Genomic DNA, 59,514 nt, shown 5'->3' on the forward strand with positions numbered 1-59,514 from the left:
TACCCTACAGTGTTGATGATTCCAAATCTGGAGACGACTCTGAAATCTACACCAGCTCTAAGCCAAATGTCGAGGAGTTGGAGATGCTTTTAGAGGCCTATTTTGCACAGATAGACGGAACCTTACAGAAACTATCCCATGTATGAAGCCATACCTCATGTCTTTCTCTCAACATTTCTGTCACGTTTAATTACATTAATTGTTTTTTTACAAAAACTAATTACATCAAAATCATTTTCTTCCTTTTCTAGATGCGCGACTACGTGGACGACACAGAGGACTTCATCAACATAATGTTGGATGACAAGCAGAATCAGCTGCTACAGATGGGAGTGATGCTTGGTGCTGCAAACATGATACTCAATGCAGGCATTGTGGTCGTAGGACTGTTTGGAATGAACATTCATATAGAACTCTTTGATGGTAAACCGATACAATTCTTGGAGGCTGTGGTTGGTGCATGTGGAGGATGTGTTGCTCTATTTATAGTTGCTTTAGGATGGGGTAAGAAGAAAAATATACTGGCTCTTTAGACTTGTTTACAAAACTCCCCCTTTACTTTATAGCTTTTTAATGTATGTGGGCTATAGGCCATTATTAATTATTATTATTAACAAAAACTAAAAGAAATGATGCTTTCAAACCACTATAATAGTTTTTTTTTTTTTTTTTTAATCTATGTTTTGTTTTCCATGCTTCCATATGGGTTATCGAGTTTCATAATTATTATATGCTAAATTTAGTTTATTAGTTATTAAGTTTCATAATTATTATATGGTTTGGCATTTTTAATTTCATAACCCGTGTTATATATTTGATAAATAAACCTTATTGACCTGTTTTTTTTTTTTTTTGTAATTGATCTTTTATTTTAATTTTATTATTCAATATTGAGTTGATTAATAGTTAAGTTTAATGATTTATTTTAGTTTGTTTTCTATAAGGTTATATAGGTCTTATGACTCAAGTTATGGGTTTTCAAGATAATCTACATTGATTCTGGTCGTTTTATTGTCTTTTTTTTTATATTAATTTTTTTTTTCTAATTTTATCCTTCATCGATGTATTGATTTATAATTGAATTTTATAATAGTTATTCGAATCTTACAAACTGAATTGTAGGTTTGACAGGTTAATTTGAGTTGATTTCTATTATTTTTTTTTTAAAAAAAATTTTAATTAATTTTTTTTAATTTTACCTTTTAATATTTAATGGATTGAGAATTTTGCTTTAGAATTTTTTTTAATTAATTTTATAAATGGATTTGTGGATTTCACAAGCTAAGTTCTTCTCTTTTTAAAATTCTCGTCTACTATCCATTTTCCAAATATTAATTAAGAATAAACTAAAACTGCTCAGTGTTTCACTGTGCAAGTCCACAGTGAAACGCTGAGCTGTCTTCTTCTTCTTCTTCCTTTTTTTTTTTTTCTTTTAACTTTTTTTTTTTAGGCTGTTTTTTTTTCTTTGTTTTTTTTAGCTGTTTCATTTTTTTTAATGAATTTTTTTTAAAAATTTTTTTGTTAATATTAATTTTTTTTTTTATTTAGTTATCAAATTTTTATAATACAGGTTTTGAGTTTGATGGATTAACCCGGATTTTTTTTCTGGTTTTTCTTTTTAATTAAATTTTTCGAGTGCAGTCCACAGTTTTTTTGCTTTGTTTTTTTAAGTTTTTTTATATATATTTTCTTTTAAACTGTTTTGTTTTCTTTGTTTTTTTAATTAATTTTTTTTTGTTAATGTTAATTTTTTTTTCTATTTAGTTATTAAACTTTCATTACATTGGTTCCGAGTTTGACACGTTAACCCTGATTTTTTTTTTCTGGTTTTTCTTTTTAATTAATTTTTTTGAGTGCAATCACAGTGAAACGCTTAGCTGTTTTTTTTTTTTTTTTTTTGCTTTTTTTAAAATTTTTTTCTTTTTTCTTTTTTCTTTTTTTTTAAGTTGTTTTGTTTTCTTTGTTTTTTTAATGAATATTTTTTTGTTTAATTTTTTTTTGTTTATGTTAAATTTTTTTCTATTTAGTTATCAAACTTTCATTACATGGGTTCCGGGTTTGACGAGTTAACCCGGATTTTTTTTGTTTTTCTTTTTAATTAATTTTTTTGTTTAATTTAGTTTGTTAATGTTAAATTTTTTCTATTTAGTTATCAAACTTTCATGACATGGATTCCGGGTTTGATGGGTTAACCCAGATATTTCTGGGTTAACCCGTAAATTATTTTTTCCCTATTCAGTTATCAAACTTTAATGACACGAATCTCAGATTTGATGGGTTAACCTGGTTTGAAGGATTAACCCAGATAATTCAGATTTTTTTTTCTTTTTCTTCATTAGTTTTTTCTTCATGTAGGATTTTTTTTAAAAAATTTAATATTTTCTTTGTTTTTTAATTATTTTTTTAAATTTTAGTTTGTTAATATTAAGTTTTTTTATATTTAGTTATCAAACTTTCATGATATGAATCTCAGGTTTGATGGATTAACCTGGTTTGACGGGTTAACCCAGTTAATTCAGATTTTTTTTCTTTTTCTTCATTAGTTTTTTTTCTTCCTGTAGGTTTTTTTCCCTTTGTTTTTGTTCATTTTAGTTTATTAATGTTAATTTTTTTATATTTAGTTATCATACTCTCATGACACGAATCTCAGGTTTGACGGGTTAACCTGATTTGACAGGCTAACCCAGTTAATTCATATTTTTTTTCTTTTTTTTTATTAGTTTTTTCTTCCAATTTTTTCTTTAAATATTGTAATTAACAATAACTAAAAGATATCAATCTTTTTTCTTCCAAGTTTATAACACGAATCCCAGGTTTGATGAGTTAAACCAGTTAATTAATTTTTTTTTCCTTTTTCTTAAGTAGTTTTTTTCTTTCAATTTTATTTTTTAATATCGATTTGATTAAGAATTAAACTTTATGATTTATTTTGTTTACTGGTCATTAAATTATTGTGATCTCATGAGGGGATTTTACCGTGCCCCTCCTTGCAAAGCACTATTCATCAGAATAATACTTTGTTTTATTGTTTATTTCTTTTCAATTAATTTTTTTTAATTTTATTATGTAATATTATTTTTTTTCTTTTTAATTATCACACTTCTATAATAAAACCTTGCAACCAAACTCATATCAAAGGCTCCGTGTTTTGATGTTACCACCAAACTCACTTAAATTTGGGCTATACAAGTTTAATATTATTATTAATATAACTTTTGAATCATGAGTAATAGATAGACCCAATGCTTTTAAGTATAACTTTATAGAAAAACCTAACACTCTTAAATTTTAATTTTTTTGAATATTTTTTATATAAAAAAAATTGACCCGCAGCGTAGCGCGGGCCACATTTCTAGTTACAGAACTCTAAAACGCGTGGGGAAAGTACTGTAGCTTTCCCCACGGTTTTCCCTGCTAAAACATATCGCCTCTGCCACGAAATTAAAAAAGAATAAAGACGTCATGATGTGGTGTTTGTTTTCTTCCCCTGTAATTAGGTCTTCTTTTTTTTTCTGTCAACGACATGATGGTGTCTGAAATGCTTTTAAAAATTAGGCTGCCGAATCCTAAATTGTCTGACATCTTATCTTATCACCTTTAAAATAATAAAAAAGGTAGAGAATGCCAGTCTTTTCAATCTTTGGCATCATTTCCGTTTTCATTGTGCATTTCTGATATTTGAAAACATTGTCAGCTCTCCTTTTCCCTGGCCAGAACCCACACTAGCAATCAACATCTACTACACTAGCAATCAACATCCACCGTTGTTTTTCTGCCTTCACCAGTGGCTGAAGTGGATCACCAGCACCTCCACCGTCGACCACCAGCAGCTCCACTGTGGACCACCATCCTCACGACAGACCAGCAACAGCAGCAAGTACCTCCCGCAGGCCAGGTTGCTTCTTCTCTTCTTGCTTTTCCACGCAAACCATGCATAAATACTGTAAAAAAAAAACAACAAACCCTGTAGAATACATGAGTAATTAATTACCTGTTGCTTGCAATCTGCTTTACCAAAGGAAATAGCCATTTGGTTAATTATTAATTTGTAATAATGATTAACAATTGGTTACATATATTTGGTGCTCCATTTCTCTCTTTTGCAAACCGGCTCAATCTAAGATCATGTTCTCCAAAAGAGGGGCTTCTCTGTTTTCTCTTTTCTTTCTGGTTCCGGCAGATGGTGTCAACTCCAGAGGAAGCAGACTGCAAAGTCTTCTACAGCAATCAACTTTTAAAAATCCGTTCTCAAACTCGGTTCCTTCTCCTCCGCAGATCGTCGCCTTCGTCAGAACGCAGCCCACTGGATCGAAGCCGCACGGTCCCTTCTTTGCTTCTGCGTCGGCGGTGCTGCCTTAAAGTTCGGCCTTCACTTTCCTGCAAATCTTCTCCACCGGTGGAGATCTATCTTCACCTGAAACAAAAGAAAAAGGCAAACCCAAACAGCAGTTGGTTTTAATTAATTTGTTTACAAGTCTGTTCTTGGTTCTTTCTTTAGAGCTGGCGTCGGTGAGAAATGAAGAACGGGCGGCTACGGTTGAAGAAGGAAGCCGTGGGTCTGTCGCCGGCTAAGAGCTGTTGCTGGAGGCGGCTGTGCAGGGGAGCCGGTCTGTTTGGTTGAGAGTGAGAGGGGTAATGGAAGCTGGTAGTCGTGAGGCAGATCAGAGGAAGAGAGGTAGTTGTGGTCTGATTTTGGAAGCGAGGGAACTGGCTGCACCAACTTCGCCGCCGGTTACCCTCACGTAAACGTCGACCACCTGAGATGGGTCAAACTTCGGCGGCATCTTTGCTTCTCTGTTGCTGCTTGCTGCCTGATGGAAAGAGAGGGTGATAAAAGCAAAAATAAAAAAGGGGGGGCCTGCAGAGAAGATGGAAAATGTTTTTAATTAAAAAGTAATAAAACAATAATTATAGGAAAAAAAAAGAGAATGAAGATAAAAAGCTAACATATTTTTATTAGATGGGAATAAAAATAAGAAATGAGAATGAAATTTTTTTTTTAAATGAAAAATAATATATTATTAAAAATAAATATATGAAACTATTTCGATTGTATCAATTCTACTATCATTATCAATGTTTTTTTTTGTCGAAAATTTATTTAATTAACATATGTAGACATATTGTAATCAGTTGAAGTATTTATTTTTTTATGTGCATGAGTTGTTCATTCAGTTATTTGTTGATCGAAATTGCCTGCTTATTTCATTTTTCTTTGATTTTCTTTTCATTCGGTGTTTTTAAAGTTAGTATTTTTTCTTCTTCTTCCTGGTTTTATTGGATTCTTCACATATTTTGTAAGGTTGTCTTTTTTTCATCGCGTCTTAAATTATTTTAATATAGTAATATTAAAAATATTATTTGTAATACATTTTCCATCAAAATATATTTTATACAGAATCTCAACCATGCTATACATTTTCCATCAATTATTTTATTAACGAACTAATTTTTGATTAAATTAATAAGATTTCAGAATGTTTTGTTACATTGACTTGATCAATTATTATATACAACATAGTTTTCAATCATATAAATCAGATTATGAGTTGTTTTATTAGATTGACTTGATCAATTATTGTATAATTTAAATTAAGATTTAACCCAAATTAAATTCTGAATTGAAATTGGCGGACTGGATACAATTAGAGGAAGAGACTGGCAGAGCCAATCACTTCAAAATGATCCACTGTGAGTGGTAAGATGAAATGGGACCCATTGCCACAGGTAGGTTAGGAGTCATTAATTACAACTATAGAATTAAATAATGAGCCTTGAGATATGCAACCATGGGGAAAAAATTAATGTTACCATTTCACCAGTAGCTTACCCGCCAAACTTGCTCGGGGGCGTGCTTAAGTTTCTTAGTGGAAGCAACTTTATCAAATAAGAAATTAGGAAATCAATTGTATACTGAGATCTCTCTCTTAGTCTTAGTAGAAGCAACTTTATCAAATAAGAAATTAGAAAATCAATGGTATACTAAGACCTCTCTCTCTTAGTGGAAGCAACTTTATTTAAAGTGCAATGTGCAAGCAACTGTTTGAAATTAAAGCCATGTTCTTTTCTTTGGAGAAGTCAAAAGAATTTAGAAAGGGAAGCGAGTTGTCTTCCATCTTTTTCCTTTGTTTTGTTTTTTTTTTTGTTTTAAACTAAAAAGAAGGGTAGGGTGGTAGCCTAATTACAGCCGTTATGAAAAATGCAATCGGCTGCCTACAAGCAATGTTTATATATTTTAGAATTGTTTTGATGTTATAATATTTTCATGTTAAAATTAAAAAATATTAGTTTAATATATTTTCATGTAAAAAAAACATAAAAAAAATATCTTTTATTATCTTAGACATTGTAACAATACCATAATCGTAATAAATAATAGAGATCGAAATAATACAATGAAGATAGCAAATATAGAAAATATAAAATTTTTGTTTAAAATCATCTCATAACAATACCATAATCGTAATAAAATCATCTCATGAAAAAGTATTATTTTTTTTTAATATCTTAAAAGAGTATTATTTTTTCATAATTTTTTATCAAGTGATTAACACATGAGAGGTTGATCTCAAACCAATTCAATCATTTTAATTTTTTAGACATGTTTGGTATTATGGTTATTATTTTTCAAAATACTTTTTATATTGAAATACATTAAAAGAATATATTTTTTATTTTTGAAAAAAATATTTTGAAGATTAGCGCATCAAAATAATTTAAAATATAAAATAATTTTTTTTCATAAAAAATAAAATTAATATTTTAAAAAAACACAGGTTGATTCAAATCGACTCTAAATTCAAAAATTCATATAATTGTGGATTCGTTCAACTCATTTTTGTTCTGGAACCAAACTAATTCTAGATTTAGTTTATCAATTCACGAGTTAATCAGGTTTACGAAACATCTTTTTATTATATTAGTTGTTTAGGATTGCCAAGATCAAAGTTATTATCGATTCCGGCTCAAAACCCGGTTAATAAATTTATTTTAAAACATATTTTAAAAAATCAAGTCAAATCTAAATATTATGAGTTTAGAACGAAATCAAGTTAACCTGACAATTATATATTAGTTTAGTTTGTTAAAGTTAATTTTCTTTATATTTAATTCTCAGACTTTCATACTTTCATGATACGTATCCTGAGCTTGACAGGTTTAACTTGGTTTGATGGGTTAACCCAATTAATTCTGGGTAAACCCGTCATTTTTTTTCTATTTAGTTATCAAACTTTCATTACGCGAATCTCAGGTTTTACGGGATAACCTGGTTTAAAAGGTTAACCCACTTAATTTATTTTTTTTTCTTTTTCTTCATTAGTTTTTTTCCTTTCTGTTGTTTTTTTTTTTTCTTTCTTTTAAATTAGTTTATTTAATTATCACACTTTTATAACACGACCTTATAGCCAGACCCACATCCAAAATTCTTGAGTCCGGTGTTGCAATTAGGCTCACTTAAACTTGGATCATGTAAGTTTAATTTTATTATTAATATTATAAAATATTATTTTTAGGTGAGGCGTTGCAGCCAAACCCAAGATTCTTGGGTATGGCCTTGCAAAAAAACCCAAGATTTTTTAAATTTTTGTTGTTTTTTTATATTTTTATACAAAAAAATGACCCGCGGCATAGCGCGGGTACCAAAGCATTGTAGCTTCCCCACGCCTCCTATACATCATTTTTTTTCACGCCTCACTATACTTATTATTAATATATTATTATTATATTATATTATATTATATTATATTATTCCTAAGCATGAGAGTGTTTTTTTTCCACGCCTCACTTTACTCATTATTAATATATTATTATTATATTATATTATATATTATTTAACTGTCTTATTTTTTTTTCGTTTTAATTTTTTTTGTTTTTTTAATGAATTTTTTTTTGTTTGATTTAGTTTGTTGGTATTAAATTTTTTCTATTTAATTATCAGATTTTCATAACATGTATCCTGGCTTGACGGGTTAACTTGGTTTGATGGGTTGACCCAGTTAACTTTAGGTAAATCCGTTAATTTTTTCATTTATTTAGTTATCAAACTTTCATGATGCAAATTCCAGATTTGACGGGTTAATCCAGTTAATTCATTTTTTTTCTTTTTCTTCATTAGTTTTTTTTTTCTGTTAGGTTTTTTTTTTGTTTTTTTCTTTTTAATCAATCTATTTAATTATCACACTTTTATGACACGACCTTGCAGCCAGACCCACATCCAAGACTATTGGATCTGGTATTGCAGCCACCCCACTTAAACTTGGGTCATGCAAGTTTAATTTTATTATTAATATTATAAATCTGATAACTAAAAAAAATATATATAACATTAACAAACTAAATCAAACAAAAAATTTCATTAAAAAAAATTAAATTCTATTTAGTTATCAAACTTTCATGAAAGGGTTAACCCAATTAATTTAATTTCTTTTTCTTTTTTTTCATTAGTTTTTCTCTTTCTGTTCATTTTTTTTCTTTGTTTTTTTTTTAATTAGTTTATTTAATTATCACACTTTTATAACACGACCTTATAGCCAGACCCACATCCAAAATTCTTGAGTCCGGTGTTGCAATTAGGCTCACTTAAACTTGGGTCATGCAAGTTTAATTTTATTATTAATATTATAAATATTACTTTTAGGTCAGGCGTTGCAGCCAAACCCAAGATTCTTGAGATGACCTTGAAAAAAACCCAAGATTTTTTAAATTTTTGTTCTTTTTAAATATTTTTATACAAAAAAATGACCCGCGGCATAGCGCGGGTACCAAGGATTAGTTAAAGTTAATTTTCTTTCTATTTAGTTATCAGACTTCCATACTTTCATGGTACGTATCCTGAGCTTGACAGATTAACTTGGTTTGATGGGTTAACCCAATTAATTCTAGGTAAACCCGTCATTTTTTTTCTATTTAGTTATCAAACTTTCATTACGTAAATCTCAGGTTTTACGGATAACCTGGTTTAAAGGGTTAACCCAATTAATTTATTTTTTTTTCTTTTTTCTTCATTAGTTTTTTCCTTTCTGTTGATTTTTTTTCTTTGTTTTTTTTAATTAGTTTATTTAATTATTTACATTTTATAACACGACCTTATAGCCAGACCCACATCCAAAATTCTTGAGTCCGGTGTTGCAATTAGGCTCACTTAAACTTCGGTCATGCAAGTTTAATTTTATTATTAATATTATAAATATTATTTTTAGATCAGGTGTTGCAGCCAAACCCAAGATTTTGAAATTTTTGTTTTTTTTTATATTTTTATACAAAAAAAAGACCCGCGGCATAGCGCGGGTACCAAGGCTAGTAATATCTAAATGGTGTGGGGGAATCACTGTTTCCCCCACACACAGTGTACTGTGGATTACAACAGTAATCCACAGTACATTCCTTTTTTTGTTTTTTGGCAGTTTTTTTCCAACTTTTCTTTTATTCTTTTTTTTTTTTTCGTTTTTTTTTTCGTTTTTTTTCCCAAAATTACTTCTTCTTTTTTCAACTTTACTATTTTTTCTTTTTCTTTTTGCATTTATTTTTTATTTTAAAAAAAAAATTATTTTTGTTGATTTTACTTTTTAAATATTAACCTGATTAAAAATTTTGTTTTTGTAATTTTTTTCTTTAAAATACTGTGGATTGCTGCGGTGTTTTTCCACATAGTTTTTTCTATTTTATTTTTTTTAATTATATTTTTTGATTTTTTTTAATATTGAGCTGATTGAAAATTTAATTTTGTAATTTTTTTCTTTAAAAACATTGTTACTTGCTACAATGTTTCTCTGCATGGTTTTTTTATAATTTTCTCCAAAATTATCTTTTTTTATTTTTATTTTTTAATATTAAACGGGTTAAAAATTACAATTACAATATGTGAGGAAAGCACTGTAACTTTTTCTCGAAAATTACAGTGGATTGCTATAGTGTTTTTTCCACATTATTTTTTTCTGTTTTGTTATTTTTTTTTCCTAAAATTGTCTTTGTCAATTTTATTTTTTAAATATTAAGCTGGTTAAGAATTGCAATTACAAGTAAATACAAATTTTTCCTCACAAAACACTATAGATTGATACAGTTTTTCCTCACATGGTTTTTTTCCAGTTTCTTTTGTGTTTTTTTTTTTGTAATATTTTTTTTCAAAATTATCTTCGTCGATTTTTTTTTTTAATATTGAGTTGGTTAGAATTTAACTTTGTAATAAAGCTTAATCATGTGGGGAAAGCATTGTAGCTTTCCTCATAAAACATTGTGGATTGTTACAATGTCTCTCCGCATGATTTTTTTTTTCTTATAATTTTTTTTTCAAATTATCTTTGTCAATTTTATTTCTTAAATATTGAGTTGTTTTAGAATTATAATTACAAATAATTACAAATAAGGTTAAATCATGTGGGGAAGCACTGTAACTTTCATCACAAAACACTATGAATTGCTATAGTGTTTCCAACATGATTTTTTCCTCTTTTTTTGGTGTTTTTTTTTTTTTTAAATTGTCTCTGTTGATTTTTTTTTTAATATTGAATTGATTAAGAATTTAGCTTTGTAATATTTTTTTCTTTAAAACACTATGAATTGCTGCAGTGTTTTCTCATATGATTTTTCCCAAAATTATCTTTGTCGATTTTTTTTTTAATATTGAGTTGGTTAAGAATTATAATTACAATAAAGCTAAATCATACGAGGAAAGTGTTGTAGTTTTTCTCACAAAACACTGTGGATTGCTACAATATTTCTCTAAATGATTTTTATTTTATTTTATTGGGGAAAACACTATAGTTTTCTTCACAAAACATTATCAATTGTTACAATGTTTTTTCTCATGGGTTTTTTTCCTTCCAAAATTATCTTTGTTGGTTTTTTTTAATATTAAGTTGATAGAGAATTTAACTTTGTAATTTTTTTTACTTTTTATTAACAAAAAAGCTAAATCATATAGTGAAAGCACTGTATCTTTCCTCACAAAACATTGTAGATTGCTACAAATTATTTTGTTCAGTCTATGAGTTTTTGATCACCAACACAACTTTTTTTTTCCCGTTATGAAATATTTGTTCAATCATACCTTTAGTTTCTATTACTTACCTAGCATTGATTCACAATTATAATATTATCAAGTATATTTGTTTTATAAGCCCGCAGCAGCGTGCGGGCATGTTATCTCGTTTACTACTCAAGTAGGTGAAGAATAAATAAATGAAATACTAATATCTTGGATAGGATTGCTAGCACCCGGACGAAGTACTGTACATTGTTTATACACCATGAAGAGATCAGCAATGGGATGTTATTTTTTTTAAAATAATTTTTTTTTTACCTTAAATTAATATTTTTTATATTTTAAATTTTTTTTTCATACAATAATATTAAAAATAATTTTTAAAAAATAATAACAATTATATTTCTAATTATTGAATGGTAATGTTGAAGGGCACGGTCCTGCACCACTGCAAGTTCGCGTTAGCAAATAAGCTCGTACCTTTGAAGGACAATCTTGAAAATAACTTCGGACGTTAAAATTGATAAAGGTTTTGCTGGGATTATCAAATTGAGCAAGCATCAAATTGCCAGAGAACTGAGCTTAAAGCCGCATTGGCCAATTGTCGTGGATATTTCATTAAGGGTTAGATGGGTGCCCCGACTATAAACGTGTTTGATATTATAATAATAATTATTTTTTAAAATGTTTTTTTAAATATATTTATATAAAATATATATTTTAATTTTTAAAAATTATTTTTGATATTAACACATCAAAATAAAAAAAAAAACATAAAAAAAATTAAAATTTTTGGGAACATGTAACCGGCTATGTTCCTAAACATACTATATATCTGCATTTTGACTGTAATTTGTTGGGTTTTTCAAAACATATATATGTAGTGAAAACTGTAAATTTTAAAAAAAATTTCAAGAGTCTCAAAAATCTTGTTAAATAGATTTAGGGTTGTTTAGTGGTTATACAAATATTATATGAAGATCAAATGTTCTTTTCAACTTTGAAATTGCTTCAAAATGAAGTTGTCGCAAATTACAAACCGTCCAAATATCTAGTCTTTAATGATAATTAATATTAACCATCAATAAGAAATCTTCTAAACGATTTTAGAAGAAAGAAATTGTTATACCTTAAAGTGCTAGTTTTTTTCTTTATATTTTAGGTATTTATGTATTGTACTCTACTAACCCTTTACATCTCGAGAAATAAAAGTTATATCATTTTATTTATCTAGTTAAGTCCTTGATTATTTCTAGGTTTAGAATTGTAAGCTATTGTATAAATTAAATTGTAGTATTTAATTTCTAAGACTTATTTACAATTAAGTCATATATCCTATTTTAATTTCTAACCAATGGTTCTTGTGTGAGTGATCCATCAGGTTCTCTAATAAGTTAGTCCAAAAATAAATCACAATCCTAAATAAAATAGGATTAAATAAATTAATTTATTATCAATTCAATAATTGATTGACTTATGTTCAAATATTAAGTATAATGTCTAGCAACATGTCATGATCCTCCAAATATTAGGAAAGCCATAAGTGGTTTGACTTAATCTTTCACTGATCAGCTTCTCAGTGTAATTATTATCATTTCATCAACAATGTTTCGATTTAGACATTATAACATGAAATGTGTTTATTATATCATATCATGTTTATTCTTAATACCATAGCTATTGATTATCTGAATAAAATTTAAAACTATTTTTAAATCTTATTCCACTTTATATAAAGATTTACAATCAATACTATTTGAGAGCAAGTTACATGTTTTCTTCAATTCATTTAGGGTGATAAATTCTTTCTTGATTACTTAAGTACTTTAGTATATTTCATGTTTTCTTCAATTCATTAGAACAATTTATAGTAAAATCAAAATATATATACTTTTTATATAAGATAATTTAGTAATCTCAAGTCTAAAAATTACTTACACAATTATTAAGTGAGTCTTTCTATAGACACATGTGATCTCTCCATATGGAATTCTCATGTGGGTAAAATCAATATATTTATCATCCGACAATCACTTGCATATTAATTCTAGGTATTTTTTATATCTCAGCTTATGAAAATAACTATTTTCTTTCATAAAAAAAAATATAAGTTTCAACAACTCTAATTAATATCTATTCTTAATTAAGCATTAACTAGGAACATTTAAGGACAATTATTTGATGCAATAATTTTTTTTATAAATATAACAACTTTTTTAATTTTTTTTCTAAAAGCTTTATTTTTATTCTATATTCATTAATTAAATATTATATTTATTAATAAATTATTTAATAAATATTAAAAATAAATAAATTTTTATTAATAAATTAAATATATTTATATGAACAAAATCAAATTACACATAACAAACATGTTATCCTTAACGTATACACGTGCCGTGATCACAATGGTATCCTCAACATAAATTTCTAGCCAGAATTTTCACCCAAAAAATGGACAGTTGAGTTTGAACCACTTAAACGAAAAGCTCCTCGAAAATCTAGTGGACACAGATTAACTGTCTTTTAAACTTGTCTTCAGAGAGTTCAAGTCCTCTTCTTCCCATTTTCTCTCTGTAATCACAGTCTCACACTCTCCATGATCAGTTGCAAAGCTTCAAGCTTCAATTTTGAAACCAGCCCATCTCACCAAATCACTTTAAAAAGATACCTACCAAGTTCACAAGCTAAGTACCCATCTCATAAAAACACAGGAGTTTCATCTTCTTCATCTTCAATTGAGGGGCAGAAATGGAACAACAGAGCAAATCACACTACAGCAAAGGCAAGTCAAAGAGCCAAGAAGTTCCAAAAAGAAGAAGAGGAAGGAGAAGGAGAGAGAAAGATGCATTATGAAGTGGAAGTTATTTCTTGGCGGGAAAGAAGAATTAAGGCACAAATATTAGTCTATGCTGACATTCAATCAGTCTGGAATGCCCTCACTGACTATGAGCGACTTGCTGATTTTATTCCAAATCTTGTTTGCAGGTAATGTTGAACATATAATATTGCCGTTAAACTTAGTTACTTTTCTTTGAGAGCAGGAATGAAATTGACCTGAATATTCCTGCTTTTGCATTGTTATTCAACATTGGTTTTTTTTGTTTTTGGTTATTAAGGTTGAAAGAGTAGGATTTGAAATTGAGTCCTGCCCACTACTCCTGCAATGAAGGGGGAGTATTACTGGATTGAATGCGCAATTTTGTTTTTAATAGAGAGGGATTGGTATGATAAGAAAATTGTTGTTTTATATTGATTTTTTTCAGTGGGAGGATTCATTGTCCACATCCTGGGAGGATATGGCTAGAGCAGAGAGGATTTCAAAGGGCACTCTATTGGCATATTGAAGCTCGTGTTGTCCTGGATCTCCAAGAATTTCCTCATTCAGTAAGCCACCTTTCTTTGCCATTGTAGAACAATCTCCATTAGCTGTCGCTTAACTAATCTTACTAAAAGATTAATCGTGCTGCTATTTTTGCTATCCAAGGCATAATTTGGAGTCTTATAGTTTCTTTATTGTATTTTCCCTCATCTTTTTGAAGTTTAAATCAAAGAGTTGGTTTGGTGTGAATCAGTTATGCGTGCAATGATTTGATTGATTGTATTGTGAATTTTTCCCATGATGTTTCTCATCTACTCTTTGTTGTGACTGATATGGTATTTTAACCACTTGCTACTCCAATTATGTACTTCTTGCAAGATGTGAAAAACTTTGCAATTGCTAAATAATAGAAGATCTACCATTGCTACTCAGTGTCAAATCATGCGTGATTCGATATGTGCAGATATTAAAGTTCAATTTTCTTGAAGTTTTTCACTCAATGTCATTACCTTCTTTCTTCGATTACATGAAATTTCTAAAGATGCCACTAGATTTTCATTGGATCTTAGGATAGTAATACTCTTTTCTTTTGGTACATTATAGTATTAATGCTTCTCTTTTGCCTGTTTGGAAAGGAACTCGTGGATTTTGTTGGTTGTTTCAATGGTATAGTTAAACTGCGTGATGCAACTTCTACTTGCATTCCTTGGATTTTTCATCATAACATTGATTGTTAAATCTATTTATCAATTATGATTTTTTAGTTGTTCTCATCTGGTAATTTCAAATAATTTTCTCATTTGGTAATTTATATGTGTAGTTGCTCTTCATTTCGAAGTTTTAGATAAATTTCTACATTTCAGGCACATATTCACCTCGTTGCTTTTCCATGGTGATGGTGATATCCTGGTGTGCTCAAGAGTTAAACTGCATGGGTCTACCTTATTGCATGGGTCTACCTTTTCTCTTATTTGACATGAACATCCGTGAAAGTTTAATCTTATTGTTTACTATTAATACTTTGTTCTCATCCATTGCATGTGTAAGTTTCATGTGAGATTTGTTGTCATAAATCATCTATTTGGGTTCAGGCCAGTAATCGTGAACTGCTCTTTTCAATGGTTGATGGGGATTTTAAGAAATTCGAAGGCAAATGGTCTGTGAAATCTGGGACAAGGTAGATCTTCTTACACAATGTAGAAACCTGGCATTGAACTTATTTTTGCAGCATTTCTCTTTATCTCATACATAGTGCCTGTTCTATATTTAGAAATGCTTTATTTAGTCATGCAAACCATCATTTTCTTCTTCCTTTTGTTTTTCCAGTTGGGGTATGGTTGTTGGTTAAGGAGTACATTTCTTGAATCGGAAAGATTTGAAACCAAATGGTTGCAAGTTTGTGATAATTTCCTGATCATATTAAGCTAAATAAAAACTGGTAAAATGACATTCGATAAGATTCTCTTGAGCTGTGTATTTTTCTCAGAAGTAGTAGTAGTTTCTGTTTGTTGTTGTTTTTAAAGATTAGTTTCTGGTTAATAATATGAAAACAAGTGTGGTTCAGGTGTGTCATTATGTAACCGGTGGGTAAATCACGAGGAAACAACATGGATAGAGAAACTGAATTGAGACTCTTTTTTGGATGCATGCTCTAAACCAAGAGTTCTAAAAACCATTCTTTGTTATCTTGGTTTGTTAAGGTAGATATTTTTTTCTTATGGTAAAAGGTTGAGCTCATGAAGGAAGAATCCTGCGTTCAAGAATAACTAATAAATAAGTTGAGTAGGCATCATAAGGGTGCCACAGAAAGAGGAGAGAAAAGAAGCTAGTGCCTTTCTTAAAATTCATCCAGGGATCAGAGCTAAATTGAAATACAACTTCAGAAAACACAATTGCCTTTGATGAATGTACTTTAGTCCTGGGTACGTATTTTGTTATTTTTAATGTTTTACCTTGTCTGAGACTGTAACTGTGCATCGTCAGCCATCACATGAGAAATTTTGCTTTTTTCTGCTGTCTTTTATGCTTTCCTCTCATGACCACCCTTTCTCTTTATTTGTAGACATGGAACAACCGCATTGTCATATGAAGTTAATGTGATGCCAAGATACAACTTTCCAGCTATTTTCCTGGAGAGGATAATTGGATCAGATCTTCCTGTAAATCTTCAAGCCTTGGCATGTCGGGCAGAGAGAGATTTTGAGGGGGACCAGAAGGCAGGAATTACAGAAAGTGAGACATCCATGACTGTACCCACCTCCCCTTCTGTATCTTTAGATGGTGCTTTTCGTGAGAAGGATAAACTGACAACTGGAGATTTAAAAGAGAGTTATCCCAGCTCAACCTTCAGTCCGATACCACCACCTTCAAATGATTTGAATAATAACTGGGGAATGCTTGGAAAAGCTTGCAGATTGGAAAGGCGCTGCATGGTGGATGAAGTTCATCTGCGAAGATTTGATGGCCAATTGGTAACTGATTTACTCTGGTTACTGTCACCTGGCTTTCCTCTTCCAGAGAGAGCCACTTTTGTTTTAGCAGTTGCTGATAAAGTGATTTTGGGATGAAGGAAAATGGAGGGGTTCATCGCTGTGTTGTTGCTAGCATAACTGTAAAAGCTCCTGTTCGTGAAGTTTGGAATGTTTTGACTGCTTATGAGAGTCTTCCTGAGTAAGAATTTTGTGCTTTCCTTATCAAGTACTTGTGCAATTGTTGAAAGATAGATTGAGCATCTGAAACTGCAAACCTTTAGACTAGTAGCCCTTTTGCTTGTTCTATTACTACCAAGCAAGACTTATTCCTTTTTGGTTAGGATTGTTAGTCATACAAGGCTTTATTAGGGTGATCTTTTGCAATTTATCACTCCTGAATAAACAAGCACAAACTTTAGTGACTAAAATATCTCAAGTATCACAGCAATGTAACGTATGACAAAAACGTTTGATGCATTCACTGAACTCCATGGGAAATATGATAAGAGGTTCTTGGCTAGGTAAGGTGTAAAGAAATGATGTGAAGGTATCTATTTGTGAGAGGAAGAAAAGGACTGGACTTGCTATGAGCATCGCAGATATTAAATTCATTACAGTAAATTTCGCTCTGTCACAAATCTGTGTAAACCAATCAGGAGATCATGCTAATTTTTTCTTGCTTTTAAAATTCAATAACCATATTCTCACTTTTTCTTTCCTTATTTACTCATTTGCAGGTTTGTTCCAAACTTGGCCATCAGTAAGATTTTATCTCGAGAAAACAATAAAGTCCGCATTCTTCAGGTAATAGCAGGATCCTTACTTGTCAGGATATCTCCTTTCTTGGATTAAACTAAACTCTTTCTTTTCTCTCTGGCTAGTTAGGTTCAGCACGTACATGGAGATGTATTAATCTTAGGAAGTGTCAATCTCCTTATAATCCAATTTGATTAATAACAGGTATAAAGATCAGTAAAATATGAGCAGCCTTGAGTTGGAATTAAGACAGACATGTGAAAATGACAAATGAATGCATCCTCGTGAGCTTAGTTACTTCTAGTGGAGTGAAACATTTAATAATCATTGGCCTGTTAGATATCTCTAAAAAATCCTTTTTTTTTTTTTTAATTTGCGGAAGTACTCTGATACTTCTCACACACTGGTTATTTCACATATATGCAACACCCCTTTTTAGAGTTGCAATGCATTTTTTTACATATTCTGAGCCTTTGCATACAATATAAAAGGTTATTGTTCTAGTGGAACTTTGTTAGTTAAATTGTATTATTGTGAGCTTGTTGGTTTCTCTTAATGGCATTGTTTCTGCACTTGATGCTGCTCCTTTATCCCTGGTACCTTCCTGGATCGAGTTGAAAGGATGCATGCAATGAAATGTTTGATGGGAATGTTTAAAAACTACCATAATTTGTTAAAAATTCTGGACAATCAATTAACCATAGGTTATCAAATTCGTAAACTTAACACTTTCCATTGTTGTATTGGTAGCCCTTTCGAATATCTCCTACCATTCAATAGAGTAACAATCAATGCTTTTGATTGTTAACGAATGAAATATTTACGGCCATCATTTGACAGAGCAAAATTTTAATGCTCAACTTTTTTACCCTTTTTGCAGGAAGGATGCAAGGGTCTGTTGTATATGGTACTTCATGCCCGTGTTGTTCTAGATTTATGTGAACATCTTGAACAGGAAATTCGTTTTGAGCAGGTAGAAGGGGACTTTGATTCATTTCAAGGAAAGTGGATTCTAGAGCAATTAGGAAGTCACCACACGCTACTGAAATATAATGTGGAGTCCAAAATGCACAAGGATACATTCCTTTCAGAAGCTATTATGGAAGAGGTATTGAAATATACTTGATCCGGCTTTAGACATTTTAAAATGTATTTTGTCTCTCCCTATGGTTTTTTTAGATTTTGGATATAATTTCGATATATAAATCTCTGGGGTTCCATCTGGGCATGATAATGAGTGCGTATAGATTTAATGGCCTTCTCCTTATGGAACAAAGTAAGTTTTGGCCCACCAAAGTAGACTTATGGGTTAGATTTGGAGCAAGTTTAGACTTCCTCATGAATTGAGCTGTCTCATTTTCTTTTCAGAACTTTAGGTGTAAATATTTCATTTGAAATGATTCATTTATGAAATAACAGCCACAGGTGCACAATAACTTGAAACGTGAAATGCTGGCATGAAAATGTTAGGAATTATTTGATGAAATCAATCTGGTGGCGTCATTATGTTCTATAGTAGTTCCATTAATGGTTAGAGGATACATATATGTGAATACTGTTCAAAATTCAAATCTCAGTGGAGGCATTGATTTTTCATCAGAAAATTGTGTTTGGGTTTATGATATCAGGAGAAAATTTAAGGAAAAGAAAAGGGTAGTGGTAGAAATCTAATCACCTGTAGTGAAATTTGGTACTTCTTTATACTTTGTTGTGAAAGTGGTTAATATGAACTTTGCAAAAGCAATACAAATAGATGAGAACATTTTCGTGTAGGTTATATATGAAGATCTCCCATCAAATTTATGTGCAATTCGAGACTATATCGAGAAAAGGGAAGCCAATAACTCTTCGGAAACAGATGAGCATGGGCAATATTTGAAGGAACTAGATTCATCAAAAGGTGACAGTGATTATGAGCATGGTATGGCAGTTCAGCAGGTTTCTGAAGTCAGTAACCCAAATTCACCTAAAAAAAGACCCAGGGTCCCAAGATTGCAAAGAGATATTGAAGTTCTCAAGTCTGAGCTCCTGAAATTCATTTCAGAACATGGGCAGGAAGGATTTATGCCAATGAGAAAGCAGCTTCGTTTGCATGGTAGAGTGGATATTGAGAAGGCCATAACACGAATGGGTGGATTTAGAAGGATTGCAACGTTGATGAATCTCTCCCTTGCTTACAAGCACCGTAAACCAAAGGGATACTGGGACAACCTTGAAAATTTGCAGGAAGAGGTAGAATAAAGCTTCAATTTACTCTGGTGTGCATTTTCACTAGCCAACTTTACAGATTTGGTAGTGTTTCAATTATCTAATATTGTATCTATATGCACTGTGAAGCTATCTGCTTGTCTATGAGTTGGAGGAGAGGGCGAAAAAGAAGTCCTAGAATATTTTTTCATAAAAAATTATTCTCCACATTCCGTCCTTGTTCACATAAAATATTTGGAGGGCAAAAACCAACACTTTTCAACAGTACTTTTTTCATCAACAATAACATTTTGTAGGAACTCAACATCTTTTTTTTAAAAAAAAAAAACCTTTGGTATTTGCATGTTTGTGCAGTGTCTTGCATCCATGTGCATTATGCATTCATGTACCAATACAAAATACCGTAGTGGTTGCTTTTTCCATCTTAATGTCAAATAAAATGCTCTCGACACGGTTTTATTTTGCTTAGAGTCAGAATGTGTGGGAAATGCATCTACAGAGTTGAGATTTTCAATACATTTGAAAGCAAACAATCTAACTTATTTATTGCAAAGAAAAGCTAGAAGTAATCGTTTGCTGAAGTTAATGTAACAAACGTACGTTATCATTCTTACAGATTAGTCGATTCCAGAGGAGTTGGGGGATGGACACTTCATTTATGCCAAGTAGAAAGTCTTTCGAGCGTGCAGGTAAAATTACATATTAATTTCTTAACGTGATACCTTTCTTGTCATATCAAGCTGTAGGGTGCTTCTCGATAGGAACATACCCTGCCAGTATCTGGAACGGATATGAGGGAAATGGTACATGTGATTTTGGAACTGCCTCTGATCTTTCCTTTTATTTTTAGCAAACTCTGCATTACTGCATCTACAGCCACTGCAATATGCATCAAAGAGAGTTGCGAATTCAAAGTACATGAGCTTATAAAGGCCTCAAACTTTGATGTCAAGCTTTCATTTGGTTGTGTTGAAGTACCATAGTTTATACACTTGTTCATTGATATCGCAAAGCTTTCATTTGGTTTTTCTTTGTCCTCTATTTTCTATTCTCTCTTTTTTTCATATAATATTTTTACCAAGCAAAAATTGTGCAGGACGATATGACATTGCTCGAGCATTGGAGAAATGGGGAGGACTTCATCAAGTTTCTCGTCTTCTAGCGCTCAAGGTGAGGCGTCCCAATAGACAGACAAATTTTATCAAGGATAAGAAAATTGATAATGTGGCATCTATTACTAATGTTGAAGGTGAAGACAAGATTCCAACAAAAGATCATGTATCTCAGGATACACAAAAATGGCTCATGAAATTTAAAGATTTGGACATTGATTGGGTTGATTAATTATGCAATCCTCATTCTCTCTTTTAAAGCCTCTTTGCCAGAGAATTCCTTTGATAGCCAGATATGCCAGTGTCTTTCCTTTAATGATTTTAGGGTAGAGAGGGGGCAACTCAGTTTACTTTTCCTTGATCCCTGGAAACAATTGCATACTCTAGCAACGGAAAATGGGAGTGACAATGTCTAGGGTTCCTGAACAATTAGACCAATATTTACGAAGAAGGCATCAGACTCTGACTGCTGAAACCTTTGTATTTCTCTGTTCAAAACTTGTATTACATCACACAGGTATGCGTGAACTTTAAGGCAACAACAAAATGCTTGATAAGCGACATGATTGCTACTAAACCCCAAATTGTAGAATTCACAAACTGTTCTTAAGACTCACGAAATATTGAACATCCGATGGAAAGAGCCAGAATTACTGGAGTTCCCAATCCAAGCTTCACCGACGGCTGCAAAATTTCCTTTCTTGTACTAGTGCTGCGACTTCGCTTTCCATCACTCCCGTCCACTTTACATTGTTGATGATGTTCATCGAATCGACACATCAGAACGTCAAACAAATCATGCAGGATATTCTGATGCTTCAATAATGCAAGATGAAACTTACACTTCACCGCTACTCTTTTTCAACATGTAAGCATGGATCAGATACTGCTCATGTTGTAGTCCTCGGTCGAAGCAGGTTGTAACGAACGTATCTTAATAACATAAATTCTGGCACCAGATATCCCATCCCACATGATTAAATCTGATGGATATTTACCCAATCTGAGAGGGGAGGAAGATTTCTTCTCTTTTTAAGCATTTCCAATATGATTTCCGCATTTGTGACAAAGAAGCTTGGTTCTTCGCTAGAACAAACCCCGGGAATGCATGGAAGTGAAGTAAGGTGCGCATCGAATTTCTTCAATTTGAGTGAACCTGGTTTAATTCATCAATGCTGAAGAACGAAATAGTTCTTTTCGTTATGGATTTCTTATAAATAGCTCCAATAACTGGAGTGTTCCGGTTGCACGAGTTCAAGTTAAAATGATACCCACAAGAACCACAGCTGCAACAGAACAAAGTTAAATTAAACCTTAAGAAAATGAGAGCAAGAAAAAAGAGAATAACAAGAAGCAGAAGCCAAATTAATTGGTGTTTTCTTTTTCTGGCAAGTTTAGTCTTAGAGTCATCAGCAAGCATTCAAATTCTTTTCCATGAAAGTAGGCTTTTTCTTTCTTTCTTGGAAAAAGAAAAGACTACTTCAAGCAAACATTTAAACCCAATCCAAGATTCCATCTTGAAAACGTTCTTGAACCAATTCATAAACAGCAGCAGCAGCAGCGTTTTAAAGAACTTATATGTAAGGGAAGGGGTACTGGGTTGGTTCAGGATAAATTGCACAAAGACAAAAACGTATAAAATTTATTTTAAAATTGTTTTTATATCTTTATTTTTTTAATTAAATATATTTTTGTTTATTTTATATTTATTTATTCTATTTTAGAGCACTAATCAAAAGCAATTTAAGCTAAAGAATAAAATTTGAATGTAAGAGAATGTTTGTTTTGATATTTGTGTTAGTAATGTTTAAGGTGAGTTTTTTTTTTTTTAATTTTGGTTAAAATTTTATATGTTTGATAATATAATTGAATTTGAGTATATTTATTAATTCAAGTATTAGAAATCGCAACTTTGAAGTAGTCGGAAGCACAAAAAATAAACTAAAATAAAGTTAAAACACAAGAATTCTAAAACTTTATTTTATTTCTAAAATAACAATCTCACTAAATCTATTTTCAAAAAGATTTACAATGTCTTCTATAGGTAAGAAAGATCAACATAGACTAGGTAATAATATCAAAATCCTAAAACATAAAGAAAAATAACATAAAAAAAAAACAATAAATCTAAGAAAAATAATAAAATTAGTTCGAGAAGGATCTCAAAGTGTTTTCCCTATAGAATTAGACATCAGGAATCTCCTATAAATATTTGAACTCGTTTCAATTAGTCAAATCTTATGTTATGGCTTTCTTTAGCCACAACCCTGGTTTGGTGTCATCAATTTTTTTTTTTAATGTTTAAACATGTTTTATTGATCCATAAAAATCTATGTCAAGTCATTAACATAATTTGTTTATGACAGGCCTTTACCTGTGTGCTCAGATTCCATGATTTCGACAAGTCCAGCTACATCAATTTCTTTAGACTAAATAATATATTAAAGTTTTTTTTTTGCAATCTTTTAAAATATAAAAGGCTGGAAATAAAATTGTTCGTTACTTAGTTAGCACCTTGCAATTTTATTAATAGTAATTTTGAGAAGCTTTTTAAAGGTCGACATGAGTTTCCATAACTTGTTTCAGAGCATCTTCAATGGAGAAGCTAAATGAAAAGCTAAAATTAAAAAATTAATATTTTAGCTTTTCTTTGCTTGTTTTACATACTCCAAGAGGAAAGTCAAACAAAACGCTAAAATGCATTTTCTCTCCCACAAATGTTATTTCTACATATCTCTTAAAAGAGCCAAAACCAACAAAGTAGAGCCACTAAAAAAGTAAACCAATTAAATATAGCCATGTGGAAAAAAAATAACATCAAACTTATTAAAAAAATAATAAAACACTTGTTTCTTCCATTCTAATATAAATGGCTCTTCAAATGACTTTTTTTCATTGGAATAGACATGGTAAAATAATATATATTTATATTATTTAAAATGCTATTTTATCAATTTAATTTTTCAAAATAGCATTTTGCATTTAAGATGCTATCAGAACTATTTTGAGTTGAATGAAACAAGGAAAATATTGATGAAAACACTTGGCTACTGTCCATACACAGTTTGTAATATATATATATATATATATATATAAACATGTATGTACTAAAAGTCATTTATCACCGCTAATTTCTCTCATGATTTTTAATTTTTTATTCTTTATGTTCTAGCTATGTCTTTTTATTTGTTTTATTTTGTTTAATATGTTTGTAAGTATTTAGAGTATATAGTTGAATATTGTTTTTAGTGAAGTTTTGAAAATTAGTGTTATTGTATATATTAATTTCAAGTCAATGTTTCCCTATTTTTTCACCTTTTTTTATTGTTGTAATATATTAATAGGTAAATTATAAAAAAGAAATTCTAAGGTATCAAAGAATTACACAAACCATTTAAAATTTTGTCAGATGCCTTTCATATTTAATTAAATACCACAAAACCCCTCTTATCTTGTATCTAAAATACTCTTCACATTTTTAAAATCATTCCATTTAGAATCAAGTGCTTATTAGATTAAAAAAAAAAAAGTGTTTTTGTAATATCTTCGAAGTTTTAATGTTTTATAATTATGACACCTCAGAAAAATCGTTGTAATTTATCATAAAGTACTTGTATGTCTTTACTAATTTTACATAATGTCCTCCAAAATTGAGAATCCAAGAGATGCTTCATGTTAAAGAAAATTTTATACAATTGAGTTGAGTTTGTTTGTACATATTGCTATGTAATCTTATTTGAGGGTTTTCAGCCTGGGTTTCTTCTTCTTTCTGGGAATTCCTAGTTTAACACGCCCTCTGTTGGGCAGCTTTACTCCTCGTCGATGGCGCTGAAACAATTTCCACCAATGCTTATTGTCATGGCCATTTTGGGCACGACCTAAATGGCGTCCGATCCCGCCATTGGAAGGCTTTGATTTCTTTGAATGTTTAGAATGCTTCATCAACCCTCTAACCAATGCACGAAAATGTCCAGCCTTCTGCTTCTTGTTACTTACCACTACAGATTTCCCGAACTTCTCAACTGCTTTTTTCTGATATGCCTTGTCATTATGCTTCAAGTCTTTGTTCTGAAACATCTTGTGCAAGTTCTTCCACATGGATTTGGTGGGGGCCTTCTCACCATCATTGTCATCATGATGATGGTGGTGGTGGTGGTGGTGTTGGTGGTGGAAAATGAGTCCCAGCTTGTTTTTTAGCCCCCTGAGTCGTCCAGTTGCTTTCTTCTTATGGCTTGGTGATCTGTACCTCCTACTTGGTCCCTTTTCTCTAGGTGGAGGATCCCCACGCTCATAGTAATCTTCAGGGTCCTCATCGCTGCCTCTGCTGCTGCCTGTTGTCTGCTGCTGACTTGTCCAGCTGTAGGAAGAGTGAGGACTAGAGCTGGAGCTGGCTGTCTCGTATGACTCTATAGGTGAGCGAGGATTAGAGCTTGAGCTGGCTGTGGCATCTGACAATTCTGGTGAGTGAGGGTTAGAGCTAGAGCTAGCTCTCTCATCTGACAATTCCGGCAAGCGACCGTTTGAACTTGAGCTGGTTGTCTCATCTAACTCTTCTTGTGAGTCCACATAAGATCTCTTTGGGGTGATTCTATTGTGATGATCATCATAATCTAGCAGTGTTGGTCTTATAAATGTCGGACGAGGCAGGTTTCTTTTGTGAGATGGCACCATTGACCCTGCAGAAGGAGGTATTGATGGTACAGATGGTGTGGATTTTTTCTCCGGTCGAGCCAAAGGATTCCGCAATGGAGTGTCTTGCAGAACCTTCATACTATGCATCGAGGACTTCTTGACCACATAACCCTGACTCGGGGGAACCTGTAACCCACTAACATACTGACATGTTTGGTAGTTCTTCTGACTTGATGCTCGATTGAGTGACTCAATTCTCTCAACAATTCCCCTCACATTCTGTCTCTCTGCACGGTTTGTTTCTCCCATTGCAACTGAACCATCCCCATTTTGTCTCTTAGGACAACTCATGTCACCCACTGCAACTGCACCATCCCTTTGTATCGACTGCATTTCAGTTCTTATCGAGTTGTCCGCCACGGACAAATTGTGGACAAAAGCTGCGTTGTTAGCTTTAAGTGAATCTGCATTTTCACCATAAAGCTGCAACGATGAGGAGGGCATTCCAGATTCACTAAATTTCATTGCACTTGCAACTTCTTTAAGGAAATTACTTTCTGAATCCTCTCGATGCTTATCAATTTTACCAGACAAAAATTCAGGTCCTAGTTTAACAAACTTAGAACACAATGAACTTGAGGCCCAAGAAGCGGAACTTGTAACACTTGGTTGACATTGAATTTCAGAATTTCTTTTCCGTCTTGGCTCTTCACTGAAAATCACTGCTGATTTGAGACCCTTCGATTTTAGCTCATGCGATCCTTTTGGATTCCCATTAATCCAAGAAGCCTCATCATGGTGCTGATCTCTTTCATTACCATCTTTATTTAAATTATTGTCCGAGTTCCGCTGCTTCATGCTGCTTTGCTTACAAACACGACAGAATTTTTTTCTACCTTCAGGTTTGTTTAATGAGACACTGAATTTGGAATGCTCTGACCCTGAATCCTGAGGTGTTGGCTTAATAAGTGATTGCTCATTTTCCCATGCACTGTTTACACATAAATTTGTCTTAGCATTTGAGCTCTGAATGGTACTTGGAGAAGCATTCTCTGCATCGGGTGAAACAGGAGGTTCTGGATATGGCATGGTCTTGGGCTGCACTGATTGAGAGGAGTAGGGTGTGTTAGACACACCTAATTGTGCTGCCACTATGATCTGTGATTTCAAAACATCAAACAAAGTCAGATGGCAACTATTGGAATTACCTGGATGTTATTTTTCCATACCAAATTTGCAACAGGGAGCACTCAAACTCAACTAGCTAAGGTTTCATTTTGAAACTGTTGTGTTTACATATCAGAAAACTAAACTTGCTGCAAGTAACTTCAATCCATATATGCAGGGACTTCCTTTTTATTACCTTTATTTACCTTAATAAGCAATTCTTAACATTTCATGTAGCCTTGAAAAGCATAATTGATGTCCAATTTTCTCTGTATCACCAAAGCTGTAGTTCATTTGACAGAAAGCACAAAATTGACAAAATCTACCTTTGAATAAGCCAATAAAGCCTTCTCTGTAGCAGCATCTAGCAGATTCTTCAAAAGCACTCGTGCTCTCTCATCCAACTGTTCAAAAGCAGACATTAGCAAAACACAAACTAATATTTATCATTTCCTTCGTTCTCTTTGCCGACCGTTCGAAAGAAATACCAGAGACTAAATACTGACAATGCAACCACTAGAGAGAAAAGTGAAGCACCTCATGAAAAACAAGTTACATAGAGTATGAGGGACGAGAGAAAAGGCAGCAGTGCCATAAGTCTTGATTGGCATCCAAGAATAGCTTAAATAGAATTTCACAATACCACAGTATTCAACTAATCAATCGCAGAGCTGCAGAGAATCTAGTCGCTTCAAATGCATACTCTTTTCTATACATTCTAAATACCACAGTGATTAGCTTAATCGCAGAGTTTATAGTTGCTAAGTACAAACTTCAGGGGACCATCCCTAATTTGATTTCTTCCTTTCTATGCATTCTCTAAAGAATTTGTACATTTAACTCTTTGAATCTAGGAAAAGGACAACCATATATTTTAAGACAATGGCAATGAAATCCACAATCAACTTGCAGTTTGTCACAGCAGGGCATATCACCATCAATCCCTTGCTAATCCCTTTTTACAGTTGATTCCTATGATGGAAGTTGCTCTAGTTAATTTTATCACATATCCAATGTTGTGTTTTATTTGTTTTCATATATCTTCACGCAGTGCCCTTGTGTGCAAGAGAGTGTGGTTCTGTGTGCATCAACAAATGCTCTACGAAATCGAGAGACTGGAACTTGAGGTCCTGAACAGTAAGGACAATAAGAATAATTAAAGGAAGAGAGCAATAAAAGGATTTGATGACCCCACAGAAATAGGCATTTCTCGCATATACAACAATCAGGAGCAGAAATGAAAACTCAGCAAGGTTGTTTAGAGAAAACTTACAAAGCCTGCCATTTGCACACCATCTGGACTACCTTGGAGGAGTCCATATAATTTTCTCAAGGAACAGATATCAGAATGCACATCTTCAAGTTCCATCTGTTTACATTAACAGTCTGCAAAAGCAGCATTAGAACAAAATTCAACATCTAGTACTTGCCAGGAAAAAAAGAAAAGAAAAACTTTGACATGCTTATAAACTTCCCCCAAGTTCTTCTCCCAGAAAGACGATTGAAGAGAGTTTGATTTTAGAGTGAGAGAGTCTGCTACTTTGTGTAACTGTCACATCGGCAGTTCATAGATTTTATTTTACGGGCTAGGAAGTTGTCAAAACTTAAGATTTTCTCCTCAGATTTAATTAGAAATTGAATGTTTCAACAAAACAAACTTGCGAAACCCAAACAGTGTCGCAGAAGTAACAAATGTGCTGGCGAGGCTAGTCAAATTCTAGCTCCAACAGATACTCAAACACAAGCTAAACGATGACTACCATTTACTGTAATCCTCTCTTAAATTTGAAACTATCCCTAGAAGAAAAGGATTTCTCTAACATAATGAATTCAAAAGCTAACTTCTATGTCTAAGGTAAAGAAGCATAAATGCTCCTGTCTTAAGAGGGTAATTAGTCTTAAAACTTCCCTAAATATAAGATTATTCTCACAGAAAAATTGTCGATCGGCATCAGGGTCACATCGACTATTCATACAAGGTAAAAAATGATGAATACATTTGAACCAACTTATTTTTAAACACATTTGAACTGCCAATTTCCAGGATACTCTAATTGTTTGAGAGTAATTTGTACCAACAAGCAATTCGATATCATCTAATAAAAATGAAGTGGATAAAGTAGTGCCTAGCCTGATTGATACCTACAAATGATCCTAAAATTATTGATTCTCCAGTGAGTATAAAGGGTTCAAATCCTTGCAAAATACCATTAATTATCTTCACATATTGAAAATACCAACAATTGGTTCCTTGAATGATTATATTAGATTTGATACACATACATGCTGCAAAGAAATTTCCCTTCAATTATCTAAACGCAAAAAAATAAACAGTGATAATAACATTAATAAACACCGCCATCAATTCCAAACAAGAAACCATGAGAGAATAAAAGAAAAAAACAGACACAATGTTCATATACTCATCGAAGAAACCAAATAACATCATAATAAGTAGATTTCAAGAAAGGGGGAATGTATAGACACCAGCATTATTGGATTCTGGTAATCAATGTATGCACCACAAAAAAAAAAAAAAAAAAAAAAAAACCTATGGAATGCATATGCATTTGTTGTTGTGATTACAACTCTGATATGCAAACAAGGAAGTAAAAGGAGGGAGGAGGAAGAAGAGGGCTTACATTTAAGAGCAGGGAAGGGAGTAGTTCTTTGGCTTTGAAATGGTTTCGCTCTTTCCACTGCTTCTTTCCTTTTGTTTTGGAATTTTCAGTGCTGTTGGCGGTTACTTGGACTTGTCCGGTTTGATTCTCTTAACGTCTTTTCGTTTTTTCTTTTCTTTTCTTCTCCTCTAGGCCATTTTATCAGCAAAACAAGAGCAAATTATTATTTAATCCTCGGGTTTTTAGCGAAATGATTCGTTAGTTTCTCTGATTTTAAAATTAGCATCACATATTTATTTCTTTATATCCTGTTGTAACTTATTTCATATGGGTTAGATAAATTTCTTTTTAAAAGTTTGAAAAAATATTTAAATATTACTAATGTATTTTTAAGAAAGAAAAGACAATAAATCATGTAAAGATTAATCAGATGTAATTTGTTTAACTTAGCAAATTCAAAAGCGATCAAGATAGAAAAATTTCAAAATGATATTTTTATTTAAATATTAAAACGATATATTGAATCGACTCGAGTCAATTTAAGTTAATATATAAAATTCATGAACTGGATTATAAGGCCATAATAATTTTATAAAAAACAAATCAAAAAACATATTGAAGCCAAATTCTCAATTAATGAAGAATAAAATTAAAAGGAATCAATTAAAATGAGGGGAAAAAATATTCAAGTCAACCTATGATAACCTGTCAAACCTAGATTATGATATCGAAATAACCCAATATACAACAAATTAAAATGATATAAAATTCAGTTCTCAATCAATTCAATATTAAATGATGAAATTATATATAAAAAAACAATTAAAAATATGATAGAAAAAAGATCCAAGTTAACTTAGTTTAACTCGTCAAACTTTTAACTTTGAGCATAAGACTAAAATAATCTCTTAGAAAGCAAATCAAAATAAATTATGAAGTTTAATTATCAGCCCAAATGGTGAGGAATGAAATTGAAATACAAATTCAATTATAAAAAAAAAAAAAATGACCTAATCAAAAACCTATGAATCGGGTTATGAAACAGTGATAATCTCATAAAAAAACAAATTAGAATAAATTATGAAATTCAATCTCTAATAAATTTAATATTAAATGATGAAGTTAAAAAAAAACTATAAAAACAAAAACTAAAAACTAAAAATATTGTTTCAATTGTGAGGAGGGGAATAGTGATTTTCCCTCCTCGGTTAGTTCTTGTTAATGTCAATTGTCATTTATAAAGTGTAAAGTAGTCACCAATTTATAAAATCGAAGAAAAAAAGAACTAGAAGGGGCGGGTTTTGGGAAAAGAGGGGTAAAGGAAAGACTAGTTTCCTTGCCATTTTTGCTTTCTAAAGTTCATGGTTAAGAGGTAAGGAACATTAAACAAAGCTTAATTTTGAGTTTTAGCATGATTTTATTGTGTTAGGAGATGTTTTGTATTATTGAAAAGTTAGATTAGAGAAATTGATTGTGTTTATGACTTTTTCAATACTTGAAACATGATTATTATAGCATTTTAATATTGAATAAAGCATCATATTACGAGTACATGATTTTTGGATGATGAAATAAATAAATAAAAAGAAATCAAGGAGAATCTAAAATTTGATTAGTCATTCCTAGATATTAATACTTCCCGCAAACTTTATTAGTCATTCCTAGAATTAAAAAACTAATACTATTAATAGAATTTATTAATATCAATATAACCTAAGATTTAATTAGTCGTTTCTAGAATTAGAAGATTAATAATATCAATATGATCTATTAATATCAAAACTAGTTGTTCTTGAAATTAAAAAACTATTAATATCAGTAGAATTTGTTAATATTAGCTCACAGCTTCTCCTTCTATGAGAACTGAAGTGGTGAGGGCAATCTTCCAGACCCCGGCTAGATTCTATCCTTTTCACACCCTGCCCGGGTTCGGCTTCTCAGCTTTCTCATTGGCTTATTCACCCCTCACGTCTCGATGTTCTCACAAAGAGAGAATCGACTAGAATTGAAAGACTAATAATATCTACATTACCTAAAATTTAGTTAATCATTACCAGAATCGACTAGAATTAAAAGAATAATGATATCAATATGATTTATTGATATCAACACTTTTCAAAACTTGATTAATTATTCTTAAAATTGAAAGACTAATAATATTAATATCACCATTAGCTGAGATTTGATTATTTGTTCCTGAAATTGAAAACTAACGATATTGATATTGGCGTTACCCAGACAAGAAGTTTTATTAACCCTTTTTAAGTACTTTGATACTGTTGCAGCAGCAACAAATAAAGAGAAACTTTCCTCTCCTTTTTTTTTTTTTAATTCGGTTAGGTAACAGGAACTCGATAAAACAATGTTTGTAGGTAACTCAATACAGGATCTAGCTTTTGTTTCAACTGTTTATTGCAGTAAACTTGGCATTTTCATCAGGATAGAATGATATTTATATACCTACCCAATCATCACGTTAGTGCTTCGGTGTACCCAGCATTTTTAGTTAATAGACAAGACAACAGTTACACCTCTTTCTGATGGAACAATTAGGCTTAGCCTTCTATTTTCCTTCAATCTCTGGCCAACAAATATCTTCAAATGTTGGTAGAACCCCCAGTGGGTCAACTTCAAAATCTCAAGAGTGTTCTTCATTTGGACACAACAAAATTTCACATTTTAGAGCGCTTCAAGTAAGCAACAACAGCAACGCCTGCTAAAACGACACCAGCTACAAAGATACCAGAGCGGAAAGACACCAATCCAATTCTCTGGGTGGCAGTTGTAGTTGTATCCAATGGTGATGTTGTTTCATTGCTTGGATCATGATAGTCAAGATGCAACCTTAAAACCTGAGATTGAGAGAGGTTTAGTACACACAAAATTACAAGTTAAGAATATATCATGCAAGCATATCATACAATTTCAAATAGAAAAATAACGGTAACGTTAGTGCCATCACCTACAAAAGGCCAAAGAAAACAGAATCATTTTAAAAACCATAATAGCGGATAACAAAGACACATCTTCAATATTTTTCCAATAAATAGGATTTTCAAAATCATCGAAGCATATCATGATAAGTGTTAATGAATCCTTTCCCAAACAATACAGACTCAGCATGCCATACAGATGTCATTTCCCAAACAATATAGCCTCATCAAAGTCCGAACTCCAACCATACAGACTCAGCATACCAAACAATATGCTCACACATGAATCCTTTCCCAGATGTCATTTAAAACCTAATCCATGGTCCTATACCTTTTAAAATCTTCATATTGTAACTTTGTGGCGGCATACCAAACACGGGCTGTCTATTACAATTACACCACTCATCACAATATGTTGACAAAATGACAAAGGGACTCCTATGTTATAAACAAAATGCATTGAAATGTCATCAAACATAAGGATTCCCATGACATCCCTCATATTTATAGAAGAGGAGCTCTTGTACTTGGCAATAAACAGTTGAAACAAAAATTTATTTTCCTAGTGTCGAACATGTATGCATACAAGATATCCATAGTTGTTATATGTACACATTAAACACACTGACTTTTTTTTACTAAAAAAGCTCAACATTTTTTTTCTTTTCAATCTACAATTATGGAGGTTAACAGAAGAAGAGGGAAAGAGGGAAGAGCAAGACATAAGATATTGTGGATGGAAATAGTACAAACGGATTTAAAATCTCTCAATATTGAGGTAAATTTGATTTATGATCAAGAAGAATGGCGTAGAAGGATCCATATAGGCAACCCAACTAGTTTGGGATTGAGGATTTTGTTGTTGTTGTTTGTTTGTTGTTGTAATCTACAACATAATGGGTGTTTGGCACTGCAGTGGCAGTGGAAAAAACACCTGGACATAGAGCTGTGCTACTTCGAAAAAAATTCTCAAATGTATTATTCAACTAAAATCCATACACAGATCCACATAAAATAAAATCAAAGCATTACCTTCAGTCCCACTGATCTAGCATGGCTGACAGCACCAATGAGGTCACCATCAGTTGCAAGCAAAACTTTATCACCATCATCATCTTCATACTGTAAAAAAGAAATTGAAATATGCTAAATAAGTCAAGAAGTTATTAATAGAGAACACAAATTGCATGTGTATAATTATAAGCCCATCTTACCAAAAGTTGGGGTCGATCTTGCTCGTTTTCAGCGCCAATCCTTTGCAATACAGTGGAAAGAAGCTCATCTAAATTCTCAGTGCCTGAAAAAAAGTAAAGGCAATATAAAACTTTACTTTTGGGTTTGACTGGATAACTTTTACAAGATATATTCATCAAAAAAATGAACCAGTTGTTTTAACCCTTCTATAATAAAATAATAAAAAAAAGGTAGAAAGTTGCTTCCTTTTTTTATTATTTTGCTTTAAGCTTCTGTCCACAATTTCTTAGTATATATCAAAGAATCATTCCACACTGTGCCTATAGTTTGTGTACAATGGTATAATACAAATTTTATTTTGTTCAGAAACAAGGCATTCTCAGAAACAGTCATCAATCACCACTTACAGCAATTGAGTCGATGTATGCGGCCCTTTAGATCCTCAAATTTGAAGGCAAATGAATTTCCAAGACCAAGTGATGGGTACCTTCCAAGTTCTGCCCCGTCTGATGCCATTAGTGCAGACATTTCACTGAAATCAACACCCTATAGGTTTAGTTACAGAACCAACTAAGTACCAAGGTAAAGTCAAAGTATGACAGCATTAGGAAGACCTTTGGGTGTCATAATCATCTGGTGGTTCCAAAGCAAGAGCAGAATCCCAGAACTTTTGCATCATTGTGCTGGCTGCATCATTAACAGCTCCAGAGCTACTTTCAACCTTGTAAAATTTCAAATTGGCCAGTTAAGTGTTTGACAGAATGAAAATATAATATAACATAAGAAAAATGGCAGTAAGACTAATCTGTGCTTCAGTAGCATCTCTAAATAAGCAAATTTATCTTATTTATAAAATTCATTTAGCAGTTATAGCATGAGAATGGCTTTATCCAGTAAACAATTTCATTTTGAGCAATACAAGCAGCATGTGTTGGCATTGGTTCGACCCAGGTCATGTTAGGGATTACAGTGGTGCAGTACCCAACACCATCAAAGACACTTGCAGATGTTCAACCATCCAGTGCCAAGTGAAATGAACCAAAAAATAGGGACTGATGAAGGTTCAAGTGTAGAAATGCAAGAGATTCTTGCTAGAATGTCCATAAGATTAAAAATGCATACGAAGGAGAAGAATCGGTAAGTAGCTGTATTAATGTTAACGCACTTCACAATGTCAGGCTGTAACCATGAGCTTAATAAGCAAACAATCAAGATGCTCAACAAAGAGCCAAGCTATACAACAAAACAGTGGCATGGTCACTAAGACATGGTTGTCAACTACATTCCACAGCCTAGTGCTCAAGAGTTGGTAAACATGTCTTAAAATCTCAAAAATGCTCCATCCCCACTGAAAATACATACGATTACTACAAGCTGTATAAGAAATGAAGGTTACCATGGAAATTGCTGCGTGAGTTATCTGCAGAACATCTACGCATGCAGCAGCAGACCCATCTGCACAAAAGATGTTAATTAGATAACTTGTAAAAAAAACAAAAAAAGAAAGAAAGAAAGAAACAGTTACGAGAATTGAAGTGAGTTACACTCACCTTTATCCAAGACAGGAAGATGTAAGAACTTCCCATCATGCATTACATGTAATGCATCGAGGACTGTTGTTTCCAATGTCACACATTCAGGGTTTGGTGTCATTACCTGAAGCATTAATAAAAATATCAGTGAGATAATGCAAGGCATCAACACTCTCAAATCAATGCAAGCTCTTATTACCACATCAAAGAAACACCAAATGATTTATTATGAAAATATAAAATATAGGATAGTGCATTCAATATGAAATGTAGGATTGGGCATTCAATATAAGGCAAATGTTGAGCCAAAAATGAAAATGAAACCCCCCCCCCCAGCCCGCAAAGAAAGGGAAAAAGGGAAGGAATCTAGCTAAAAAGCTGAAGAAAAGAGAATGGACACGGTATCTGTGTCACCTGATTAAGAGAGATAGGGAAAACATGCAGAAGAAAAAAAAATATATCAATGAGTAATCTAAGCAAGCAACATTATAGATATCTTCAAATATAGCAATATAATATCAATTGTTAACAGCGCAGAAGAAGTCAGTCATTAATGCAACCTTATTAAAGCAAAAGAAGCAACAGAAAACCATTACCTGTCCACATACTAAAACCTAAATGATGACAACAAAAAGCAATTATGAACAACCAGCTACTTCTCATAGACAAAACTATACAGGTGAGCCAATAATTTGATCTCCGATCAGTATCAAGGGGATCTCCTCGCTTCATGCATCATAAATCATGCATAAGAAATCAGTATCAGGGATTCCTCAGAAATAACACTAACCCTTGCAATCCTTGCTTTCATACCAGGGACAAGATGAAACATAAGGCAAAGCTTAACTAGCTACCATCTTTATAAAATGTTAAAAGGGTCAGAACATTCTACACTGCTGAGTAGGCTGAGAAATAGTAAATGAATCATCACCCACGCATTGTTCTTTTACTCATCCATGACAATGGTGGCAACTAGCAGGATTACAGCTTAAATGATGTAGCAAACTTAACCTTCTAGCGCAACTTAAGAGTTAAAACCATACAGCAAAGTGCCAGATAAGAAATAAAAATATATATGGCTCTTGCAACAAACCTTTTCCACAAGAGTCAACTCAGGAGAAAGATTCTGTGCCACAACTCGCATGAGAATATCCTTTGAACTGCAGCAGAGAAGCATAGAAACTGAGAACAAACATGATAGACATAAAAGGAAAGAAAGAAAGAAAGAACAGAACAGAAAAGAAAAGAAAAGAGAAGAGGAGAAGGAAAAAGAAATGCTGGATCTCATTTTAAAGACATCAAGTGCAACAAAATATTCCAAGAAAGAGTTGTAATATGAAAAAGTCGGGCAAGAAAGACAAGTACGTGAGTATCCCCTGAATTTTGTTCCCAGTCACAACAATAGCTGAATTAACCCGCAACTCCCGCATTTTTTTCGCTGCAACATAGACAGGATCTGATGGTGAAGCAACTGCAACCCTGGAAGTATGTAAAGCTACAAGAATCGGTAACACAAGCATAACTCTACAATATCTTTAAACAAAAGCTGTACTCAGAACAAGAAAAGTTTTAAGATAAAAAAGGTTACTTTGTTTGTTCACCAATAATTGTTGACAAGGAGGGCTTGAACATTCTCTCCCTCAGAGTTTCTATGAATGCATGTGGAGCTGAAATGGAAGATGACATAAAGTGGAAACAGTAAGAAAATATAAATTTAAAAAATAAATAAATAATTTGAAATCTTTAAGAAAGAAACTACATGGTACAGGCATTTCCGGCAGAAGAAAGATGGCTTATCTATAACAAATATCTATTTTTTGTGCATTCATTCATTACTATTATTTTTAACATGTGTGTTTGCTTCCTTGGGAAGAAAATTTAAACTTTTACTAATTAAAGAACAATTTTAAATGCACAGTGATAAGTGGAGGTCAAATTGATTTTTTTTCTTGCTTCCATGAAGCTTAATTTGATGTGCATTACATTGAGCACATCACGAGAACAGTGAAAGCAATAAGAATTTTATACAAGCATGCATCAAAAGCAAACAAGCAGTTCCATATCTTGTTGCTAATGGTAATGATAAGAACAACAGCAAAAGTAGCAACCACTGACCAGTAGAATTGTTTCCCCATTGACGTTCCACGCCTTCAACAGCAGCAGCGATGGCACTCCCCTGCTCAGCAGCCTTCTCCATTCTAGATATAGCATCATAGAGGCACTTTGTAATATCCAGCAACGCAATAACTTCACCATTCTCCACTACAGGGAGGTGCCTGAACTTGCCTGTTGACCAAAACACAACTAAGATGCTGCTAAATAAATGTATTTAATTGGTCAAAGTGATGGGCGTGCATGACAAATGGTTGTGGCATCAGTGCTGAAAGTTCACAAACAAGTACGCCAATTTTTATGTGGATTATCATAACAAGTACATGTCATGCTCATTTTGACCAGCAATTAACCTACACTCCTGAACTCCTAAGTTACAAAACCACTTCCAGTTCAGCAAAAATCTATAATGCAAACATAAGATTCTAAATGACAGGTTCAGCTAATAAATAGAGGAATCTCAATAGCAATACAAAACCTTGTAAATTATCCCATAAAAGGAATCCCAAGGACTAAATTCTTAGAATTCACATTTTAGCTTTGGTCCTCTCTCCAATCCTTCTCCACCTATGCAAGTCAGCCGCTTCCCCCTCTGGTAAAACTATAATTACGAAAAAACTATCTTCCTCATTTAACAAGACCTAACACCAATGTAACAAGATTCATACACATCAATTTCAGGTACATACATTTTCCTAAATTGTTTCACGCACAACCTAATAGAAACAAAAACAAATGACATATGATAACAGTACACTCTTTACCAACATCAAAGTTTTAAATTTCAGTAGCCATTTTAAAGCCCTATATTCACCCTCCCAAAACCCCACCTCAGCAATTTATGGCCTTTTAATGAAGTTCAACAGTCAAATCATTCAAACAAGGAACGACACCAAGAACTAAAACGAGAAGCTAACCCTGCACCATCTTCTGAAGCGCTTCAATGGCTAAAGAATCCGAGTTAACAAAAATAGGATTCCTTGTCATAATCTTTGATACTATTGTTTGCTCTGGCCTCAACCCCTCCGCTATTACTCTCGCCGAAATGTCCTATCCACAACAACAAAATTGAAACAGCAAACAAATCAAAACACTATCCCACGCAAATAACGTAGAAAAAACAACAGAACACAACAATATAAGCAGAAACGAACCTTGTCAGTAACAATCCCAGAAAGCAAAGCATTAGCATCAGTCAATAAAGCAGCATTGACACGACGTGCTGCCATTCTTCTACAAGCATCAGACACTGTGGTTCCCTCTGGAATCGTTAGTGCTTTCGATAGCCTCAATTTCTTCACTGTCCTTTCCCCTCCCACAGGCCTCCACAAAAACAAATAATTATTCCAATTAACAATTAAATTACCATTTCCACACATAAATGATCAAAGAAAAAAAATTAACGAAATAAAATAGTAAAACACATTAATTTAATTATAAGGCATACGATGGAGCGTCGGGAGAGTAGGGCTTGGAGGTGTTTCCACCATGGGAGGAGGTGCCGCCGTTCTCGGACGGCGTCGGCGCCATTGAGGACGATGACCTTATGGCTGTGGTTGAGCCTCGTTTATGGGTGAGACTGGTCCTCTTTGGAGGAGGAGGACCCATTTGACTGCTCATCTTCCAATTACGGTTTTGACTAAATTGATTAATTGGTGACAGGAAAATTCAAAAACAAAATCCAAGAGGGAGAGGGGGAGAGTTTAGGGTTTTGGCCCTCTCTCCCTCTTCGTCTGGAATTTGATTTGGGTGAGCTTGAAGACACAACGACAGAACAGAAGAGGAGAAGAAGAGTTGAAAAAATATTTTTCCCACCTCAGGTGACTCTTTAGGAGATAAGTTTTACTTTACCCCCTATATTTTTATAGTAACGTCAATTCCAATCCTGTGTTTCTTTTTTTGTCAATTTTCTCATGACTGTGAAATTTTGAGTCAATATCGTCCATAAAAAAAAAAAAAAAATAATAATATAAATATCTATTAATTTTTTGAATTACTCAAAAAAAATATTTCTCAGGTTTTTGTAAACATACAAAAGTCAAATTTACGTCTTTTTATTTATAAAATTGATGAAAAATAGCTGTAGTCATCAATCTACTGACATGACTCGGTTAAAATTTTCTCAATTAAGGATAGAATTGGAAAGAAATAAAACATATGGGAGACGTTGAGTTCGTTCTACAAATATAGGGGTCAAATAAAATGTTATCTGAGATTTCGATAGAGTGGTGCTGTGAAACGAATGGTAGCCCATTACTCGTACATGGGGCGTGATGTACACGCCACGTATTACCCCACTCAACATTTGTTCGCATGCAAGATTTTTCCTATTTTTTAAAAAAACTTTTTTCATAAATAAATGATGTTATTTTTATGTTTAAATTAATATATTTTTTTAGTTTATTTTGATTATTTTGATGTACTGATATTAAAAATAATTTTTAAAAAATAAAAAATATTATTTTAATATATTTTTGAGTAAAAATAATTATATTCATACTTTCAAACGAGCTACTTGACATCTGTAATTTATAATTGTGTTGTGAGAAAATATTTAATTAAAATTTTAAAAAAATAATTTAATTATATATATATATATATATATATATATAAAAGTTGTTTTAATATATTTTTATTGAAATAATTTTTAAAATAAAAAATATTATTTTAATATATTTAAAAAAAATCACTTAAAAACAACTTATCACATGCTTGAAACACCCCTTAAAACTTATGAGATGTATAGCCCATTCTCGATTAAAGTCCATACAGGGAAATGAGAAACCTGAAAGCCAATTAAAACTCATAACTAAACGATCCAGCCTACGTTTATGGGCTTTCCAAAACCCATTAATTCTGTCTCTTTTTTCAATTATTTTAGAAGAAAAAAAGAATTTTTCTTTGCTATTGAAGTTAAGGTTTTTTCTTTTTAACAATATTTTTTTACGAGTATGTTATTCGATTATCTGTTCACTTGTAGTATGATGCCACTATTAATTCATTTTCAATTCTGTGTTACATGAAATAAGTCTTAATTTCTCAAGCGATGTGGAATCCCAATAAAGTCATTTTATTTAGAATATATTAAGTAACTAGACTGTATTATATAAGCCCGTTTGGCATTGCTGCCAAACCGGCGTTTTGTAAAAATTCAAAATTTTTTTTTTTTTTTACTAAAATTAAGTGACGGTTGTACTTTCTTGATCGTTTTGATGTGCTGATGTCAAAAATGATTTTTAAAAAATAAAAAAACATCATTTGCATGCTTTTCGGCACGAAAAGCTATTTGAAAAGCAACCGCTACCACACTGCCAAACACGCACTATGTCATAAACCGTGTTAAATTTTTTAAAATATAAAAACAAAAAATTCAAGCTATGCCAGCATTTTTAAACCAGCAAAAAAAACTAAAACTAGAGTTATTAACTTGATTAAGTTTAATAAGCTCGGTTATAATAATATTATTAAAAATATTGACAGCAAATAAAGAACGAGAGAAAAATTGACAGCGGGTAATTATGAAAAATAAGTTTCTATTGTCATACTCGAGAAGGAAAAAAAATTATAAAAATTAGGTTTAATTTAATAATATAATAGCTATGCATTAGTTCAAGAGTTACATCCATTTAATGGCTCAAAGTCCAATTCGAATGGACATGCACACCGAGCCTTGGATTACAATACATTAGGGCAGCAACTCTTGATCGGACATTTATAAAATCAGTTATTTTGATATCTTAATCATTAGAATCCAGCGATTTTTTTTTCAAATCAAGAATTAAAAAATAATAAAAATAAATTTATATATTAAAACTAAATTAAAAACATATTGAGATACCACATATAAATAATTTTTAAAGTATAAAGACTAAATTAAACTTTTTATGTGAACTTTGAAACTATCATTCATTTATGATTTTTTTTTCTTTAATTTTATGTCTTATAATTTTATTCTTAGTCAATAAATTTATTTCAATTACTCTTAAATTTGACTAAAAAAAAACAATTGCATAAAATATCCAAGAATCAAATAAAAAAAACTTATATAGTAGATCTACAATAAAATATAAAAAAATGAACAGGACATTATGTTACAGGGAAACGGAAACGTAATAATTCTTCCATTGTCCCGCTTTGTATGGAATGATGACACATCAATTAATAAATTTATAATTTTATTTTATAGTCTATTTAAAATTATAATTGTGCTATTTTTTAAAATATATTTTATATTGAATTTTATTAAAATAATAATTTTTTTATATTTTAAAATCAATGCATTAAAACTATCAAAAACATTAAAAAAAATTAATTAAAAACCCTTTTCATTTTTGTATCAGGATCTAGAAGAAGAAGAACAGATAGATCGAACTTCGGTGATGCAGGCACGTCAGCACCAGCGACAAAAAGGACACAAATTCAATAATTTGCCTCGCGTCCTCCTCCTTGGCGGCTGGTTTGCTGCCCTTGCAAGGTGCGCCATCGCATAAAAATTGCTCCAAATAATAATAAATAAATAAATAAAAAACCACAGCCCTAAATCACTCACGTCATTTCCGGGAGAAGACAAGAAACTTTAACACGATCTAATCTAATTTCATGTCTTTCTTCCCGATGCTGAGAATATGCTCTCCTAAATAATGAAGTTTTATTTAATCCCTTGAAAGCATTATTGTATAAAGAAAACCGGTTGCTTTCGGTGGTTATATACAAGTTTGAATTAAAAATCTGCAATTAAAACAAAACAAATAATTACTAATTAAATTATGACCGAATGTTCATTGAATCGGCCAAGCTCTACTAATTTTAATTCAAGTTTAACTTGGAGCATCTTACCAGAAGTACAATATTGATTTAGATTCATCCCATTTCTTTTTCTTTCTTTTTTTTATTATAACTCAAATTTATTGGAAAAAGGAAATAAAATCCAGGCTTTTCTTCTCGAAAATTCCAAGTTATGTTCAACACGCATGGTTTTTTCTTTAAATAATATCATCACATCTCACATCTGTGTACCGGCAAAGTTTTGTTGATTTCTCTTTGAGCTTTCTTTTGCTTAACGCATTCATCAATTTGCTATTTACATTAATGTAAAATAATTTACATTCTCAAAGTGAAAATATATGATTTTAAAAATAAAACACTATCATGTTCTTTTTATCAACTATATAATTTCTTATATTTTTTTTACGTTACAATATATTATTTTTATTATTATGAGTGGATCCAAGACGGGTCAACATGATCCATGAAGACCCAAAAAAATATGAGCGATGCCTTATGACCTGTTTTAGGCATGTTAAAAAAGCATGTCCAAAGCCTAATTTTCATCCTCCATAATGGTCTAATGTCCATTTTAAAATCCTAAACTGATGAAATTTTTTATTTTAGGGATTAATGTTAATTTTTTTTTTTTCTAAATCAATGAAATCACTAATTTGTAGGGATTACCATCAAAATTTTCACAAATCAATGAAATCTCATAGTTTTAGTTATTAATATAAAAACATTTCTAAACTGATAAAATTACATATTTTTAGAGATGAACGTCAAATTTATCAATAGGCCTCCTATTCACAGGGATCGGAGTCATTTTTTAAAAGTTTTAAAATAAATCATTGATAATGTTAGAAACAAATTTAGACAATTAATAGCATGTGTAGAATAAATTTAAGATAAAATATATAACAAAGATAATCTTTTATTTGAAAGGATGTGCTAAGGGTGATATTAATCTTCTTTTAGGCATAACTATCCCTATACCTGGATCTCTTAGACAGTTGAACTAGCTATTTTAGGATTTCTAGTTTCTTTTAAATACTAGGTGATGACTTTATTACTTTTATTTTACCTTTTAATTTTGGAGACCCTTGTATTTGTCATGTTATGGCATTATAGCGACTCATTAGGGACTAGGGTTGAGTCCAAGTACTTGTGTGTTTTTTTTTATAATTTATTCATTTTATTTATATTTTTTATGTTTATTTGTGCAACTTAATTTACTTTATTTTTTTTACACGTTGGATTATACATGCATGCGTGTTATTGTTTAGAGTTTTCACACATTTCATTATAAACCTATAAAAGCTTTGAACTCGAGTTTGTCCCTCGTATGATTAGATAAAAAGATTTAGGTAGCGTGTGTGATTTTATTTGAGCTCTCACTCATATTGAAACTCATCCTATGCACTTGGTATTGTAGAGTCTCTCCCTAACCTAGGTTGTATAAGGTTAAAAGGCTGAGGTAGGACCTGAAAAATCTTTAGGATTAGATAGGTTAACCTCGAATCGTTATGAGTTAAATCATATCCATTAGGACTCTCTTTATAATAGGACATGAACAAATAATATGTCATGTCATACATATCCTTTTATTTTATTTTCTCATTATATCTCCACTGATCCTTATAGAAAATATAAAATGATGGGATACATTACTCTCAAGGATATGGAGGCTGGGTCAAAGAAAGGCCAATACGATGAGACGATAAATTTTCCTTCAAATCAGTCAAAGTTTTTGTGGGTTTAGAGTCTTCACTAATAACTTTTCAAGAAAATCTAACTTAGTCCATCCTCGTAGTTCTAAGACAATAAAAAAATTGAAAACTTGAATAAATAATAACCATGCATATTCAACCCATCTCTTTATATGTCAACAATTTATTTATATTTTTTATATATATGTATGTCACTAAATAGAAGAAGAAATATAGGTCGTTCTATGAAAGCTGGACTCCCCTCAAGAGTACCAACACCATATTCAGGCAAAAAAAAATGGAAAATTAAGAAAGATCACAACTATACCAAAACAACCATAGTGAGATAGGAAATCTAAAATGAGAGGCTGTTTTGCTCATAGTCTACTCAAGTGACTGCAAGCTACATCATCTTGGGAAAGGATCTTCGATCGAGGGAAAACTCATATGAAAATACTAATTTTTTTTTTTTGAATGCATAGTCAGTTCTGTAAATACTGCAAATACCAACATGATCATCCATTTTTTCCCCACCAAACTAGGGGGCCCCAAGCACTTCTCCTAAATCCCAACTCACAACAAGAAATGATGTGGTTTCCATTAATGAACCCTTCTATGTCTAAAAAAAATGATCTTCATCGTAATGAATACTTTTCAGGCTCGACATTGTGGTTATACTTGAAAGGGTTGAAAAAACTCTAAAATAAAAGAAAACCCAAGATGTGATAATATAAATGATAATTGTTGAAGAAAATACAACTAGAATGAGCATGCAGGTTAAAAACATTCAGGAAAATAGCCTAAAACCATGGTCATACCATCCCAAGTTTTCTCATCAAACACCTCAATTTGTAAACATTCCCACAAAAAGGCTGTGTAAAAGCCAAAAACTTTCACCATCTTTATTATAGCAATAACATCATTAACGATTATCCCCCATCCAGTTTCTCTTATTAACATTTATCAAAACCTAAAAAATGCTTGTCAGATAACGTCTCTACCATATGAACCTATCCAACTATCTTTTTCTAAATGGTATAATAAAAATGTTAAATGCAAATATCATGTAGTAGTCGTAGGTCATTTCATTAATCATTGTAAAAGGTTCAAGAAAAGAATTAATAATCTGATTAAGCATTGATAATCATCATTTGAAGAAAAAATGGTGAATTTATCATCACAAAATATTTTAGGACTGTTGAAGAGGACAACTAAAATGTGATTATGATGATAAGATGACCAAAAACTTGATTTTATACGAGGGGTTAAGAGGTACTATTCAAACAATATCCAATGAATGTATAGTTTTAGAACTTATTTTCATTTTCTTAGTAATTGAAATATTTACTTTAGCTAAACATTCCTATACTTTAAAATATTTTAAAAAAGGTTTTTTATTCTTCCAAAATCCATATGGTGTTTTATCTAAATTTTTTTTATAAGAAACTCTATTAATAATATAACAAGTAGAATACAAAGCTTTACCCATAAGTTATTAAGCAAACTAGAACTAATTACTATTGCATTAACCAGATCCATTAAAATTCCTTTTTTTTTCTTTATGTTATCTTAGACGTGTTAATTGATGTTTAATACCATGAAATTCAAAAAACTTCATTTATTTCATTTGAGGTATACTCACCACTTATCAAATTGTGAAAAAAAAAAATTGATTAATTTTCTACTCCTTCTTTAAAAATTTTAAACTTATCAAACAATTTATTTTTAGAGTTTGTCTTGAAAATTCATCAATAAAAGTTATAAACTATCTTTTCCACTTCAAGTCAATATATTATTACTATCATAAATATCACAATATATTAATTCAACATATTTGTTTTCATTTCTATTGGATTAAAAGTCCTTTTAGATTGTTGAGCTTGCACACAAATCTCATGTTTTTCTTATTTTTTTTTAATAATATATGACTTAGAAATTAAACTAAATGTATCATTATTTTAATAGTGTTAAAGTTAACATGCCCAAACCTACCATGCCATAATAACTATTTTATTAGATCATAGAACAAGAGTAAAGCCATTTTAATCCAATAAAGATGCACAAACAATTTTTTTCAAACACTAGGAATATAAAAAACTTCATCCAAAGTAAGAATTTTTCAGACAACAACTCCAACTTGACTTAGCCTTCTCTTGAGACTTGAGCTACACTCTTATTCCTCGTAATCATACTTTGTGTGCTTGATAATAAGGTGAAAATAATATTTTTATCATCACACACATGGGCATTAGCCCCATAATTCAACCATTAATCATTTAAGTTAAAAATTATATTTAACTTGAGGCTATAAATAAAGTACTTGTAAGTTAGGAAAGAAAAACTAGCCCCTCCAGTTATTATAATAGCTTGTGGTTTGAAAGACTCTTGAGGTCAAAAAGTTTTAGATGCTTGACCATATCAATTGTTGCATTTCTTAGCAATATGATCGTATTTTCTATAAACTTAAAATTAGACATCACTCATATTGTTACTTTTAGGCATGTTAATTTTTTTACTCTTTTTTAAACCTCTAGCAAAATTAGATCAAGAATGTGGTAATTCTTTTTAATAGGAGAATAAATTAAAAATATTTGATTAAGTTTCATTCCCTTGATTTTCATGTAACAAATAATATTTTCAAACTCATGGATTTGATTAGAAACTTTTTTTCCATCAACAATTTAAAAATCAAGCTATTTTTCAATATAATACCTTTTAAGACCTTTTACTTCTATACCATATTTATATTGAAGTGCATCTCATAATTCAAAAGTAGTTTTAGTATTACAAAAAATATGGTAAATACTATTAGACAAATCACTTATAATTTTATCATGACACAAAATATTTTTATTAGTAGAGTCATCTTCACTGGTAGAGAAAAATGCACCACTTGAAGACAAAAACTATAATACTTGATTTTTCAACACTTTTATTTTTATAAACATTTAGAATAATAGAAAAACAAACCCAATTTAGTAAGTCAAGGTTTCATTTGTTGTTGTCAAATAAGGAAGTTTTGACCATAAAAGTTTTTAGGTTTACTAGATAATGAATTTATGATGTCTATAGCAACAATGAAGCAAACAAATCAATATTCTTCTTGGAAATGTAAGGCAAATAACCTCGTTTTCTCTCTAAGATTGTTAGGAAAATATAAATGGAAAGAATTAGGAAAATAAATGCAATTAAGATTTTTGTTTTCCTTTTTCAATATTAAATCAACTACTAAAAGCAAAAATAAAAGGAGGAAATTACCTTAACTATCATGTAGTTTAGTCATTTTTACACTTGTTTTCTGTGTTTTAAAAAATTACAATTTACATCATTGGTGAGTATAAAATAGACTAAATTATAGGATGATTTATGATATAAATTGTATAGCATGCAAAAAAAAAAAGAATTAGAATGTAAACTATAATTTTCAAATACAAGGAGTGCAAGTGTAAAAGCAGCTAAACTATAAGATGATTAGAGTAATTTTTTTTAATAAAATAATTAGAACTAACAATAAATATAAGAAAGAGTAAATATTTAGAAAACGTCTGAGATTGTAGCACACAATAGCATTATTCTTATAAAGAAAACTCTCCCTCTATATAAGGATAATTTTACATATAATACGATTTTTTTCCAAGATCCAACAATTCATTAAAATTTATTGATACAATAAAAGTTTTTCAAACCTTTTAATTATCTTTTCTGCTCACTTGAGTTAATAAAGTATAAGAAATGAAGTTTATGAGACTTGAGATGAATATATAAAAAACAAAGGTTTTAAATCATGTTTAGAGATGCACGAGAGATTCTAGAAAATAAAAAAAGTATTTTTAAGAATTTTGATGATGAAAAATTTATATATTTTTCATCCTAAATACATGCTATATATATATATATATATATAAAAGTATTTAAAACAAAGGTTTTAAATCATGCTCTATATATATAATTTTGATTTGATTTCTTTTTTTTTAAATTTACATAAAGTTTGATCTTTTGTTAGATGAACCAACTCAGATGTCAGATGTATAAATTTGCTTAAACTTAACATTCAAATAGGATAAAAATGGATTTAAGGTTAACAACATGGAGAATCATAAACACATGAGGGTTATTTTGACAAATAAAATCGACAAGATTAATAAAATCCACGTAGAGCGTTGTTTTTGTAAAATGATAAAGATATTAAATTAATGTTTTTTTTATGGTTTTAATGTATTAATATTAAAAAAAAAACTTTAAAATATTTTTAATTAAAAAATATTATACACTGCGGTTCTAGGTAGGGCAAGACCTTAAAAAAAGAAAATAAAAAACGAAGTCAAGTGAATCGAAGAGTGTCTTGTCACCGAATCTCATAGGCCTTAGGTATCTCACCTAATTAGGAGGAAGGTTTGTTTCAAGTTACCCTCTCATCATTGATGCTTCAAAATCACTTCTGTCCACGTCAGATTTCGTAGGATTTTCAAGTTGAAGCCAGGAAATAACCACGAACCCGGTTGAATATATCAGAAATGCCCTTCAATCTATGATTGATTGCAACTAGGTTTATACGCGCGCGCGCGCGCGTGTGTGTGAGAGAGAGAGATCAGATTATGGGGAAAATACTCAATTCGGTTTTCATTCACCCATTGAAATTTCTTTTAAACGTTACAGTTTGCACCATACGTTGTCAATGCAGATTCACTATGCACTATCTCCTTCCAAAAAAAGAAGAAAAATAGAAGCTACATTCAGTATTTTAAGTTGAAATGTATTAAAATAATTTTTTAAATAAATTTTATATTTGATATTAATGTATTAAAAAAATTTAAATTAAAAAAATTAATTTTTGAATATAGAAACAAACATAGCCGGGTGATTAAGTTTGCAAAATGCAAATTTACTTTTAAAAAATCCTTTACAGGTTCGTGGTAGCCCTTTTAGACCGTGATTTTGAACATAGTTAAAGAGTGTGTTTTGCAGTGTGGTAGGAATTACTTTTCAAATAACTTTTCGTGCTGAAATGCATGTCAATGATTTTTTTTTATTTTTTTAAAAATTATTTTTGATATAAATATATCAAAATTATCCAAAAAATACAAGGCATACTCAATTTTAACAAAAAAAATTCAAAATTAATAGAAACGTTGTTTATACCACGTTCCCAAACATGCTTTCATGATTTTGAAAAAGCAATTATATGTTGCTTTCTTCTCGAGAGCATGGCTTTTAAAATTCATTACCAAACCAGTGAATCAATATTTTTGTTGATTAAAGTGATAAGTAAAAAACTCGTCCAAAATGAGATTTTAGGCTTCAATTTCGTCACATATTTTTATAGAGACGGTGTGCATGTACACATATAATGAACCTTATATCCTAGATTTTGTTTAATAATAGAATAATACCCGAGCCATGTATCAAGAAAGTCAATTTAGATTAAGCTAGGTCAATCTAAAAATAAAAAATATTATTATCGTAACTCTAAAACTCGACTTAGAGGTTAATTAAGGTAAGGTCCATGTCATTGATCGAGATGGTTAATATAGGTTGACTTGAGTCAACATGTGAATAAAAATAATTATTATCATAATTTTAAAACCTGACTTGAAAGTTGACTCAAGATAATGTTCAAGTTACAGGTTGGAAGGGTCAATTTGACTAACCCAACTTTTTTAAAAGAAAAAAATCAAAGCAATTTTGTTTTGATAAATTTTTGTTTTCAAAAAATTCAACGGATTTTTAACCTGTGTTTTATCTCGAGTTGAACTAGGTTTTTAATTGGATCAAATCGAGTTAATTCTTCTTCTATATTTCTTAAACTCGGACTGGTTCATGGCTCAGATCAACATGTTAAGTCGGTTTTATAACTAATGTTATTATAATATTATTAATTTCAACATTCAATATTAATTAAAATGTGTGTGCGCGCGTGCTTTTAAAAAAATATATAAGTTTAACAACAATACATATTAAAGATAAAATAAACTTTTTCACATTTTGTTCTACTTTTTCCACTACAATCAAATAAAATATATAGATAATCATTTTATCTTATATATTACTATCAAATATAATTATATCTCCATCTTTTTTTTCATTTTATCTTCTATATTTTTATTGTTTTAGTTATTTTTATTCTAGAACAATAATCAAACGCTACCTTATATGTGTTTTTTTAAAAAAATGTGTTTGCTTAACTTATTTTATGATTGTGAAAAAATCAATATTCTATATTTTGGTGTTTGTTTAACTTATTTTTTATATCCATTTTAATTATAGAAAAAGGTAATAAAGATTATTGTGTTTCCACAAAATATTTTCTTAAATGTCATGACGGAAAAAGTAAATGAAGTTTACACAGTGGCAAAGCCAGAGTTTTTAAGATGAGGAGGCAAATTAATAAGAAATATTATATGACTTTTTAATATAACTTTTCTTTGAAGTTGATTGAGTTACATAACTTAAAATTTTAAATGACTTTTAATTCTTAAGATATTTATACTTGAAATACTTGTCTAATGATATGTTAATTTTATTTATGAATCTGTTGGTTTTTTTTATTATTATTAGTGTCTACATAATAATTAACACAACTACACAATAATTCTTTGTTAAACAATAGTCATTTGAGTTATATAATAATTCTAGATTTTTCATATGAAATTCATAGCAAAATACACATTAATTCATCAAAACTCATTTCAATTCATATTTATATGCATATAATAAGTATGTTGATTAAATTATACTTAATCATTTCTAGACATTTAAATTGTTTCTAAACACACACACAAAAGTTGCATGAACTCACCAAGTCAAATAAATGAAACAAGTTTTAATACTATATTCTAGTTTCAAATAAGAGAAAATGCTGAGAGAGAAAAATTATAGCTTATAGAATTTAAACTCATGCCTCTCCTAACTCCAAGCATCTCATTAACAATTAATTACAAACAAATATGTGATATAAAATGACAATCAATATATGTACATTGTAAATTAAGAGACCTTAATTAATAATTAATCCATGATTATAATGAATTAAGAGATCTTAGTTAAATAATTTCAATAATATACTCTATCAATACACGAGATGTCAAAAATAGTGGTTTTTTATGAGCATTAATTTATTCATTTATAATAAAAAAGGAAATATTTAATTAATTAAATTAGTAAATTCAAACATTTATTTTGAATACATTTATATCAAAACCCCTAAATTATCATAAACCCTAATGTTTTTAATGACTAATTATAAAAGAATATAACTAAAATTAGATAATGAAATAAATTAAAAAAAAGAAAGAAATTTACCACATAAAGCAAAAAAAGAGAAATTTGCATGAGAGTGAGAGAGGCATTCAATAACAGATCAAAATGTAAAGAAGTTCTATGTTAATTAGTGAAAGAAAAAAAAAATTGAGTGAATGAGCTGTTTATAAAAATTTTGAGTCAATGAGCTGTACATATATATTATATTAAAATATAATTCAACAATAACTTTTCATTTTTTTTACTTTTCCATGTATCAAACTCTCATCAACCTATTATATTAATATCCTAATATTAAAAAAATTAAGGGGGCAATTACTCCTTTTTGTCCCTACGTGGCTCTGCCACTGAGTTTACATATATATTTTTAAAATCTCGTGCAATATCAATGCAGTAAATATTTTTATTACAATAAAGCTTTCCATGGAAGTGAACTTTTTTTTTTTTTTTTTTTTAAAAAAAAAGGGAAATGCTACAGATAAGCAAGGGTGCATAGCACCACTATTCATTTATTTTAAATATCCCTTGAACATTACACACACACAGGATTAGAAGAAAAAAAAAATAGAGAATTTCATATTTATGTTAATTAAAAGTAGAGTACCTTTTATTTTATTTTTTGAAAATACATTAAAATTATTTTTTAAAATATTCAAAATCAAAATCATAAAAAAATATTTAAAATATTATTTCAATACTATTTCAAGTCAAATGTATTTTTAAAACCCACTCAAATACAGTGTTAAACACAAAAACAAAAGATAAATCAAATAAATTTATCATGCTTTTGTAACATACAAGGAAATATTAATATTTTTTATTTGTAATATTATCATATTGACCTTGTTTTTTTTTTTTTTGCGTTTCAAAAACTCTTTTTAAAAAATTAAATTTTATTTTTTTCTTTGTTTTAAATTAATATTTTTTGATGTTTTTATATCATTTTGATGTGCTGGTATCAAAAGTAATTTTTTAAAAATAAAAAAATATATTATTTTAATATATTTCTAAATGAAAAATATTTTGAAAAGCAATCACAACTACACTCCATGAGGATGCCTAACTTCTTTTGTTCTTGAATATAATTAATTAATCTATCCATGATAATTTTTTATTTCTCTTAGACAATTTAGGTCTACTACCTTTAAATGTTTATTAATGTATGCAATTATTTTATTACAAGATTACATAGAATAAGAGACATCCATGCAGTTGTAAAATGGAAACATTGACAGAGACACAAGACTAAAAACCACACAAACAAGCAATCCATTAGTAATCGGTTTTTTATAAAAAAATAAAAATAAAAAGTTTAATGGTATAGTTTTTATATTTTAAGATTGTTTTGATGTGTTGGTGTCAAAAATAATTTTTTTTAAAAAAATATTTTGATATATTTTCAAGTGAAAAATACTTTAAAAAACAATAGACACCACACTTTTAAACACTCTCTAAAACAAATTATTTGTTGATCAGATATTTAATTAGACTATTTTTATCAAAATAATTATATTTATACGAGATTATTTGTGTCCGCAATTTTTTATATAAATTTTACTTATAAATAATAATAATAAAAATACTTGTTTACCAACCAAATCATAAACCTTCAAATAACCTAAAGAAAACTAGTAGCTTAGTAACGTGTTATTATTTTTTTTAAACCACAATAATAAAAGCTAGAGACAATGCACATTAGTATGCTCCCATGCATGCAAAACGCAATCATATACATGCAAAACGCAATCATATACTGGAGTGTTTATGAGTATAATAATAATTGTGATTTAAAATGTTTTTTTTTTATTATATAAAAATAATATTATTTTATTTATTAAAAATTATTTTTTACATTACACATAGAAAAATCATCCAGCACTCCTCACGTCCAATTGGAAAGAAGAAAACAAGAGACAGACATGGAAGCAGCAAACTGTCGATCAATGTTGACAAATGGCATGGTATATTTGAAAAAAATGGTGGGTGCTCAAATCCCATCATCAATGGGCGGGAATGACGCCATTTTTATTTGAATAATCAAGCCAGAAAGTCAATAAAAAAACAGAACACAGAATAATATCACCCTATTTTGCCCATTCGCCTCCTTCTTACTATAAAAAGTTAATATATGCCAATGTCTCGTCCTCTTCACGTCCAATTGGCCGTACACTATCTTGATTTACAACTCATTAATTGAACAAATAAAATAAAAAATACCAAGAAAAGATTCTCAAAAAATAAAAATAAAAAAGAGAAAAAAGCTCCCTATTTAAACACCTGCATTTTATACTGACACTCCTCAGATTTCTCTGCACATTTTGTTTGTGCTTGCTTCTTTGCTATTTAACTCTTTTCCGTCGATCAATATTTGATTGATTTTTCTTTTTTCATAGTCTCAAAGCTAAAGGTACCTCTTTTTTTTTTTTTTTTTACAAAAACTTAATTTAAAGATTTTAGCTTTTTGATTTTTGAGATAATTTGGGATGAGTATTATTGCCTTGGCAATTATTTCTTGCTTCTTCATGTGATGTTTGAAGGCGGGTCTTTGCCTTTTCTTAGTTTTGTTAGATAGATAGATAATCGTGTTGAAGAGAAATGGGGTTATTATTGGCTATTAGGCAGCATTGGCCTTTTCTCATGTGGTCCTCTCTGTCTCTTTCTATCCATCTATGATTTTCTTCTTTATTTCTATGACACTCATTTCATGGCGTGAAATTTGGGGGATTTGGTAGGTGCCCAGCTGATGAGTTGTTCAAAATCTTATGTCTCAAGTAATTGTTGATAGATAAAGAGCCAAACTTTAAAAGGGTTATCAAATATATCCATCAAAATCCATCTTTTGATGAACATGATTCTTCTTCAAAAAGTTAGGACATTGTTTCTAGATTGGTTATGGAGAGTGAATTCTAAGCAATGTTAATATCATTACCAAAAAGACTACTCATTTTTATTTGTTTGTAACAGTTGGATGTGACCCTTTTTGTTTGCTTGTTAGCTTGCTTGCTTACATTGTTTGGTATCCTTGAACTTCTGAGATTTCAAAGCAAACACCTGGTTTGGTGGTCACATTGTAGGATTAAGGTTGTTGGGTTTTTGTTTAATGACGTTGGGTGGTTGTGTTTGTAGCTTTACAATGAAAAGAATGGAATTTTGTGTGAGGGGATAGTGATACTTTGGTGAGACTGGAGATGGACAGGAGGAGCTGGTTATGGAGAAGGAAGTCGTCAGAGAAGAGTCCCGGGGAAACAGACAGTTCAGGGTCCATATCTTCTCGTTCTGAAAGATTCTCTGATGATCAGGTTGGTTCAATTTTTGGTTTTGAGTTTTTTGCATATTGCTATACTCCTATACCTTATTTTTTTTCAAAAAAAAGATTTAAAAAAACATTAAGTGGAATGAACTTTGGATATTGGAATGTATTTTGCCGAACTTGGAATCTCTGTTTATGCGATATTTGTCATGGCCTGCCACTCTTCAGATGAGGTCTCAATTTATATCCTTTTGCTCATCTTTTGGAGTTTGCAGAAACGCACTCAAAGAAATTTCCCAAATGAATCCTGCTGGTCTTATCTTGGGATAATTTTTTCCCATACATTCAAGTATAATCCTTTCTTATTTTGTATTGTCTTATTAGGCACTTAAGGTGTTGCTTGCTTGCAGTGCTTGTTTGAATTTTCCTAGTGACAGAAAATCACTGCAAAAATTATGAGCATTTTTATTTACGACATTGATTTTTGAGGCTGGCTGGAGCGATTTAGATATAAATAAGCTTTTCTTAATCGACTCCAATGAATCTATGGCCTAGGCTTGAGATCATTAGATAGGGATTGAATAATGAAGCCAATTCCTCAAACTCTTTGCTGCTCCAACAAATTCCATCTCTTTCAAGAGGCTTCATCAGCATCTTCTTCAATTTCCGCCAGTTATGGCTCTTTATTTGTAGTAGTATCGCAGTCTGTTTCTCTTCCTCATCATTCTGAAGCCCAGATTGAAGACAAGTTACTACTTGCTCTAAAGATCCTTGGATGTTTCTGGGGCTAGCTTCTACTTGACTTGAAACTTCTTGGACATGGCTAAAAATAATTTCAACCTTACCTAAAATATCTGCTTCAACCATCAGAAATATGCCTGTACCTGATTTGTAGTTTGTAGCATGGATAATACCTGCTCTGCAAGGCATGCATCATCCAATCAGTTTCAGTGTAAGAAGAAGATGCACAGTCAGAATGAACAGTAAGACTCACCCTTACAGTGGAACTTTACTTTAACATGTCCAGATTTTAACAGTGTGCCTTTCGGCCTTTCCATTCTGAAGGTGGAGATTGGATAAGATCCCTTGAGCAGTCTTTGTAGGATATTCGTACTTTGATGAATCATAACCAACAGAATAAAACTTGGCTATAATCTTCATATCGGATCACCTCTCTTAGTCTCTTCACCATCCTGATTCCACATGGATCGGGAAGGATGATTTGTGTTCCGTGAATCCGAAGCTATTATGCTAGCACCAGCAGTTTAACTCCCACAATCAATTTAGTTTAATTTTAGGTTCTGTTTAGTAGGAAGGAATTCCTATTCCTACTGAGAGGATTTCTACTCCCATTCCCTGTCTACATAAAAGCTCTGGTATGCTTTTGAAACTCAGATTTCTGTCAATGGTTGAAAATTGAGAATCTGTTTGTCTTAATGATTTTCCATTGGGTCATTGTGTCCTGGTTTTTGCTTTCAACATGCAAATGATGGCTTTGTGCTTTTAAGTGATGTGGGAGAAATTCTGATTTTTTCTCCCTTCTTCTTGGCAAAGGTATATCCAATTCATAATCCTCAATCACCAGAAGTTACATCTAAAGCTGTACTCACCGATGAAGACCTTAGTGACAATGTGAGGACTTTGACAGAGAAACTATCTGCTGCTCTCCTGAACATTAGTGCCAAAGAAGAGTTGGTACAGCAGCATGCCAAAGTTGCAGAAGAAGCAGTCTCAGGTATTTGTCTCATTGCTTTCTACTCTCAAATTCTGTTGAAAGTTGAGCTAGTGTTTGGTTTCTTCTAAATTAAACAGTACAAACTTCTCGAATAATAATTAAAAAAAAAAAAAAAAAAAAAAACACATCAGGGCTAGCCCGGTTTGTCAGGTTACTTAGTTTTTTCTAAGATACCTGTTGAATCCCTCACATGATATAGGTACGAGAGCAGAGAGGGATTAAGGCTGAAGGAGGGCTTCTCCGTTGTGCAACGCAACCATAGAAAAAAGAAAAATAAAAAAAACAAAAAAAGGATCTGATGGAATTTTTTAAAGATTGTCCGTAAACCTCCTTTTCTAACATTATCCCATTTCTTATTCTAATTAGGGATGTGATCTATAACCTGCCTCCCATATCTGGTTTATCAGCTATTATTTGTTTTTTCTGCCTCAAACTCTAGGGTGGGAGAAAGCTGAAAATGATCTGTCAGCTTTAAAGCAACGACTTGAGGATGCTACTAAGAAGAACTCTGGACTTGAAGATAGAGTTGGTCATCTGGATGCAGCACTGAAGGAATGTGTGAGGCAGCTAAGACAATCAAGAGAAGAGCAAGATGAAAGGATCAATGAAGCTGTTACCAAGAAAATTAGTGAATGGGAATCAACGAAGTCTGAGCTCGAGGCCCAGCTTGTGGAACTCCAGGCTCAGCTTCAAACTGCAAAAGATGAAGCTACTACGTCAGCTGATTCGGATTTATGGAAAAGGTTTGATGCTGTAGAGAAAGAGAACATGTCCCTTAAGCGCGAGCTCCTTTCTCGAGCTGAGGAGATGGAGATTAGGATTTTGGAGAGGGACTTGAGCACCCAAGCTGCTGAAACAGCAAGCAAACTTCACCTGGAAAGCATAAAGAAGCTTGCTAAGCTTGAAGCTGAGTGTCGGAAGCTGAAAGCCACGGCTCGTAAAGCATCAGCTGCTAATGATTACAAATCTTTAACTGCCTCATCAATTGGTGGTGAGTCTATCACTGACAGGCAATCTGATATTGGGGAGAGGCTACTGGCAGTTGAAAGTCATTCAAGCAAGATGAGTGGCTTGGAAATGAATGAATGTGACCCACGCTGCTCTGACTCCCGGGCCTGTGCTCATGTTACAGAATTTGATCAATATAAGAATTGGAACCCTATTGGAAGAAACCGCACGGTTCCTTCTGTAGAAATCAATCTCATGGATGATTTTCTGGAAATGGAAAGACTCGCAGCTTTTCCAAATACATTAAGTGGAAGTTCTTACCTTGAGGCAGAATCTGTATCAGATAAAGGCAATGGTAGTGGAAACCCATGGAAAGAAGAACTCGAATCCATGATTAACAGGACTGCTGAACTGGAGGAGAAGTTGGATAAGATGGAAGAAGAAAAAATTAAATCGGAAGTGGCTTTGACTAAATGCCAGAGGCAGCTCGAGACATTAAGGAGTCACCTGCATGAAGCAGATACAAAGATAGGGGAGCTGCAAGCTCAGTTAGCTCTTGCAAACGAGTCAAGACAAGCTAGAGAGGAAGAGATGAAGGACATTGAAGCAAAGAGTGAAGAGACAAAATCACAACTCAGAATTGCTGAAGCTGAGATCAAAACCTTGCTTTCTAAAGTTGTTTCGTTAGATTCGGAGGTTGAGAAAGAGCGTGCTTTGTCAGCTGAAAATGCTGTAAAGAGCCAGCAGTTGGAGGATGAGCTCTCAAAAATGAAATGTGAAGCTGAGCTCCATCACGAGAATGAGCGCAGGCGTGTTGCCAGCTTTAATGAAGAGTTGAAGATTACACAGGTCAGTATCTTGAGACTTACTAGAAGCTCCATAACCATTCCCACTCCAAGTTCATAAATGCTGCATTTACTGTAATTGAGTCTACTTACATGGTCTCTCGTGCCTTAAATCTGCCATACATATTGATCCACTTGCATTTTCCATCTTGGCTGCTATACTCTGTTACCCCAACTTATAACAAGCCAAGATAACCACATTGCTGATTCACAAATTTCTTTAGTGTGTTCGTTATTTGACCTTTTAAAGAAAATGCCTTTATAGAATGTCAAATTTATTGACAAGGCAATAATAATAAAGGTTCAAATTCACCTTTGACCTGCATTGTTTTATGCAAAACCCTAATTATGCAATTTAGGTAGTTTTTGTTTTTGCGGTCAAACCACATCTTTGAAGATTTTTTAGTTTTTGCTTTAAATTAGTTTTTTTAGGTGTTTTTTGAATCGTTTTGATGTAAAAAAAAATAAAAATTATTTTGATGCAATTCTAAGCCAAAAAACATTTTGAAAAACAACCGTTACTATAATATCAAACACTACCTTAATTGATAAATAAATCTACTGCCATTGTACTGTTCTGGGATCAAAATGTCCTGAATTCCTTTTCCTATTCTGTGCATCATAGTGATTTGCATTCTGGATAATTTTCAACTGGCAGTCTTTAACTTCTTTCAAATTTCAAAGTCTCAGGAGAGGGACTGTTTTATAGACTAGTAATACCACTGTTCGCTGTACTAACCATTTAAACTTGAATTTTGACAAATTCAAGTCTTTATATCTAATATCTTGTAATCCTTGTTGTCCATTTCTGATTAACTTTCATATTGCGAAACTTCTAAAAAAGCAAACGGTCCTTTTTGCGTTATTGTTCTTTTCAATAATTTTCTTTTTAGTTAGCTTCTCCATTAAATTTGAAACTTTATCTCAAAGGGAATAAAATATTTTCTCGGGTTAACTTCCATTAAAAAGAGCAGTTTTACCTCTACAAGAAGAGGAAAAAAAAAGGTTTCAAAGCTACCTTCAAAATTTTTTGCATCATTTTTTCGTTGATATCCTTTGTCGGAATCATTTTTGACCTCATAAAACCAATTGGCATCACAGTTATGAATGATATGAGATACCTAAAATTCTATAATTTCTGGATGCATTAATCTGTTAAAAAAAATATGGGTTTTAAGAACAAAAGTAATTTGTTAAACACAATTGCTTTGGTAAATGGTATTCACATCTTGTTTTTTTATCGCAGGAGAAAGAGCTAGCTGTTGCTGCAAGCAAATTTGCAGATTGCCAGAAAACGATCTCATCTCTTGGTCTTCAGTTGAAATCTCTTGCAACATTCGAAGACCTCTTGTTTGATTCTGAGAAATCCTCAGATGTCAGTAGTGAAGGATTAAAGGCTCATGCTGATGATGAACAACAGAGACCTGATCCTAGAAATCTATCTTCAGGTAGAGATTCTGAAGCCTTCCAGGTCAGTAGAGGTGCTTTAAGATCAAAGAAAGGAAGTAATAGGGAGTCATCATTATCATTAAACTCGAGCTTTGTTTCTGAAAAGAACAGAAATGGATTTGGAAAGTTTCCCCCCAGAGGTCTTAGTAGGGTTCGCAATGAAAATTAGTATATGACGAGTGAAATTTAAGGAAACAACTAGGTATTAAATTTTTTCCATTGTAAAGCATTCATTCTTGTCATAAAGAATGTAGATTCCTTCATTTGAATTTGCAGTTGTATTTATATAAAATTATAAATATCACCTCATTCACAAACAAATTATCCATAAAAAATAACACATAACAATCAATATTTTCCTCTGCGTTTTTCAGAATTTCAATTTGCTTTTTTGACAGCTTTCTGCATCTGCAGAGGGGAAGTGGCGGCAATATGTTTTCATAAATAAATTAGAGTTTTAGCAAGCATGCATAAATAAGCATGGACATTTAAAAACTTTTGATTGCCCAT

General features: G+C 31.3%; 5 protein-coding genes and 1 long non-coding RNA gene across 10 annotated transcripts in view; 3 read left to right on the top strand and 3 right to left on the bottom strand.

Annotated features, from left to right (window-relative positions):
• Nucleotides 1-669, top strand: part of LOC118043448 (magnesium transporter MRS2-F) — a 5,010-nt gene extending 4,341 nt beyond the window's left edge. Inside the window, exons 6-7 of the mRNA XM_035051425.2 lie at nucleotides 11-140; nucleotides 252-669. Of these exons, the coding sequence (XP_034907316.1) occupies nucleotides 11-140; nucleotides 252-533 (412 nt within the window). The 3' untranslated portion in view covers nucleotides 534-669. The remainder of the gene's footprint in view (nucleotides 1-10; nucleotides 141-251) is intronic.
• Nucleotides 670-3,527: 2,858 nt separating this feature from the next.
• On the bottom strand, nucleotides 3,528-4,207 carry LOC118043449 (uncharacterized). The gene is made up of 2 exons (XR_012170280.1): nucleotides 4,074-4,207; nucleotides 3,528-3,964 (listed from the first exon to the last, which is right to left on the bottom strand). It is a non-coding gene; the product is annotated as an uncharacterized lncRNA (long non-coding RNA).
• A 9,263-nt stretch (nucleotides 4,208-13,470) lies between these two features.
• Nucleotides 13,471-22,123, top strand: LOC118043450 (uncharacterized). Of its 4 annotated transcripts, none has more exons than XR_012170391.1 (10): nucleotides 13,471-13,972; nucleotides 14,251-14,371; nucleotides 15,398-15,483; nucleotides 16,369-16,777; nucleotides 16,876-16,976; nucleotides 17,515-17,581; nucleotides 18,414-18,641; nucleotides 19,307-19,765; nucleotides 20,358-20,544; nucleotides 20,838-20,971. XR_012170391.1 is itself a non-coding variant. In XM_035051426.2 (10 exons), exons 1-10 carry the CDS (start codon nucleotides 13,584-13,586, stop codon nucleotides 21,083-21,085), a joined length of 2,181 nt encoding a protein of 726 aa, XP_034907317.1. In that variant the 5' UTR covers nucleotides 13,471-13,583; the 3' UTR covers nucleotides 21,086-22,051. The 4 variants fall into 4 exon arrangements, 2 of the variants coding, with proteins under 2 accessions (XP_034907317.1, XP_073266717.1); XR_004686646.2 differs by having other exon boundaries at nucleotides 19,307-19,791; nucleotides 20,358-20,430; nucleotides 20,838-20,904; XM_035051426.2 differs by having other exon boundaries at nucleotides 20,358-20,430; nucleotides 20,838-22,051.
• Nucleotides 22,124-24,585: 2,462 nt separating this feature from the next.
• On the bottom strand, nucleotides 24,586-28,021 carry LOC118043451 (uncharacterized). The gene is made up of 3 exons (XM_035051428.2): nucleotides 27,926-28,021; nucleotides 26,979-27,056; nucleotides 24,586-26,643 (listed from the first exon to the last, which is right to left on the bottom strand). The coding sequence occupies exons 1-3, from the start codon at nucleotides 28,019-28,021 to the stop codon at nucleotides 24,586-24,588; spliced, it is 2,232 nt and encodes a 743-aa protein (XP_034907319.2).
• A 3,633-nt stretch (nucleotides 28,022-31,654) lies between these two features.
• LOC118043452 (CBS domain-containing protein CBSCBSPB3) lies at nucleotides 31,655-38,841 on the bottom strand. The gene is made up of 14 exons (XM_035051429.2): nucleotides 38,492-38,841; nucleotides 38,199-38,367; nucleotides 37,962-38,094; nucleotides 37,048-37,218; nucleotides 36,521-36,599; nucleotides 36,298-36,411; nucleotides 36,026-36,092; nucleotides 34,951-35,056; nucleotides 34,797-34,855; nucleotides 34,015-34,121; nucleotides 33,808-33,932; nucleotides 33,421-33,503; nucleotides 33,239-33,328; nucleotides 31,655-32,125 (listed from the first exon to the last, which is right to left on the bottom strand). Exons 1-14 carry the CDS (start codon nucleotides 38,662-38,664, stop codon nucleotides 31,946-31,948), a joined length of 1,656 nt encoding a protein of 551 aa, XP_034907320.1. The 5' UTR covers nucleotides 38,665-38,841; the 3' UTR covers nucleotides 31,655-31,945.
• Nucleotides 38,842-53,043: 14,202 nt separating this feature from the next.
• Nucleotides 53,044-59,267, top strand: LOC118043453 (filament-like plant protein 3). Of its 2 annotated transcripts, XM_035051431.2 has the most exons (5): nucleotides 53,044-53,184; nucleotides 53,904-54,076; nucleotides 55,582-55,762; nucleotides 56,202-57,559; nucleotides 58,802-59,267. In XM_035051431.2, the coding sequence occupies exons 2-5, from the start codon at nucleotides 53,966-53,968 to the stop codon at nucleotides 59,171-59,173; spliced, it is 2,022 nt and encodes a 673-aa protein (XP_034907322.1). In that variant the 5' UTR covers nucleotides 53,044-53,184; nucleotides 53,904-53,965; the 3' UTR covers nucleotides 59,174-59,267. The 2 variants fall into 2 exon arrangements, with proteins under 2 accessions (XP_034907322.1, XP_034907321.1); XM_035051430.2 differs by lacking the exon at nucleotides 53,044-53,184 and having other exon boundaries at nucleotides 53,495-54,076.
• Nucleotides 59,268-59,514: the final 247 nt, after the last annotated feature.

This window comes from Populus alba, chromosome 7 (genome assembly GCF_005239225.2).
Source record: "Populus alba chromosome 7, ASM523922v2, whole genome shotgun sequence".
Taxonomy (NCBI): Eukaryota; Viridiplantae; Streptophyta; class Magnoliopsida; order Malpighiales; family Salicaceae; genus Populus; species Populus alba.

Coding starts and splice junctions, on each gene's coding strand:
- LOC118043450 (XM_035051426.2), top strand. CDS start 13,584: ATGATCAGTTGCAAAGCTTCAAGCTTCAATTTTGAAACCAGCCCATCT. Junction 14,372..15,397: donor TCCAAGAATTTCCTCATTCA/GTAAGCCACCTT, acceptor ATTTGGGTTCAG/GCCAGTAATCGTGAACTGCT. Junction 16,977..17,514: donor GCTTATGAGAGTCTTCCTGA/GTAAGAATTTTG, acceptor ACTCATTTGCAG/GTTTGTTCCAAACTTGGCCA.
- LOC118043452 (XM_035051429.2), bottom strand. CDS start 38,664: ATGAGCAGTCAAATGGGTCCTCCTCCTCCAAAGAGGACCAGTCTCACC. Junction 36,412..36,520: donor ATTATTGGTGAACAAACAAA/GTAACCTTTTTT, acceptor ACATACTTCCAG/GGTTGCAGTTGCTTCACCAT. Junction 32,126..33,238: donor CTAGATCAGTGGGACTGAAG/GTAATGCTTTGA, acceptor TCTCAATCTCAG/GTTTTAAGGTTGCATCTTGA.
- LOC118043451 (XM_035051428.2), bottom strand. CDS start 28,021: ATGGAACTTGAAGATGTGCATTCTGATATCTGTTCCTTGAGAAAATTA. Junction 27,057..27,925: donor GTGTGCAAATGGCAGGCTTT/GTAAGTTTTCTC, acceptor GCTTTTGAACAG/TTGGATGAGAGAGCACGAGT. Junction 26,644..26,978: donor CTTTATTGGCTTATTCAAAG/GTAGATTTTGTC, acceptor TTGAAATCACAG/ATCATAGTGGCAGCACAATT.
- LOC118043453 (XM_035051431.2), top strand. CDS start 53,966: ATGGACAGGAGGAGCTGGTTATGGAGAAGGAAGTCGTCAGAGAAGAGT. Junction 54,077..55,581: donor AAAGATTCTCTGATGATCAG/GTTGGTTCAATT, acceptor TTCTTGGCAAAG/GTATATCCAATTCATAATCC. Junction 57,560..58,801: donor AAGAGTTGAAGATTACACAG/GTCAGTATCTTG, acceptor TTTTTATCGCAG/GAGAAAGAGCTAGCTGTTGC.